Here is a 52,351-nt window from a genome sequence, read left to right on the forward strand (position 1 = left end):
CGAGTCGGATGGCTCGGCTGGTGGGTGGGTCTTAAGCCACTTAAGGGGGGTTGGTGGGTCTTAAGCCTTTGGAGTCCTGCGGGTGTTAGGTCCTTCTCTCCGTCTGCAGTCGATCGGAGGGGTCGTTTCTTCCTGAGATGACTCGAAGGTGCTTTGTTTCTCCCTTTCTCTGGAAGAAAGTCCGTGTGCGCCGTCTCCTCTACATCTGGGGGTTGCTCGTGTGGGCCACATTCAACGCAACATAGGACGCAACATAATGGATTAAATATTTTTTTTTAATATAGTTTATTTTTTGTTAAATATTTCTAACTAATTTAGCTCTTGGTTTTTTGTTATTTATTTATGAAAAAATCTAATGTTTTTAATTATCTTTGGCAATTAACTGCTATAAGTTTGTTGTACTCTTGAACTGTGGATAGCATTTTCAACCTGTCTCTTTTTATTCTATCTATTAGATTTATTATTATAGTTAGATGATTTCTTTCACTAGCAGACAAGATCATGTATGTTTTGCTGGTGAAACGAAAATAATTTGTTATTCCTTAAATAAATTTGTAAAGTAACATTAATTTTTTTTTGTTTAAAAAATTCATCTAAACTGTGTTTATTTCAAAAAATATTTATTCTTTGTATTGATAGAATTTTTCTACTCATATTTCATATTTTAATGTATTTTGTTAAAGAAGTAATAAATTTGATAAGTAAATTTGTAAAATATTTTTTTTTTTTTTTAATTTTCAACCCCGTCATTCATTTAAATATGTATATTGTTTGTTATTGTATATTATATTTCATATTATTTTCTTTGCAAGTTAATAAAGAAATAAGTTGAATAAAAAATTAAACTGAATTCGAACAAATTTTTTGTGGCTTTGTACAGCTTGTAAGAATTTCACACAGAGAATATTGCCAAACCCAGATCCGAATATGTTTATAAGGTTAGATTACGACGGATGTTCCACAGTGCCTGGAAAAGTTGATGTGCGGGCATCTTGAGACAAAAACAATATCCCAGAAATTCGAAATTAGCTTTGAAATTATCAAGCATATATTCCGTATGAGACTAGGTGGCCAGTTAAACACAAGAGCATTTGTGTTTTTAAGGATCACTCGTTAATATTTTTTTACGAAGGAAATGCAGCAATGCTTATCAAATGCACGCAGTGGCGTGCAGATCTTCATTTATTGTCAGTAGCATTTATCCCTCAATATTCAGCTATATGGGAACCTCGTATATATTGCAATTCAATTGAAGACACATTTAACATAGTCAAACCCGAGTTCACGGGGAAGATGTGGCAGACGTCCCGACTCCGACTTCCGTTTTAAAGGAATCAGGAGACATCGCAATGCATTTTCCTTTTTGTTGTTTTTTTTTTTTTTGTTTTTTTAGGGCGAAAAACGGTTGAACGTTATCATCGCCGCTGTTAGATAAAATTAAAACTTAAAACTACTATCACAGGAAACAAAATCCGGAATGGGTGTAAAAGGCCCATTCTCGGATAACAAAAACACTAACACGTAACTTAAAACTACGTTAAAAACTAACATATTAAAAATAAATAAAACTTAAAACTAAAAAAGGAGATAAAACTTAAAACTATTATGTTTAAAGTCTTACAACTAATATCACAGACGAATTTGTAAAACATAAAAAAAAATATGAATATATATATATATATATATATATATAAAATTTGACAAATTCCGAATGGGAGTTCACGGGGAAGATGTGGCAGATGTCCCGACTCCGACTTCCGTTTTAAAGGAATCAGGAGACATCGCAATGCATTTGAATGCTGGTATAACTGCCACTCGTTTTCTCGCCGACAGATGCATAGACCTCATAATCCGGCCAAAACTCCATCCGAATTTAGAACGTTTTATTTATTAAATGCCTTATTCTATCATATCATCGTTATGTTACATTTTATGCAGACAAATTACCTGCATTTTCACTGATAAATTGGCAAATTGCATTTCAAAATATGGAACTAGAAAAAGAAGCGGTCAAAAAAAAGGAGGTTATAACAAATAGCGAATCGTTTTCTCCGATTACTAGAGAGCGGCTCTACTGATATTGCTTTCACAACCCTGCACAACAAGTACTACCGAGCGTTCATTTATGTTTCTTCTTCCAATTAAAAATTGACTAAGAAGCACCATAGGTGAAAAGAGGTTAAATGGGGTACCTACGTTGAGCATTCACCGACAACGGGTTTTGCTAAAAAGGTGCAATTAAAGTGAATCTATAATTTATTATTTTATTTAATTTTCTCCCCCAATCTATTTTTAAATTATATTGTGTGTATTATTTTACGCTCGAAAGAACGAATTTTTACCTTTTTGTCATAAATAGTGTAATTTGAACCGTTGCCATTTAAAAATTATTTCCAAGCACCTCGGTAATGGCTAATGCTACACGATTTGTTTTTAAACTTTTCCAAAATTATTTAATCGGTTTTTCGGTTATTTTTTTTTACAAAGGATGATTCTACATATTTATATTTTAGTTAGTCTGATACAAATTGAATAGCAAAAATATTTTAATTGTAACATTTTTTCTAACTTACTACATTTCCTTTCTTATAATTTAAACCTACGTTTAATACGAAATAAAAAACACGGTTAAACTATTTTCACAACCCGATAATTGAACATTTATTTTTCCGACGGTTTTGTAAGTGAAGAAAAACCAGCACCGAGAAAACCGACCAACACGAACTACTCTAAGACCGAGAAAACGACCGCCAGAGCTTACGCCGGGATCAACGGAGAAAACCAGCTCAGAGAAAACTGACTCATCCGAACCACTCCCAGTTGGAGAGGACGGCCACCAGCGCTTATTCCGGATCATAGGAACAGGCATAAACGAGCCGCTCAGGTGTTTACACCCTTTTCCATTTTCTCAACCTTCTTCCCCATTTTTTTCTTATTTTCCTTTGTTTTTTTGTTCACTATATTTTCTTAATTTTATAATTTTGTTGTACTCGTGAACTAAAGATAGGATTTTCAAAGTTTTTCTTTTTATTGTATCTACTAGATTTGTTATTATAGTTAAATGTATTCTTTCAACAGCTGACAAGGTGGTCTTGTAACTTTTGCTGGTGTAAGGAAAATAATTTGTTGTTCGTTAAATAAATTTGTAAAGTAACATTAATTGTACTTTCCCGCTTACTCCGGGATTTGTGATCAGGCACAAACTAACCGCTTACTGGTTTTTCGTCCCCTCCCCAATTATAGTCCTTTTCCTTTTTCACTACCTTTTTCTCCCATTTACGTTTTTTTTCCTGTTCCCTCTTTTTTTTCTTACTGTTCCTATTTTTTCTTCTCCCACTTTTACTTCTCTTTCCCTTTTCCTTCTCTCACACTTAGCTTTGCTAGGAAACGATCCTTCCGGTAGCTCTTCCGAGATTTGATTGGACCCACTCGGAACTTCAAGGCTTAAGAGCCGCCCAGCAATCGAGTCGGATGGCTCGGCTGGTGGGTGGGTCTTAAGCCACTTAAGGGGGGTTGGTGGGTCTTAAGCCTTTGGAGTCCTGCGGGTGTTAGGTCCTTCTCTCCGTCTGCAGTCGATCGGAGGGGTCGTTTCTTCCTGAGATGACTCGAAGGTGCTTTGTTTCTCCCTTTCTCTGGAAGAAAGTCCGTGTGCGCCGTCTCCTCTACATCTGGGGGTTGCTCGTGTGGGCCACATTCAACGCAACATAGGACGCAACATAATGGATTAAATATTTTTTTTTAATATAGTTTATTTTTTGTTAAATATTTCTAACTAATTTAGCTCTTGGTTTTTTTGTTATTTATTTATGAAAAAATCTAATGTTTTTAATTATCTTTGGCAATTAACTGCTATAAGTTTGTTGTACTCTTGAACTGTGGATAGCATTTTCAACCTGTCTCTTTTTATTCTATCTATTAGATTTATTATTATAGTTAGATGATTTCTTTCACTAGCAGACAAGATCATGTATGTTTTGCTGGTGAAACGAAAATAATTTGTTATTCCTTAAATAAATTTGTAAAGTAACATTAATTTTTTTTTGTTTAAAAAATTCATCTAAACTGTGTTTATTTCAAAAAATATTTATTCTTTGTATTGATAGAATTTTGTACTCATATTTCATATTTTAATGTATTTTGTTAAAGAAGTAATAAATTTGTTAAGTAAATTTGTAAAATATTTTTTTTTTTTTTAATTTTCAACATCCCCGTCATTCTTTTAAAAATGTATATTGTTTGATATTGTATATTATATTTCAAATTATTTCACTTATTCCTAATACAAGTAGATTAGAATCCGAACAAATTTTTTGTGGCTTTGTACAGCTTGTAGGAATTTCACACAGAGAATATTGCCAAACCCAGGCCCGAATATGTTTATAAGGTTAGACGTCGACAGATGTTCCACCGTGCCTGGAAAAGGAGATGAGCGGGCCATCTTGAGACAAACAAAATCCCAGAAATTCGAAATTCGCTTTGAAATTATCAAGCATGCATTCCGTATTACGACGCAAGCATTCGTATGAGAGACCAGGTGGCCCGTTAAACACAAGAGCATTTGTGATTTAAGGATAACTCGTTAGTATTATTTTACGAAGGAAATGCAGCAATGCTTATGAAATGCACGCAGTGGCGTGCAGATCTTCATTTATTGTCAATAGCATTTATCCCTGAATATTCAGGTATATGGGAACCTCGTATATATTGCAATTCAATTGAAGACACTTTTACCATAGTCAAACCCGAGTTCACGGGGAAGATGTGGCAAACATCCCGACTCCGACTTCCGTTTTAAAGGAATCAGGAGACATCGCAATGCATTTGAATGCTGGTATAACTGCCACTCGTTTTGTTCGCCGACTGATGCATAGACCTCATCATCCGGCCAAAACTACAACCCAATTTAGAAGATTTTAGTTTACAAAATGCATTATTCTATCATATCATCGTTGTAAGTGAGATTTTATGCACACAAATCACCTGCAATTTCACTGATGAATTTGCAAATTGTATTTCAATACATGGAACTAGAAAAGAAAGCGCCAAAATAATTCAGGTTTTAACAAATAGCTAATCGTTTTCTGCGATTACTAGAGTGCGGTCACAACCCTGCACAACAAGTACTACCGAGCGTTCATTTATGTTTCTTCTTCCAATTAAAAATTGGCTAAGAAGCACCATAGGTGAAAAGAGGTTAAATGGGGTACCTATGGTGAGCATTCACCGACAACGGGTTTTGCTAAAAAAGTGCAATTAAAGTAAATCTATGATTTAGTATTTTATTTAATTACCTCCCCCAACATATTTTAAAATTATATTGTATGTATTATTTTACGCTCGTGAAAACGAATTTTTACCTTTTTGTCATAAACAGTGTAATTTGAACCGTTGCCATTTAAAAATGATTTGCAAGCATCTCGGTAATGGCTAATGCTACACGATTTGATTTTATACTTTTCCAAAATTATTTATAGGGTTTTTCGGTTATTTTCTTTTACAAACGATGATTTTACATATTTATATTTTAGTTAGTCTGATACAAATTGAATAGCAAAAATATTTTAATTGTAACATTTTTTCTAACTTACTACATTTCCTTTCTTATAATTTAAACCTACGTTTAATACGAAATAAAAAACACGATTAAACTATTTTCACAACCCGATAATTGAACATCTATTTTTCCGACGGTTTTGTAAGTGAAGAAAAACCGGCACCGAGAAAAGCGACCAACACGAACTACTCTAAAGACGGAGCAAACGACCACCAGAGCTTACGCCGGGATCAACGGAGAAAACCAGCTCAGAGACAACTGACTCATCCGAACAACTCCCAGTTGGAGAGGACGGCCACCACAGTTGACGAGATCTTTTAACATTTGCTGGTGAAAGGAAAATAATTTGTTGATCGTTAAATAAATTTGTAAAGTAACATTAATTTTACATACCCGCTTACTCCCGGATTTAAATATTCTAAATATTTTTTAGTGGTAAATGTTTATTTTAAATAATCTAAGTTGTAAATTTCTAGAAAGCGGATTAACATTTTTGGCTATTTTTTTTTTAAGAAATACTAAAGCGTAATAACTCCCAAAAATTACGAGTCTTACATTTAAAATTCAATGGCATATTGCCACATGGATTTAAAATTAAACTGAATTTTAAAAAAGTATTTTTTATAAGTTAATTTTAAAAAATTTTTTTTATTTTAAAATAACTTTTTCATGACAGACCATTACAGTGGTTTGAAGAACTATTGATGTAGACTTTATAAATGCAATAGAAACTCCCATTAACTGTTTTTTTCTGAAGCAAGATACAGCTACAAAAAAATAAAATATAAAATTTTGGGGATTTTTTAAGAAAAGGTGTTTGCTAAATCGTCCCTATAAAGGTTTTTATTTTATTTCGGCCAAAACGATCCCACCCTTTTTCCAATTGTTGTAGAAAAGTTTGAAGAAAATCGTCAACGAGATCAAGAATTATTAAATAAAGGCTAACATACATACATACATACGTACAAACGTCCGTCTATCAAAAATCATTTTTTTTTATTTCGGAACACTGGAATAAAATTTTTTTGCGGTATATTTACAATTTATTTAAATTTATTATTATTTTTTGAATTTAATACATCCTTAAGCCACAAAACCTTTAAAAAATACCAGTTTTTTATTTTGTTTTTTTTTTTACCGATCTATATACTTTATTTTTATATCTAGAGCTGCTATAGTAGCATATATCGCTGTAGAAGTTTTTTGTAAAAGAAAAAACTTAATATTATTATCCCTGAAGGAATGAATTAGTCTAAATACATACCTAATCGATGTGATATGTCAATGTACTAGAATCATTATTACAAAAGTAACTTTGAGTCGAATCCAGAATCGTCAAAAAAGATTAAAGAGCTTTTTGTCTTCACCCCTTTATGGAGGCTCATGAATTAGACCGAACATCATCAGAAACTATCTTAGCTACCTAAGGAGCATTAAATTATGTAAAAGCACACACCTATCCTTAGAGTGAAATTTTGAAATACGACGCCAATGAGGTTTGTATCTCCGTCCCCTTTACCGATTGTGACGAAAATTAAAAGATATCAACAGTATACAGAAGTCGATTCTTAAACACTTTTTTTAAATGTATATTTAACAAAAAAAATAATTCTTATTGTATATATTTTTTGAAATATACAATAAAAGAAATGTATATTTTTAATAAAATTATTAAATTTAGCATTTTGTTTCTGGTATGGATCGAATAATGAATTTTTGACAAACGTAACGTTTTATCCATTAACTGTTTTAGACATCGTAACGCAATCGGGAAGTAGGAATATATATTTGCACACATAGAACTATGTAAGACATTTTTTTTACACAACTCAGCTTTACTGGTGGTATCGAATAAAAATAAATAAGAAAAAAATTACGTATTCAAATCTTTTTTCTCTCGTAGACAGGAACGCGTTTCTAGTTAATTAGGAATAGTTAAGATTGAACCGTACATCTTAAATTTTTAATAAAAACAACAAAATATCTAAGGGAAAGGGTTAGGATTTAAAAATGTAAAAATTCATTTTCTTTTGCGTTATCGGTCGTTTGGCTTGATTGATGCTAATTATTTTATCTTTTACGCTAAATTTTTTGCGCCAATATTATTACTAGTAATCTGTTTTATATTTTCAAATCTTTGTGTTCCCCTACAGATTTATTCTACCCCATTCTTTTATTACCGAGCTGACCAAATTTTGATGTCTTTATACACGGATTTAATTAATTGGTTTACAAAACTCTAACGCATATTTCTCTCCGCAAGTATTCATTTTCAGATTAATTAATTTCGAATTTTATCAAACTATCTATCTTCAATGTTTTCCGCGATATCGCATTTCAATTTTCGCTACCGTTATACATATTACATATAAAAAATTCCACACGAGCCGGCTTTTTTGTACTCATATAAAACGAATTTTTTTAAATGAAAAATACAGATAGATGTATTTCAGAAAAAGTATATTTATTAATTGTTAATAGAAAATAAATAATATTAAAATGTATCGATTACAATAATGAATTAAAAACGTTTTACCAAGGGTAAATATCTGTCATTTAATTTTATTTGCGGAAGTGCATTTCGAAACGAATGTTTCAACGTCAATTAAATTACATAAAAATAAATCTACAAAAACGTCTACACAGTAAAGAAATCGATATAGAAAATATACTCGTAGAATCAAATACAAATTGGAACAACAGCGATCAAAATTTAAAAAATTTGTTTTTGTTTAATAAAAAAAAATTAAATATTTAACGTTAAAATTAGAAATTTTGGTTTTGTTTACATCTACGGCGACGATATCCTTAAAGGGTAATCATTTTTATCGGCCAAAAAATAAATCTTTTACTTAATATATCTACTTAAATTACTCGTTTACTTACCTTAAACTAACCCTCTTCTTGAACGATATGTTAATGCGGAAGAGTAAATCTTCATCGAATAAAACAAATAAATTAAACGCGAATATATATCTTATAAAACTAAATTTAAAGATGTTTATATTTAAGAAAAGAAAAACCGGCCGTTAAAAGAAGAAGGGATTATATAAAAAGTAGTGGAGGGAGCACATCGCTTTTATTTACCTAGTTATCATCGCTTAAACTCATCCGAATCAACGACATGAATAATAAGTAAACGACAAGAATAAATCGATTTATATATAAATATATAATTATTAAATATTTTCAAACGTATAAAGTAGATCAAATTTAACAGGCGGGTGGATTTTTTATTTAAGAAAAGAGATAAAGTCAAGGGGGCCGTGTTTTGTGATATTCACAAATGCGTATACTCGTAAATGTATGATAATATGTTTAGTCCGGTTTCAGTTTCGGCGGACAATATGATTGCGTAATGAACCCAGGGACGAGCAAGAGAGGTCGGAAACGGGTGTGGTCTTATATATATACCTGGTACAACTGCGGTATCGTCATCGCAAGCCGTCGCATCGTCTCGGGTGAGTACCAGAATGCAACGCATCGCTTTTACTTTTAGTATACTGATAACATATAACGGTAAATATTTCGCTTAGAATTACATACGTTTGCGAATTATTATGAAAAAACTACTTTAAAAAAGTCCATAATATATAATTTGATAATTCACGACGAAAAAATAGAAATATCGATAAAATTTCTTATTAAACTAAAATTAAAAGTAATGTAATTATTATTTACAAGTTAAAGGAAATCACGGTTTAATTAGCCGCCAAACAAAAGTGTTAACTGTTAACGCGTTAGCTTTTACTGTAAGTTTAAATACGTAAATAAGTAAACTAATAAGTTTTAATTACCTTTATATACTCGTACATTAACTTTTATCTATGAAAGAAAATCGACAAGATTCACTTTCAATCGATTTTAGCAAACTTTGAAGAATTTTTCATGTCGTCTTTTTTTCTTATTGTTTTTTTTTTTATTTTTAAATACAAAAAAATAAAACAAAAACATTAAAAAGGAATCAAATGTTTAACTATTGAATGTGTTTACCGCACACCGCTGCAGGAGTAATCTAACGAACAAAGATAATTATTACCAGGAGCTGTAAAAATTTGTTAGATCTGTACAAATGTGATAAGAGATTTTGTCCGATCGGGAATCAATTGGTTTCATATAAAATATTTTTATACTTTTTCTTCTATTACTTTAAGAATTGATAACACTGACACAAAAAAGGCATTAATTTAAAAAAAATACATATGATATATATAATATTTACGGTCCATCCTGAGAGCGAAGCTTGTTAAGCCAAGCTAATCGATTGTAAGTAAAACCTTCGTCAATATTTTTTTTTTATAAACTACGGAAAAGTTAATAAATTTCCTTTTTATATATAAATATATGTAAATAAATTATTATAATCGGGAATTTATTAATTAATTATTTTAATTAACTTAACTAAAAAAAAAAAATTTTTTTAAATTATTTCCATTTTAAATAAAACACTTAAATACTTTTTAGTCTATAAAGTTAACTAAATTACAAATAACTACATAATATGTGGCATACTAATATTTGAGAGATAAAAATCATTTCACCACCCAGCTCTATATTTTCATAGAAAAGTATTTTCAAAATTGATAAAATATAATAATTACATAGTAAGTAGTAAACATTACTCGGGGGAAAAAACTAAAATTTCGAAATAGAAATATTTTTTCACCGTATGCAATTGTAGTTAAATGTCAAATTTAAAGGTACTAAGTTGAACGTTTTGAAAATAGACGAGTAAAAAAATTGTTCGCATAAAAACTCCCCGACAAAATTGTTTGAATACTGACGGAAAGGACAAATCTACCGTTAACTTTCCATTAAAACGCTACCTAAATTGCATATCGTAGAACTAATAACGTAGAAAAATTCGAGATATAATTGAAATCGTTAAAAACGTTTTTGAAAAACATTTTTCTTTAACATAATAGTCCAAAAAAAACAACAATTATTTTATTAAGTTTCTAATTATAATTTAAAAAATGCACACAAACTTATATAAATCTAGAAGCATCACATATTATGTACACGAAATTATAAAATTAGTAGCAAGACTTAAATGTTACGTACACATAAATGTCGTAACGTAAATTAATTAAAATGTATAACGACACAAATAAGTTAAAATTAAATAGTTATAATTCTCAAAAAAAAGAATGCGCGTATTTAATTGCACGTTAATTATAGACGTAACAAAAATAATTTACAATGAAATAAATAGAAAATCAATTTCATATTAAAATAATAAAAATTAGATCAGAGACTTATTTCTATACATTCTATTGCTTTAAAAATAATGACCTAAAAGAACAATTTTTTATAAATAATTTGATTAATTTATAAAAAAAATTATAAAAATTAAAAAATCATTGGAAGCTAAAAGAAAAAACAATAATAAATAAATAAATAAAATAGCAGTATAAATTAAAGTTACAATTTAAAAAAAAAAGAGTTTATTTTAAATTAAAATTATTTTAAGTAATATATGTGGTATATATATATATATACTACAATCAGAGTAATATGTCCAAAAATAATAATTATGGAGCTAAATAAATAATTTGAGAATTACAAAGCAAAAAATTATTACATTAACAAAAAGCCTGCAAACAATTGCACAACTTTTCCCCGGAACACTCTCCCACGCAAAGTATAATTTTGATAATAAAAGGTTATTTGATCAATAAGACCGAATTTTTTGTTTACCGAAAATTTTAATTTTATTCTCAATTACGGGTCAAATTTGTTTCCTTGTAACCGGTCAGCAAAACCGATGAAACTATTTTCACTTTTATAAAATAATAATAGTAATTATTATTATTAATATACTCTCGCAATTTTTATATTTTATTTTATAAAATTGTTAACTTCTTTTGCATTCGTAAAAATCTGAATAATAATAATATTACAATTTACAATATATTTACAATTTTTATTTAAAATTAAATAGATTTTACTTACCTTAATTTTATTGCATTATTTCTATTTTACTTGAACGATTATTAAAAATATTTTATGAAGTACGTAGCTGTCAGGCGGGGAAGTCAAGCGGACCCAAAACTTTACTAAAAATTTTGAATTTTATTTAGCATTTATGATGTACGCAAAGTATAATTTTGATAATAAAAGGTTATTTGATCAATAAGACCGAATTTTTTGTTTACCGAAAATTTTAATTTTATTCTCAATTACGGGTCAAATTTGTTTCCTTGTAACCGGTCAGCAAAACCGATGAAACTATTTTCACTTTTATAAAATAATAATAATAATAATTATTATTATTCATATACTCTTGCAATTTTTATATTTTATTTTATAAAATTGTTAACTTCTTTTGCATTCGTAAAAATCTGAATAATAATATTACAATTTACAATATATTTACAATTTTTATTTAAAATTAAATAGATTTTACTTACCTTAATTTTATTGCATTATTTCTATTTTACTTGAACGATTTTGTTGAACAGAACAAAATCGGAACACTCTCTTTTCCCCGGAACACTCTCCCTTCTGTTCAATTTTTTTTTTTTTTTTTTTTCGAAGCCACAATTTTTTTTTCGAAAATAGGTTTATTAAATAACAATTTATAGGTACTTACACTTATAATTATTATTTTAACTCTAATTTTTAAATAATAAAAGCTATAAAATAGATAAATAATAAAATAGATAATTTATTAAATATATATTTTAATAAAAAGACTTTCACGGTAATATCCAACAGTAGTACTTTGTTTCTTTTTTGTCATTTCTTATCGACTTCAAAAAAGTAGTTAGGATCTTATTTGGAAATATAAAATATAATACTTATTATGTTACCTATCTTTACTTCGGTTTTTTTATTATATATATGTACATACATAACTATAATTCGCTTCTAACTCTTTTACTTGAAACAACAAACTATACGTCACAGCCAAAGCACTGGTGAAGACGCCAAATTGTCTTGCGTCGAAAGCGAATTAAAACCTACATAGAAACAATCGACGAACGGCGTCGTTCGAGAGCTTCTGACGGACTGACGACGCGTGTCACGCGGGAAAGGTGAGGTGAAAAGCGAGTACAAGTGGCAAAGCGATAGAATCGGTGCCTAATCCTCGTTAATCGATTCAGAACGATTTTTAAATGTTTTTTTTTTTTTCTTATAAAATAAATAATATTTGCGTATGTAACTAAAGAGCCGCATCTGGCTCGCGAGCCGCAGGTTGCCGACCCCTGCTCTACATTAATATTAGATACAGTGAAACTGTTAATCTTAAAAATTACCATTTTTAAAAGTTAGTATTTTAATTACAGGACCATTCAGTCCCCTTATTTTTAGGCGTTGAAAAGTTTATTTATTGAAGTAATTATTCGTTTCAATAAATCAGCTCGATCTGGTGAAATCGTATTCAACAAAGCCAAAAATCAACAAAGTGCATCAGAAGCGCGAATTTCCGGTTTTTAACAAAGAATGGATGTTGCCCTGCAGTAATGATTTTTGAAAGCAATACTGTTATCCATTTTTTTTTTTTTGTAATTTCATTTTATATGTCCTTTGTATTCTTCCAATAAATACATTATACTTGTATATTTCTGTTTTTTCTTCCTCCTTTTTACGTAGTTGTGACTGCATCGATCGCTTAATACTGCTACTTGCCAGTACCCGTAAATTGTGTGGTTTTGGAACCGTACTCGCAAAAAATAAAAGGTTCAAATTGACCCAAAAACGATTAAAATTTGTTTAAACGCCAACCCCTTTCATTCATACTAGATCGCATTTTAGATTATTGCGAAACTAAAGTATTATAGCGAAATCAGCTCGCACCTGGCGGTGCTCGCAAATTCTCATCCGATTTGGGCTACAAACTTGATGTTTTAGGACGTTTGGGAAACCGGCTCGTACCTAGTAGTTCTCGCAAAAATCTAATTTTGGCTTTCTAACATCTCACCCTTGAGGTTACAACATGAAAACCTTGAAAACGTATCCAAAAACCCGGTTTTTTATCTCTAACATAGGTTTTTCTATAAACCGATTCGGGTACTCACGTATAACGCCACCGCAGCTACAGCTTTATTTAAAAACAAAGTAGTCAATCGGATTTCGGTGGAAAATGAACAGTCTCTTTATTAACTTTAATAAATGGTTATTTATATTTATTTATTTTATAAATATAATTTAACCAAACTTAACCTTTCTTTCTTTTTCCTGTTTAGCCTCCGGTAACTACCGTTTAGATAATTCTTCAGAGGATGATATGTATACGTGTAAATGAAGTGTAGTCTTGTACATTCTCAGTTCGACCGTTCCTGAGATGTGTGGTTAATTGAAACCCAACCGCCAAAGAACACCGGTATCCACGATCTAGTATTCAAATCCGTGTAAAAATATCTGGCTTTACCAGGACTTGAACTCTGTAACTCTCGACTTCCAAATCAGCTGATTTGGGAAGACGCGTTAACCACTAGACTAACCCGGTGGGTTTAACCAAATTTAACCTACGCTCGCTAACCTTGACTAATTAACTCCGTAATTTTTTGAGTATTTATTTAATAAATTCAGTAATTATTACAATTATTTATTATAAATAATCAAAACTCCTGTTAATTAGTCAAGGTTAGCAAGCGTAGGTTAAGTTTGGTTAAATTATTTTTATAAAATAAATAAATATAAATAACCGTTTATTAAAATTAATAAAGAGTAAACTCTATATCGGCCCATTTTCCACCAAAATCCGATTGACTACTTTGTTTTTAAATAAAGCTGTAGCTGCGGTGGCGTTAATACGTAAGTACCCCGATTTGCTTGAAAATCAGTAGGCCTATTCCCGATAGGTCCGGTAGAGCAGACGAAATAATCTATACGTACTTTACGTATATAAACACGTAGAATCGGTGTTCAGGACACTCCAAAAAGTAAAGAAAATTTGGGCGCCCCCTCAGAAAATCTGACCGGGTGCAGTAGTGATTTCCACAATCTCTTTAAAAAACCGCTAAAAATGAGAGTTTATTAAAAAAATACAGCTACCATGATGGTGACAATCACGGTACGCATGTTACATCACAAATATAGTCGAAAATCAGACCAAATATTCGTGACAAATTTCTACTTTCCACGGGGGAGATGAGGCAAAAACCGTTTGGAAATAATGTGAATATCCTCCCGCCCCAAATACGAACGCCTTAAAAACTATGGAATTTTAAATATATTAATAATTTACGTACTAAACTACTCCTCTCCGTTTTTTATTATGACCAAAATTTAATGTTTTAAATTTTGACACACAATCTTTTTGGTCCGCTTTCGAAGAATTTAGGTTGAGCCGGTCCGAAGATATTAATAAAAAAAAACCCAGACCGACACACGTATGATCATATATCTTCCGGAGACTTTTTTTGTTGTTGGACAATGGGGGTCATGAAATGTTGACATTTGCAAAAAAAAATATTAATAACCAAAATTTTGGCCTATCGTTATACTTTGTACTTTCCCATTATAGCTAAGTTGCTGCAGTAGCAATAGAGCTACAGCCGAGAAAATAAAAAATATATATATCACGTGTTTTATTTTATCCTTTAGGTGATATAACCATTTAATAATATTATAATACAAAAATAAACACAAAAAAAATAAACAACATTTAATTAAATTTATTTAATTTTATTAAAATTTTTTCAAGTTATACTTCAAAGAGCTTCGAATTTGGAGAGAAAAGTCATTTAATTATTTTGTATTATATTATTAAATGGTTGTATTACCTTAATGTCTACAATAACAACCGAAAAGTTTCTTTTATCTTTAGTTATAAACAGAGTAGACAAATTATTTTTCGATGGCAAAAAACAATTTAAAAAAATCATGATATGAGAAATTAGTTCAGTTACGAAATTAAACAGTATAACATATGGGAACTCGTAACTATTGTATATTTACAAATAATTTCTTAAGTTTAGTTAATTTACATAACGATTAATGAAATAACAAAATAAAATTAATTATACATAAAACTTACAAAATCATTAGAAAATTATGAAAAAACTAGATTAAAATAAATTTATTAATCTAACATCTGAATAAAAGAAGAAAAATTACTAAAAAATGTTGTGGGGAAAATCCTGCAGATAATTTTAAAAATCTTAATAATATAATTAAAAAATATTAGATTTTAGACTGAAAATTTTATTTATTAAATTATTTTATTATATGTAATAAGCAAGTAGGACATAATGTTAGGATCGAGCTTATTAATTTTCCTCCAAAATAAAAACTTTTTACAAGTCAGATCGAGCCTCTACAAGGTGCGCCTGGATATATCAAGAACAAATAAGAGACATTTGTGTGGTGAACTGAATATATAAACGTACTTCACAACTTCATCTATCATAGTCATACACTGCTATCATCTTGCTAGATCACATCTAGAGTTTTAACTCTGAACCTAGTCCCACCACAGGTGACCCCTTGACAGATAACCGTGAAAGGTCTTTTAAAGAATACTCCACTGGCTGAACCAAGCAACTCCAGGATTCATAAAAGGCAGCACTAGGATACAGTAGGCTACCTCTCACATCACTACATAGTCAAAATTAAAATTAATTCATTCCCCAAAACAAGCAACAAATCAAGCTTCGAAAACTAGAAGAAAAATAGACCCTATCCAACTAATCAAGAATGAAAATTACCAAAAAGCATCCGAAAAAATAACAATCACGGATAAACTTGAAGACCTTGTCAACATCCATAAATAAACTGCAGAAGAATTGTCCCCCAATAACACCCCCATAAAAAGCATCAATAGTGGATAAGTGAACGCGACAAAATAGCGAAGAAGAGACATCAAGCACGGCTATTAAACCAAACCGAAAAATCAGAAACATCTTTAAAAATCTAGTAAAATAAACAAAAGAAACCAACCACCTAAACCCTAAGGAAAATATAAAAAACACCACCATAAAAACACACTAAAATCAATAGAAGAAAAATTCAACAAAGCCCAGTCAAGAGATTGGGTTACCACAAAACCTTCAAGAAACAACTGCAAATATGTGAACCCCCAACCCTACTAATGAAAGAAATGATTATGAAATCCATAATCTAGCCCATTAAAGACACACAAAAATCCTAGCTAAATATTTCAACCAACTTCTAAACTCCAAAACTTCGACACCAACACCGTTGGAAAACACCAACTCTCCGCAATAAAAGAAGACTACTAAGGACTGGGTAGATGAAGAATTACAAAGCAGCGGGGGAAGATCAGAACTTTGTAGAGCTCTGGAAACATGCAGGAAGAGAAACACAAAATTTTTTCAAGAATCATCCTCAAAATGATCAATTTACAACTCAAGAAAGAACTAGGACAATACCAGGGAGGTTTCAGACCTTGGAGTAGCTGTCTAGACCAGCTCATAAATCTCAAGCTAATAATGGATTGTAACAGAAAAAGAAGCAGACATAGTGATGTTTGTAGACTTCAAGAAAGCATGCGACATTCACAGGGAATTCCTACTAAAAATTCTAAAACACCTTGGATTACATCTCAAATTAATAAACATGATAAAACTGCTAAGTTAAAATATTTTTCTCTGAAGCAATGTATTTAACACATTGTTTCACGACAGAAAAACTTAAAATTCATTATTTTAAATGATTTAAGAAATCTTCTTATGGTTGTAACATGTAAAGCACCTGATTTACCAGAAGCACAGACAAAAATTACTTTCCTGGAGTAATGTATGTATTATGCATCCACTCGCGGTAGTTAACAAAGTAAATGTGTGATTTGAAGGGCAGAATATCGCCGACATTTTGTGGACTTGTTATGCTGATATGCTATAGCATATTATTCTCAGTAATCAAGGCAACAAAAAACTACTCCATTCCTCACTTTCCTTAGTTCCTGGCAGGAACCTTTAGAGTGCCTATCATTTTTGGAGTGATTTGTGGCTAATGGTCATGTCTAATTTTAGCTGTTACATATCATACAGTAAATATGCATTATAATTATTTTAATTTACCAACTGAAGTTTGTTAACCGACTGTAATTAGTAGCAATAACAAAATGTTACTTAAAATTTTTCTATTGATCTGGTTACATATATATATATATATATATATATATATATACTCTTAAAACAAGAGACATGTGAACACACCTCAAATCTCATTATATTTATAACTTACTTATAAAAGCTACCTCATACCTCTTTGAGCTATGACACATTATTGTACAGACTTTGTATCACAGCTGATGGAATCACCGGTGCCACTGAAATCAACATTAAGGTTGATCAAGCTTAAAAGCCATGTAAATTTTAATATCCCATGAAAGGGGGAAGGAAGTAAGATCACCATGATAAAAACTGATAGCTTAATCCATTTACTTTTCCATCTTATTTTTGAATATTTTCCTTGCAATTTAACAACTACTAGTATTCACCGTCTCAGATATTAAACCACAAAAAAAAACAAAACATTTTCATAATTTTAACTTCTAAAATCACCAAGTAATAACTGCAAAAAAGATATGGAATATTTATTGAAAACGATCACTGAAATACAAAAATAATCAATAATTTGTAAATTCACTGCCTTACTAAATTCCATTATTTCATTTGCTGGTGTCTAGTTTTATCAGATTAATGTTCTACCAAACTGCTTTTCCAGATTTAAAGAAAATGCATTCTTGGAATATAAGTTCTGGATTACAGTTGACATAAGACATGTTTACAGAATGGTCGATAAATTTATAAACTATTTTCTAATATAGTGGATCCTACAACCATTATAACCACAACCAGCATGCAATGAGTTAGATCATCAGTTTCATTTTTTTTCACTTAAAGAATAATATGCTTCAGGACTAATTCTGGCATACCAATCTGCATAGTCCAGGGTATGTATAACTCCACTACCATCATTAAGATCTCCACTCCCATTATTAGTAAAAACATAAGGCTAAAATTTCTTATTTTATAAATTCTAATACTTTTATAAATATTTATATGGGTAATGCTTATCGTTTAATTTTTTTTTAATTTAATTTTTTTTCTGATCATTGATTTAGTCCTAAAATACATCCTTTTAGTTTCATACATACGTTTTAGAAAAAAATAATAAATAATTATAAAAGTAAAACTTTATCACTTGTCCCATAAATTATCAATGTAGAAATTCTTCCAAGAGTTATGAAAATCAGAATTTAAATTAATTAGGAGGTAGATTAGTTGATTCCTTTGACATAAATAATTGTAATTTGTAATTCCTTTAAATTCCCTACAAAGTGATCTAGGAATAATGTTACTTCAATTCATACAGAAATGAAAATACTATGATTTTGTTCCAGTAACACCATGAGAAGCTTCTGGTACATAATTCATTTGGTTCATGCCGTACTGGCAGGTGATCTGTATGGCCCAACAGCTTACAGTCCAGCAATAGGTATCGCTTACTCTGCACCACCAGTAGTAGCTCCGCAGCCTGTGTCTCCACTTCATTATGCTTCTCCGTTAAGAACATCAGTGGGTTATGGACCTTTAGCTGCTGCAAGATTTAATCAAGTAGCAGCTACAGCACCTTTAGTCGCTCCTGCTCCTGCAGCAGTAGCATACGCTCCAGCAGCAGTAGCCTACGCTCCAGCAGCACCTGCCTACACTCCAGCAGCACCTTTAGTTACAAAATATGCAGCAGTACCGGCTGTAGCTGATATTCCAATTACACGATATGTAGCTCAACCTGGTTTTATTCAGAAGTATGTTGATGTTGCACACTCTAAAATAGCAACAAGTAAAATACAAATACGCCGTCCAGCGATTCAAAAACAATTTTATGATATAGAAGAAAGGGTAGTAGTACGTCCAGTTGCTTCAGCTGTAGTAGAACTCGACCAACCCTTATCAAAAAGTCAAACAGGACCAACTGTTGTACATCCAGCATTACCAGGACAGATTCATGCAGTCCCTGCTGCTTATCCAGTAGTCCCAGGTCCAGTTGCAGCTGCTCCTTTTCCCCCAGTTCCTACTTATGGCCCACCACCACCATCTACACCCCAAAATCCAGAATTCCCTGAAATAAGTTCACCCAGTAATGGTCAAGAATCAGACGATTCAGACAGTATTACAGTTGAAAATGAAGATGTACGTGCAAGAAGTGGAACACAAGCATCACCTCAAGAGGATCAGGCTGAGCCACAACCACAGTCTCGATTCCGACCGCAGCCACAACCTGAGTCTCGGTTCCAACCACAACCACAACCTGAAACTCGATTCCAACCACAGCCACAACCTGAAACTCGATTCCAACCACAGCCACAACCTGAAACTCGATTCCAACCACAGCCACAACCTGAAACTCAATTCCAACCACAGCCACAACCTGAAACTCGATTCCAACCGGAGCCACAACCTGAAACTCGATTCCAACCGGAGCCACAACCTCAACCAGAAGAAAGAAATCAACAAGATGAACAACTACAATCAAGATCAGGCTCAATTCCATTACCCCCATCTCAAACACAAGCAAGATTCTTAAGTAGACAACAGATTTCTCCATTAAACAACTTTGCACCTGAGTCTCGTTCTTATTCAGAAGAAGTAATTCCATCTTCCAGAGCGAGTTTATCGGAGGAACAAAGTCAATCTAATCAACAACGTTTGATTGAACTATTGACAGGAAGAGGTGGTGTCACTGAAGTACGATCAGGAGTATCAGTAAAATCTTCTGGAGAAGGTCAGCAAATAAGAGGTAGAGTTTTATCGGTAACACCAGCTCCGCAATCTTCAGGATCACCAGATGAAAGAGTATCAACTAGACGTGTTGTTGTAAATCGTCCGATTCAAACATTACAAGAAATTGATGTCGTACAACCATTTACAAAACTTCAACGAGTATCTGTACAACAACCAGCCTTTTTTAAGACACAAAGAGTAGATATCGCTCGTGTAAAGACCATCGCTCCTGTTCCAGTCAATTCATATACTTCTTATCCCTATCCATATGTACATTAATACATACGTGTAATAAAGCTGTGAATTTACCATTGTACATAAGGTATTATTATTACTAAAGATGAGTGTATTTTTTACATTTTTATGAAATTATTACTTCTTTCAAATTCTTAAATATAAACTACTGTAAAATCAAAATTTGTATATTCTCTAAAACAGTACTGTAATAAAGAAATGCCTGTAATGCATCATTTTAATGTTCCTAAAATATATATATATATAAATTACATCTTTACTGTCAAGGTAATTAAGTAATTACACAAATGATAAAGTTTTTATTAACTTTAGTAAAATAAATTGTTTTGTGAAGAATAAATTAAATCTGTGTTACAATTATAAAAACCAGGTAATGTATGAACCAAATTTCTATACACTGTATTTATAATGAATTAATTAAATGCAAAAATAATTTTTTTTTTTAAATATATTACTTTTATTTATTCGTGTAATGTAAATTTATATATGATTTGATTTGAAAATATATATATATATATATATATATATGTACTCTGAATATGTATTATGTATGTAAATTTATTTGTAAATTATATTTATACTTTGCTGAAAATGTGATTGTTTAAAATTATTCCTTACAATTATCATAAATTAGTGGCTTCTATTTCCAACCTGATTTATTAATCCCACGCTAGTATAAAAAAGTATTTTAAAAAGAAGAGATATTAAATGTACCTTTTTTTCAAACTGCAAGTTTTATCCAACAAATTTATCAAAGAAAATTGCTATACTGAAATACATCATTGCTCTATAACAAACAAATCAACAGCAATTATTTTATATTGCATTATTAATCATAAATTATAATGCTTCAAAGTTACACTAAAATAACCAAATTAAAAATGGAATAATAGATGGCAATGTTTTGAAAAGGTTTTTATAATTTTGTAGATTGAAATTAACAACTGACATTTGTTGAAATTTTGAATAAAAAGAACAAAAAACTACAGAAGCAAATTAAAATGCAAAAATGATTTTAAAATTAATGAAAAAAATTTGTCTTTAAATGTTTTTTACATGATATTATTAGGCAAGAATTGAACTGATGTATCAATCATTATTCTTATTCAAGCCCATTTTGGCAATTATCTTAAATAATGATTAAAATTTGAAGGATGAAATGACAGTAAATTTTATGACTGTGTCCAACATTAAAGAATTCATAAAAAGTTTTGTAGTAGACTAGTTATCCCTGTAGGACTTAAAAATTATTTGAATAGACAAGATTGTACACTAGTAGGTAAATATTGGAAAAAGAAGTCAGGCAGTATACAACTGAGTAATTAAGGAACATAACTATTAATTTTATTTAGTACGCAGAAGAAAATGGTTGCTTATTCATTAGAAGAAAGTAGTTGGCAAAATTATTTTATTGTTTTCTCTTTTATTTTCCTTCGTTCTTTTTTGTTTTCTTCATTTAATTTGCCCGTCTCAAACATTTTTGACCATGAATGATGTCTAACACAAGTACTGCATAATTAAATTAACATTGCACCTTAACTTGATCATCATAGTGCTATTACCAACACCAATCTACAGTGTAAATAACTTAGCTTCACCTTCAGAAAAAATGTGAGCAGCTTTCAGTTAAAGTAGATGAAACAAATCTACCTGTTACTTCTCTTTATCAAAGTATTTAATGATATTGTTAATAATATTTCTATCTTCACTACCAATATATGGTTTACCATATTTGAAGACGAGTCCTTGTTTACTTCTTAACCATTGCAAAATAAATATTAGAAAGAAAATGAGATAGGATGATAAAATAACAAAAAAAATAGTACACTAAATTTAATTTAAAGAATAGTTTCATAGATGAAAATTCTGTAAATAAACAATGCAGAATTAAATATTAATATCCATATTAATTAAAAATAGTAATAATAAAAATTTGCTAATTTATTAGTAATAATAGAAAATAACAACGCTTTATATGCAATACATAAACAGCTGTAGTAGATGCTTGCAACCCCTCATTACTTGTAACTGTACGATTGTTGAGTCAACTGGCAGTTTAGAAATCTTTAGTTTGTTTTTTCCACATCCAATGTTAACTTGACTGTTCTTTATGTAAGTATGTATGGTTTGTTGTAATTAAAAAAGACATTATTTATTAACCATTGAAGTAACAAGTAAATTGCAAGTGCGATTTACTTGTTACTTCAAATGAAATTATTACTTGAAATTACTTATTACAAAATAATTTCTAATAGTTATTACGGTATACCCAAAGCCAATATTTGCAAAATTTTCTTTTTTGATTGGGTTTCTGGTTTTTTTACATCTTTAATTTTTTTTTAATTTACAGGTTTTTTATTATATAGATTCATGATGCGATTATTATATTAATCATGTCTAATATATCAATGTATAAGACAATAAAAAAATTTACCTACTAAAGTACATACTATATTCTACTAGTTTGACCAAGCTAAAGTTATACATAATTTTAAAAAAAAATAAAATATGAAAATATTAACTTTTTAAAGCTATGGCATACTATATGTAGCAATACATATAATTCAACTTATTTTTAGAATTATGCTATCTCAGTACAAGCTCTTTTGTTTGATAAGCAGATCTTGTCTAGGCTCAGGTTTCTAATTTCTGATGAATTTCTTTTCAGATTTCAGGCTTTTCTAATGACTTAAAACAAACCTTAATAATTTATTTTATTACTTTAAAAATGTAAGAATAAAGTTTTCAAACATTTCTTATTTGGTCGTAAAAAAAAAACCATAATTTGCCAGAGTATATTTGATGCAGGAAATTCATATTTAAACTGACTCTGGCTAACATTTTAAAGTAAAGTGAAGCTAGAGCTAGAGAAACTGGAGCTAAATATAACTGAGTTCGCCCAGGTACCCAGAGGGCATCATTCGAGACTCACTACGTATAGCCATTCACCCATCGGCACGATAAGTTTCCACCTTGGGTTACTTAGTAAGGTGTCGCAACATCACCGATGTAAGAAGAAATAGTATAGAATGTTGTAATGTAGCTGTGTAAGGGTATACGTTGTAATTTGTGTAACGTTCTTGGCATACTGTGTGTTAGTGTAAAGTGTTCTGGAGCTCTGGGTGTAATCAGAAGAAAAGTTGCAGGGGCTAGGGATGTGGGGGTGCCAACCCCCTAAACTCCTAAACAGTAAAACTCCCTGCTAATGAAAGTTAAATAAGAAATTTAACTCTAGAAACTGATACTAACCAATCAGAATTTTCCACTAGTGATAGTATATTCCAGTGCCTACTCTTTGGTTAGAGTGTATTATTTTATGAAGAAAAATAATTACGTAAATAAAAAAATATATTAATATATATTTTGCATGTACATCGACATATGTTATATATATACGAATTTTCCACTAGTGATAAGTATATTCCGGTGCTAAGCTAAGGGGTAAACACAAACACAGACTGTGTTTCTGTTTCCTTGGAAACTTCCAAGGAAGTCACCACATGACTTCCTTGTACACCTATTAATTATATATACACATTTTTTTTAAAATGAAAAGTACATAAAATTTTATTACATTAATAACTTCTGACACACATACAAATGCCATTCAGTACGGTAGGATACGTACATATAACAATATTGACCATAATAAAAGAAATGGTCCATTCTTAAAATATAAGGTATATTCACCAAAAAAAAATTAATAAGTAAACCATACAAACTGTACTAAGTTTCATAAATTAGAATTCCCACAGGCAACTATTCATGAACACTGATACTATACCCGTTTTTGTTTTTTTTTCAGTAACTTATCATTCACTAATTACATTTAAATAAACAAAATTGCTGCTGAATATAAGTAGTAATCTGTAATTCATTTTTGAACATGAGAAATATATAGCTAAGTAAAGTTGCATGTCAATCTACAACATTCATGACTTCACATCTTAAAATATTTTTCCTTAAGTTAGTAGGTTCTTTCTGTTTGGAACAAATTATCAAAAACAAAGTTTATGCTCAGACACTGCTCAAGTTTTGGGACTCTGACACTCAAGGGAAGTTTGGGTAAAATTAATTTTTATGAAAATAATCCATAAACAGTAAAAATAATTTTAAAAAATCTGATGTGGACACTACATGACTACTTTGTACACCTATTAAATTACATACACGCATTTTTCTTAAAAATGAAAAGTACATAAAATTTTATTTCATTAATAACTTCTGATATTTTTTCATATATATATATTATTACTGAATTATTTTTGTAATTTTTTTTACAATCTGAGGTTAAAAATGATTAATAAATCAACATATATAAATTTTAAAAAAAAGATGAAATCAAATTTTTACCAATGTGCCTTCCCCTTGTAAAATCCAAATATTTCATTAATTAAAACTTTATTACACTATAACTCTGGAACCAATCAAATAAGTACCACTTATGATATATTGTTGAAGAGCTCTCAATGACAGCTTATTGCTGCAGTTAAGAAAAAGTCCAAATACAAATCTTTTGAACTTTGGTTTTTTTTTGGACACTTCTGGTCCAGTCGAATATGATCAAAAAAAGAGGTGCACAACTAAATGTTACAAAAGTCCTAAATTCAAAATTTCAACATCCTACGCCTGCCTAATCGATTCTGAGTTATGCAAGGTACATACATACATACATACAAAAATACATACGTATGTACAGGATTTTTTTTCATAGAATATTTGAATATTTAAATCTATTTTTTTTTTTTTGTAAAAAAATGTTTGCTTAAATGTCTTCTTAAGACACAAAACTTAAAAATGTTTAACTTAAAAAATTGTTTAGATTTTTTTTATTAATCTATATACTTTCTTGTTATAGCTATAGTCTGGAAAGTAAAAAAAGAAGAAAACAATTCACATTTTTCTTCTTTTTTTTTAAAAAACAAAAATTATTTTTGTTCTGAAAGAACAAAAAGTTCTTTCTGGCCGTATAAGTTAAAATGGTACTTACATATTAACGCCACCGCAGCTACAGCTTTATTTAAAAACAATCAATCAGATTTCGGTAGAAAATGAACAGTCTCTTTATTATTTGTATTTATTTATTTTATAAATATAATTTAACCAAACTTAACCTACGCTCGCTAACCTTAACTAATTAACACCGTAATTTTTTGAGTATTTATTTAATAAATTCAGTAATTATTGCAATTATTTATTATTATTTATCAAAGCACTCCTGTTAATTAGTCAAGGTTAGCGAGCGTAGGTTAAGTTTGGTTAAATTATATTTATAAAATAATATATAAATAACCATTTATTAAAATTAATAAAGAGACTGTTTTGAATCTGTTAAACTCTATATAGGCCCATTTTCCACTGAAATCCGATTCACTACTTTGTTTTTAAATAAAGCTGTAGCTGCGGTGGCGTTAATACGTAAGTACCGTTATAAGTAATCATGAATTAAATTAAAACTGATTAGGAAGAGCCTTCAAAAAATAGAAGATGTGACTTATTAATATAGTTTTTAGGGTTAATACTCCACCATTACATCCATTGACCAATAATTATTTAGACACAGAAAAGTCATTTATACCTTCACAAATTTACCAGGTATTGGTATATTACAACCTTGTCTTAAAGAAATTATTGTTTATCTATGAAAAATTATCACAGATTAACAAATATTTAATATACATCTACTACAACTGGAATCTACATTAAACAAAAATCGAAATAAACAATTGCAACATCGGTTCATAAGAGTTTGCAGACTCAATCTAACACTGGAAGTTAGTAGAAAAAACATGGTATTAACTACCATGTTTTTTAATTATGTTTTTAAATTATGTTTTCAATTTTCTAGACCTACTATGAAAGAAGGAATATCAAAATTATAAGTTAGAAAAAAACTTATTGCGACTGAATACATCCGTTCTTAATAAGATTTATTTTGTAATTTAATAACATATTCTAATGAACTTGGCTGTTACATCTATCTTAAGACAACATCTGATGATGATGATGATTATGTTTAAATCTGGTGTTCTGCCACTTTGCATAAATTATCAAGCTTGCTTGATATTCATATAAAAAAAAAATTACCTAGAAAAAAATATAAATGTAAGCACATACAACATATAAAAAAACATCAATTTCATATAACTTTTAAAAATTATTACACATAAAACAGATAATTTAGAAAACTTACATGATTCATAACTCATAATTGTGGCAATACTGATATATATATAAGTATACCATCTTAACATACACCAATATGGAAAATGTTACTACTACAAGGCAAAATAAAAAATTGTCACTTCTGGAACTTTTAGAAACCTTATGATTTTTAATCTATACTTAATAATGAAATTATAAACTCAAAAATATGATTATAATTCACAAGGCATTAATAAAAACTTTATTAATGCCTTTATATGTACACGCATTTATGTACACATTTAACAAAGAATATGTAGAAAATTCAGGTGGTTTAAGAATATTTTAATTAATGTTGCTTAAACATCATGTACAAAGTAATACTGAATTAATAAAAGAAAATCTTTTAGTTCAGTATTTATTAAAAATGGCAACAGTAATGCCATTAAAAATGGCAGTCCTTATTAAAAATCAATATTATGTTGAGTTACATGAAAACAATATTACAATTTGGTTTTATATACAGTGGTGTGCAAATTAAACCCAACACAGATGTTATTTAATAAAAAGTAAGTTTATTTAGAAAAAAAGATCATACCTGTGCAATTTGTGAATATCTTATAATTAATATGTCCTTCTTTATTCTTAATCATTTCACAAATACAATTTCTCATCAGCTCAACAAGTGTATAAGACATTTTTTTTATTTCTTCAAGATGAAACCATACCATAATTATTGCTTTAATGAGGTAATTTTTTTTGGTAAATTTAATTTTTAAGTCATTTTTTTAATATTGCTCAAAAATCTTTAGTTGAGTTTTAAGTCTGGGAGTGCCTAGTCACAAAACAAAATTTTTTTCAGTCTTCACTGGCCCAGTTAGCATGTGTTTTGGCCCACAAGGGCCTTTTTTTTGCATATTGTCGGTGCTAAAAGCTGCTTTTTCACTGGCCAACAAGGTTTCTGTTTTGCTGCAAGAAATTGGCATCTAACAGTTGTCATGAGTAAATCTGTTTCACTGGCTGCTATTCTCAATTTAAGTCCACAGCAGATAATTTTAGATGAACTGTACTTTTTCTCACTAAGAGTTTTGGAGTAGTTTTTCTTTTATGGCTGCATTTGCCTTTACTTTGAGGTGAAAAGGAACTAGTTTATTTAAATTGTTTAAAAACAGCATTCATTATCCTTAGTAAAACACTACACTCTGATACTTTTTGTCATTATGTCATACTGATATGCTCAGAAAGAGAAACAATTTTCAAAAGCTTTCCTCTAGTTATTCTAGTAGTGCTTTGTGTAAGTTTATTTAATTTTTTATTACAAAATAATATTTTTGTATTTTTCATTCTCCGACTTTAATGATAGTGAACATGAAAAATACAAAAATATTATTTTGTAATAAAAAATTAAATAAACTTACACAAAGCACTACTTACTATATGAAAATTGTTAAATAACCAAAGACAATACCCTTACATTACACAGACGATTTAAAGAATGGATGTGGTCAAGGAGTATAGCCATAACACAGAAATAAAGAAAAAATCCCCTGTATTCAGATTAATTTGCACATTACTGTAGATGGATATTGTTATTTTTCAAGAATAAGTAGTTATTCTTTTTAAAAAAGATTGGACATTCAAAAGTATAAATTCAAGGGTAAGTTAGTAAAGAATTTTTAGTTTTACCACTATTGTAAAAATTGACTTTTCTCTCTGACATCAGATGTCAAATTACTTTGTAATTTCCAGATCATAACATTAAGAAAATATTACAATAAAGCCAATTTTATCATACATGTTTAAAAATTTGTTATTAATGACGTATTTTTAACAAATCAATTCACACAAAGGTTTACCTCAATAAAATAACTGTTAATTTAGTTGCATATATAGATCACTCGAGCAATTAAATACAAAAAAATGTATGGAAATACATTTACCATAACACATTCAATTAAATAAATCAATTAGAGACTAAAAATTATTTTTATTACAGTCCCACTACAACATATAACACTATCTTCGTAAAAATATTATTCCTCACTAGGCCAATCATTTGGATTGATATCATAATCTTTCATTTTGTTTTTAATGAACCACCATCTACCAAGAAACCCAACATCAATAATTCTTTCATACATGGTTATATACTGTGGCTGTAGATAAGAACAATTAGCCTTGTATAACGCTACGGCATTATCATAATCATCGATCCACATAAAAGAAAAAATACCAAAACTAATGCTTCTTATAAGTCCCGCATTATAACATGACTCGATAAATATTAAATGATTATCACTTTCTGGATTTCTTAATGGCTTTGAAACCAACAATAATTCATTTGAGGCAGATAAAAATGCATCTCTATAACTCGTTTCAGTAGGATTAGTCTTATTACAATACACTAAAAATCCACAAAACATTAAGTAAATAAATGATTTTTTGGGGTTATTTTTTGCATTTGTAACAGTTTCACGAAACACCTCATAATAGTCTGTGTAGAGATCCTTCCAATATAATGTCCATTTTTCAACGATAGTCCCTTTAAATTTTTCAGGTAATGTTATACTATTGAATTTTGTTTTAATATCATTAAAACGTTCAGTGTACGTTTGACGCACATATTTTAAACTTCGAACCGAGGTAAATTGATGGGAATGCTTACCACGAAGTAATAACGAATATAAATACATATCGAACAATTTATTAATTATCTTTATAACCGCAATAAAAACACTTTATTCTCCATAAAATTTAATAGAGAAATGAAACTTTTACAAATATATTATAAACACGCAAAAAATTTAACTTCCCATGTAACTCGATGCATTTCGAGGTTATGCATCGTACGACCATATGTTAACCACAAATGTTACAAAACAACTAAATCTCGTTACCAAACGCTTCAAATAAATATGATAAACATCATTGTATGGCATAATTTTATATTCTTATATATAAAATATTTTCTAATCGGAATTTCTTGTATATTGCTATTATTAACGGAGAAGTTCTGAATCTATAGTTTTGTCAATGAGCTTCTCATATTCTGCTAGCTTCAAAACTGGGTTTTAAAAAGGTGAAATTTTACGTCTTAAAAAAAAGCTGTACCCAAATGCTCACATAAACTGGGTACGTTTCTGATTAAATATAAATGAAATGTTAAATAGATATATGGAAATCAAAAAATTTTTATTTATGAGCGCAAATACTACAGTACTCTTCAGGGCAGATACCAAAGATTGGTCACCTTCAATTTAGATATTACGTTTTTCCTCAGCTTTAACAGTCTCTTTTTTTCTAATTTAACAACTTCTAAAGCTACCAGGGAAAGAATCCATAATTTCCTAATTTATCACACTGTCACTAAGGCAATTAATTCAGCATCAGTACTTGAAATAATAGGTAGTACAAAAATATTATGCCGAATGCTATGAATTCTGCAAATAATAATTATGTCTATATACCGTAAAACCTAAGTTTTATAAATACAAAATACAATTCCAGCACCAATATTTATAAATCTTACTCACATAATGAAATTTAATTAACGTGTACAAGTTATGATTAATTTAATGAATGAAAAAATTAAATTTCTTTAAAGTTTAAACTGAATAAAATTTAATAAATTATTTAAATTAAATTTATTCCGAAAGATATTGTATTAAAATTTAAATCAAAAGGTAATTGTTTGTAATGTCATATTTTGAACACTCATTGCAGATTTATTTATATGAGATTTTAAAATATTCTACCTGAACTTATGAATCCATTTCTTCATAACTACTCCTGACAGTTTGTCCGATAGAACTATATCTTCAGTAACACTAATTATTTCATAGCTACTTTCAGAATTCAGACAGAAAATAAAATCTGCCACAACCTTTACTTCAGAAATCATTTTGAATGCCAGTAATAAGCTGACATTGGCATTTATAGAAGCAACCTTTTCTTCAGTGAAACTAATTATTACTTATGCCTCAAATGTTAAATTTCATTTGCCACCCAATCTTTATCTCTCCAAATTAGCTCAACTGGTTCAACACTGGGTGGTAAGAAAGCAACCTAAGTACAATATGACTATTTTTATAAACCACTAAGAGAATAAATTACAACAGATTTGATGTTTGTTATCAACCAAAATAATTCTTGTCTTAAAGATTGATTTTCAATACAAATATTAATATTTTTTGCCTCAACTGTATTTCTAATTTACAGTTTGCAATAGCTGGAATTTGTTTCACTTTGGTGCAAAGATGAGGCTAGTGTCAGACACTAGTACACTATTCGGCTGTAAATTTTTCTATAACCCATTTTTCAAAAAGTTGGAATTGATAATTTTCATTATAGTCGCACGTTTTTATAACTAAGTACCCATTACAATAGGTAGCTTTCTTATGAAATCTACCTAAAAGAGACTTCTATGATAAATAACCATCTCTACTAGCTGTGATCATGCGGGCGTTTCACATATGTAATTTATTAAGAGCGATTGAAGACCTGACAATACCCAATAAATATCTCAGTACACGTTGGGATTTTTGAATAGCCATCAGATAGGAAACAAAATTTTCCTAATGGTTTCATTGACTGAACTGCTGCCCTCACTAAAACACACAAATATTAATACAGTAAATAAAGATTCATATGTTCATAGTTAATCATGTATAACCTGTAAACAAAAATGTGTGCATATTCTTCTTCATTGGAAAATCTATAAGACAATATTAGATGACACATACATTATTTCATTCACTGATTTAAATATTTATTGCTTTTCAAATGCATTAAAAACAATAGTTGAAATAAGCCGTTAGTATTTTCCACTTTTGAAGTAAATTATTTAAAACAACTTTAGATAAAATTAATTTTTAATTACCTTTAAAAAATAACTATTTTATTGATGCGTTGTAAGAGATTTTTCATCTTTTACAAAAGTAAAAAATTTCTTTCGGTCGCATGATGCAAGTGGAGGAAGAAAATAAATTTTCGTTGTTTTTTGTATAAGTACGAAAAAGTCATTTACTTAAAATGGTTCAGCATTCGGATTACCTTACATATAAATAATATAGGCCTATGAACAAAGTTTTGTGGCTTAAAAATCTCTTTAACTACTATAATTATATTTACTCAAGTAGTGTATCTAAAGTTGTGCATGTGAAAATTTGATGAAGATTGGTTACATTGTTCTTAAGTTATGCTCAATTTAAGGTCAAAAAAACATTTTGAGGTTATGTTGACTGTCTAGTAATGTATTTTTCATGTGGTTATGCAACGAGTCACAGTTGTGAGCAGATTTAAACTTCATGCTTGTGCATAAGGTCTACTGGTAATCTGAAAATCGGTATTTCTGACTAAAATAATTAAATTGTCTGAAACCAAAAGTTTATCTTTTGTGCAAGAACTCTTTTATTAAATTTTGATTGTTTATTTTTCTAAAATATTTAATTCTTTTCTTTTGTAGTTTAATCTCCTAATTAAAATTTGACACATTTTGAAAGTGTTGTTTTTAAAAAACTTTCAAATTCTCATGTCTATATTTAGTTTCTGTGACTATTCATATAATTTTACTAAAAATCAAATTCTCTAAAAGATTTGTTTAATTTACACATTTAACAAAGGTAAGTGAAATTTTTCTCAAAACTACTAAAAATACAATTCTGGTATCTAATTTTTTTTTTAATTTTCAGGTCATTTTTCATATAAACCCACTGAATATAGCTTTTAATTTGAGTTCCAAGAATTACAGCCAGCCTCAATTTTACCAAAAGTGCAGAAATCAGGGGGAAATTTTTTGCCACCTGACATTCACTAATGAAGCTTATCTGAACTTTTGTTTATATGAAGTTTCTTCTTATTTTCATCAGTAGAACATGTCCTGAAAGTTTGTCATATATATATATATATATATATATATATATATATATATATATATGAGGAATGTATATATATGAAAATGCAAATATATATATTTCTCTTAATAACAATACAACAGGCATTAAAGGTAAACTAGATAAAAGAAAACTACAGAATTCATAAAGTTGCCAGTAAGAACTGCATACATTAGTAATCACAGTTCATAAATGAAGCGTTTCAGAAAACAAACACAATTATCACTTAAGTTATTTAAGTTACAATTTCGGTCCATCGCTACAGTTATATTAGTACAACAAATAAAATACTCAATCTCTTGAAAAAGAAAAACCACTACATCTATAATATATTTTGTAACCAGTAAAACATAATTTAATTGTATAGTCTTATAAATTTCATGTAATAATTTCTTCTACAGCAACTGAAATTTTTTAAAATAGTCATTGTATTTTAACACAAAAGATTTAATATGGTAAATTTTATCGCTCTTACAATCAGAAAAGTTACATATTTATTTTTTCATAATCACTACCTGTGTACGATTCATGACAGTCAGTCATAGACTTGATGCGCATATTCATTGTATTATACGAGGGTTATTCAGAAAGTAAAGAACGTTTCCACCAGACACCGCCAGCCAATCGCGTATATATTGGTGTGCTCGTGCTCGGCAACTCAGTCAGCGTCCAGCCATGACAACGGGAACATCTCCGCACTGCCCGGTTTTTTCTATCTATAAAATTTGAAATGTGTGCTGCAATCGAAAATCCCACCAGTTGTGAGGTGCGGTCTGCGATTCGTTTTTTGTTGACAAAAAACGTAAAACCAATAGAAATTCATCAGGAACTGTGTGAAGTGTACGGGAACAACGTAATGAGTGAAAGTTCGGTCAGGAAGTGGTGCATTCAGTTTAAAAATGGCCGAACAAACGTTCATGATAGAGAAGAGTGGACGTCCGAGCATTGTGACTGACAATCTGGTCTCCAAAGTTGACGAAAAGATTCGTGAAAACCACCGTTTTTTTCCCACAAGTTTCACTAGACTTTATTGTTTCACAGAAGCTAGGCTACCACAAATTTTGTGCAAGATGAGTGTGTTACCAAGTGGTTGAGATCAAAGGAGGCAGAATTCTATGACACAGGAATTTCAAAGCTTGTCCACCGCTATGATAAGTGCCTGAATTTGTATGGTGATTATGTTGAAAAGTAGTATTTTAGTCCCTCTTTAACATGTATATAATAAGTTTTTCTTGTACTTAGTTTTTTTAAAATTCCAAAAAGGTTCCTTACTTTCTGAATAGCCCTCGTAGAACGGGGATGTACCAGCCCACAGTGTTGAACTAATTGACAGCCTTGGCATACATGTCTAGAAGTGTCTAATAATTCAACTTATTTTTTTATGATTAAATTTCCTCTACATATATATGATATGTTCAAAAAGTAATGAGATTTTTTAAATTTTGCGGGTTATATTAGTCAGATTCTCAGGATTTTTTCATTCTTATATTGGAAAACATGTCTGAAAAGTATCTGTACATTTTTAGCCTTATTGGATGTTTAGTCTGTTGTTGGCTGTCAAAAGGATAACACGTGTTTTGGTACGATTGGTGATTTTTTATTTGTATAAATAATGGATCAGAGAATTTATATTAATTTTCCTATAAGAATGGAAAAAAGTGTAGCAATGTATTAAAAATATTAAATATTGTTTTGGGTGAATCCGCTAGAGTGAAGATTAACAAGCAGTATAAGCATTTCAGTATAAAGCACGTCGCGAAAACGTTCAAGAATATGAGCGCCCCAGCACATTAACAACCAATACGTGAAAAAAATGATGAGTGATCGCCGAATCACAATCAAGAGAAATCACTGATGATGTTGGGATATCAATTGGCTCATGCCATGAAATTTCTTTGGATGTTTTGCTTATGAAACATGTAACAGCAAAATTTGTTCCAAAATTGTTGAATTTCGAACAAAAACAGCAGCGAATGAAAGTTGCTCAGGAGTCGCTAAATGAAATCAACAACGATGCAAAACTACTGAAACGTGTCATAACAGGTGATGAAACATGGGTTTACAGATATGATGTCGAAACTAAGGCTCAAATCGTATCAGTGGAGGCATTCTGGATCACAAAGACTGAAAAAAAACTGAACAAGTATGGTAGAATTTGAAGGTTATGCTCACCATGTTCTTCGATTTTAACGGCCTAGTGCATCATGAGTTCTTGCCACAAGGTCATACGATCAATAAGGAGTATTACCTACTAGTTCAATGCAGTTTGCATGAAGCAATCCAAAAAAAATGCCTGTATCTGTGGTGAAACAATTCATGTCTTTTGCACCACGATAATGAACCTGCTCACACTTCATTGCTTGTTCGTCAATTTTTAGCCAGAAACAACACTGTAATGATACCCCAGCCACCATATTCACCAGACATGGCCCCATGAAACTTTTTTATATTCCCAAAAATAAAGAGAACCTTAAAGGGCCATTGTTTTACAAGCATAGATGAAATTAAAAGTAAATACCTGAAAGAGCTAAACACTATTCCAAATATAAAGTTCCAGAAGTGTTTTGGGGATTGGAAAAAGCACCGGTGTAAGTGTATAATATCTAATGGAGACTATTTTGAAGTGGAAAATATTAATGTAGATGAATAAATAAAATTCTTTCCAAAAAGCAAAAAAATTCTCATTACATTTTGAACACACCTCATGTATTGATGAAATATATATATATCAAATACATTAAAAAGAAATTTGTTCTAAAATTATTGTATTCTAAATATAAATATTTTTACTTGTAGCCCTGAACTACGTCCGCAGACACAGAAAAAAATAAAAACAAATAATATAAGTTCTAGTGCACATCAAAAGAATGGTTTGAAAAATATTTTTCAGAAAGAATAAAAACAGACTGTGTGTAATCTGTAACAAAAACATCTCTTCTTCAGGTACATACAAGGAAAGACATTTTGAAAAGTTGCAGTCAAATCTCAGCTTCTTAACAAATAAAGGAAAGAATATTTTTACAAAAAAAAAAACAATCATTCATAAACCAGCGTTTTGATAATCTTTTTGATTCCAAAAAATAGCATTACAGCAGCTAGTTTTCAAGTAGCCCATCGCATTGCTTGCCATGGGAAACCTCTTTCAGAAGAATTTGTAAAACAAGGATTTTTAGAATGTAGTGCGCTACTTTGCATTTAAAGAAAAACTTTAGTCAATAAAGACTCTTATTTTTTGACATTTACCTTTATATTTTGCTTTTCACTCGCAAAAGTTTTAAAATAAAAAGGAAACATATGAATTTTTTAGTGGATTTTTAAAAGAACCGTCAAATTTTTCTGTTAACAAATTTTCAGCATTAAATTACTGGTACCATTTTTAAGACACCCTCCCATCCCTTTCTAAGTAACGCCACTGACTTATTGACTCAAGGGCTAGTATTAAAAAAAATAAACAAAATTTGACCCACTCCTCAAAAAGGTTCACAATCACTGGGTCTAAGGCAAATTTATTTATTTATTCTTTTTTTTATTATAGTTATTTCATTAGTAAATTCAACTTCACAATAGGCTAATTGATTTTTTTTTTTTAAACTGGTTTATATTATGTCTCACAGTCTAATTTATGAAAATATAAACATAACACATAAACGATCATTTACACAATGTTTATTTTTTACATTTTTATAAACCAATTAAAATTTTCCCGCCAAAATACTCTATTGTTATGGCCTCTCGTATGACATCACACCTTACAAAACAATCAATGTTTAGTATAGTATATCAGGTGTTTCGAAAATTACGAAGTCTAAAATGAATTCCAAGTTTTACAAGTACTGTATAGTGCCTCAGTGCGAAAGTACTACCTTAAAAACTTCAAACAAATTGTTTATTTAACAAACTGTATTCAATTTCAAACGAACTTTAAATTTTGGGAATATTTTACATTTGACTGTATATATTTTGCCATCACACTTTAGCTGCACGTAGCTTACAGCATTATCTCCATACGATGCTCTTGAGGATCTAAAATCAAATTTAGCCATTACAACTATTTATGATATATTGTTCAAAAACAAGTCAAAATCCTCTGTATGCCCATAACAGCCTGTCCACCAATAATTCTTAGATGGCACCATATTAATGGTATTTAATGGTGCTGATAATTTTACAGTACTATTAATTAGTAAAGCAAGTAAATATATATTTTAATGAAGAGAAATAAAAACAATGACATAGAAAAACAAATAATTTTTAAAATTTTTATTTAACTCATAATAAAAAAAAAGTTATGATCTAGGGCGTTCTTTCTTTTCCTTATAAAGAGCAAGTAGCGAGACATTAGCTACTTTAACCACCTTAAATCGGACTCCTGAAAAAAAATATATACATAAATTAAATAATAACATAAAAAAACCTTTCTATAATACAGTATGATAAAACAATTATATAAAATTCACAAAAGTGTCAGAAGTTAGAATTAACTAATTCAGTTGCTAGTTAAAAATAATTATCTTTGGCCAAGAGCTTTCAAAATTACCCTCCAGATAAATATAGATATTTTAATATCTAAATGAAATACACATTGTTCGACATTAAGCAATTTTTAACAAAATGCTGAATCCCCCAACGATGTATATTTTAAGTATGATCGTAAATTGCAAGACAGCTTTAGTTAGGTGAACTGAAAAAATTACAAGTAATATCAGTAAAAAATAATATTTCTTTTTGAAAGAATCTAGCAGGTTTACAGTGGATCTTTTTAGACAAAATCATATTATTGTTATTTTATTTATGATTTACAAATATTTTTGTTCATAACATAAAAATTCTTACTGCAATTCTAGATAGTGCAATTCTAGAATAAAACAAAACTGGAAAAAATGTTTATTCTTAATGAAATATTTATTTCATATTCATATTTGCCAATATTTATTTCATAATTATACAGAGATGTAAAACAGTATTAGTAGGAACTGTAAAGAAAACTGTTAAGTAATTTTAAATTATACAAATATAAGGCAAATAACTGCAAAAGTAAATTTTGTTTTCTGACAAAAAAAAATTGATCAGTTAAAAAAAACTTGTATTTGCACTTAAACCTACTACGTGGATTTTTATAAGGAAAATGTTTGTTATACATAAATTTTTTTACAGAAGAAATCTAAATTATTTTTTATAAAAATCATAGAAATTGTATTGGAAGAAGCAAAGTAAAATCAAAAATTACTACTACTTGTAATTTATAACTTATATAAGTATACAATTAGATAAGACCTACCAAGGTTAAGGGGGTTTGACCATGATTCATCAGTCAAAGTCAGAGTTATATATAAAGAACCCTTTAAACCGTATGATGAAATGTTAAGCATTTATTAACATGGGGGTTATAATTTAATTAAATTTATTACTTAAAATAATATATTAAAAATACTTTCTTCCTAACTTACATGATAAATAGAATCTCTTAATGTCTTCATTAATAATTTGTGAATTTAAGACACAAATTTTTAACTTGATATCATGAATTGTTAAATAAACAATCCTTACTTTATATGATACACAATCAGAAAACTTAGCAGGGGATAATTTTAAGTAATGTTTACATTACTTACTACAGATACAAATGCAATTAATTATCATACTTTCACATTTTGAAATTACAGTAAACTTGTTAATTGAAATCATATTAAATTGAACTTTGAAGATTAAATAACCAAAATCGTATAATTACAGATTCCTAAGTTTATTAGTCTTAAATTATAAACCTCAGGAACAGAAACTTAATGACACTACCAATCTTTTAAGACAGCAGAAAATCTATAATTTTTTTATAAGTTTTAATTGATGTTATTATACTTTTTGGGAAATTAATGTTATATATAAAATATTAATGATAAGTAGCTAACTGTACTATACTTCAAAATTTGTTCACTAAGATATTCTTTTTGAACAATAGATTTTCCATTCCTCTCTTCATCATGAACATTTACACAACCTTCACCAAATTCACAACACCAAAGCCTTATCTTTCCTTTACTTTGTTTTTTACTGCAGATCCAAAAATCTTCACACAATTCATGACAAATTTCAGAATCATTACAATCCTTATGTTGAGAAATCAAACTACACTCCTGATTGCACTACTGGAGGAATTATTTATTGTTACAGCCATAAAGTAACAGAGGGCTGACAAGAGGAGCAATGCTAGTTAAACAAATGGTTAAAAGCTACCAGATATGGGTGATATGATTTATTATTTTTAACCCAATTTATTTATTAGCAAAAGGTAATGTTTAGTTAAAAATTCAACAAATTATGGAACAATAATGTAAAATGAAGCACTAAGAAATTATGGTTTTCTTGTGTGCAAATAGAAAAATTTATTCTGTATTTAATCTCTATGAAGAAAATTAATACTCTTTTAAACATAATTACACTATTTTATACATTTTAATTAAATAGTTAGGTTACTTGGAATTAATCCTACAGAATACTTGCCTGGAATATCACCAACGGCATGACCTTTTCTACCGAAACCTGCAACCAAAACCTCATCGTTTTCTTCAATATAATTTAAACAGCCATCTCTTGGTACGAAAGCTGTTATTTTTTTGCCATTCTTGATCAGCTGCACTCTGACACATTTCCTAATGGCCGAGTTAGGCTGTTTAGCTTCTACACCACTGCAAAATATTAAAATATTCATAGTAAAAAATTAAGTTATTTAGTTAAAAAAAATTACACATTTCCGAAATGGAATGCTCAGAATTAAAAAGCTCGATTTTGTGAATAGATCTTCAAACTGCATTCAGCGTTGGATCTGTATCATCACTGCATTCAATTATATTCACAGTTACAAAAATAGACAGTTTTAGCAAATAGTATACAGAAATCGATTTGATGGGTTGGATAATAAAGTTTATTTCAATAAAGTAAGAAGGGGACATATGTTTAGGAAAACAGAACAAACAGGAGAAATTTGTCTAGTGAACCAAATCTAAACAACCTTAAGAAAACCTACAGGACTCCTAAATTTAGACACCAGCACCTCAATAACAACACCACAGGAAAACATCAATCCTCCCACAATAAAAGACATCTACCAAGCACTGGGATGAGATGAATAATTACAAAGTGGCAGGAGAAAATCAGACCTTTGTAGAGATCTGGAAACATGCAGGAAGACCAGCAAAATTTGGCCTTCATCAACAGCTTGTCAACATATGGATAAAAGAACTACCAGAACACTGGACTACAGCCCTCATCTACATGCTACAGAAAAAGCAGGCACTAATACAGACACGAATAACTACAGGGGATCTCAAACCACACAACATAAAAAATTATTTCAAGAATCACCCGCAATGGGATCGGTTTACAACTCGAAAAGAACTGGAATGCCAGGGAGGTTTCAGACCTTGGAGGAGCTGTCCAGACCAGACCATGAGTCTTAAGCTAATAATGGATTACAACAGAAAAAGAAGCAGAGGCATGGTGATAACATTTGTAGACTTCAAGAAAGTATATTATGACTACATCCACAGAGAATTCCTACTAAAAATTTTACGACACCTTGGATTACATCCCAAATTAATATAAACATGATAAAACTGACCCTCACAATTACAAGGTCAAAAGTGAAATTCAGAGGCAAACTCTTGAAACCATAGGAGATCAAAACAGCTGTGCCAAAGGGATGGACTCTCACCGTTACTATTCAACTGCACTCTGGAAATTGTAATGAAGGAATAGCTCAAGTAATGCCAGCCAAAAATAAAAATGGGCAAAAAATTAAAACAGTCTTTGTTTCACCAACAACTTGGTACTACCAGCAAACGACATTGACTTAGATAAAAACCCATATATTAGAACCTCAAAACATTGCTAATAAAACTGCCCTTAAAAAGGCAGAAATTGTGCCCCAAAAACCAACACAATTAAAAGAATTAAACAAACGGTAATTAATTCAAAATAGTAGCCCAATTTAAATACCTCAGAAAAATAATATAACAAACAACCTCTCTTTTTCCTGTTTAGCCTCCGGTAACTACCGTTTAGATAATTCTTCAGAGGATGAATGAGGATGATATGTATGAGTGTAAATGACACTTGTCATTCTCAGTGTAAATGACACTTGTACATTCTCAGTTCGACCATTCCTGAAATGTGTAGTTAACTGAAACCCAACCACCAAAGAACACCGGTATCCACAATCTAGTATTCAAATTCGTGTAAAAATAACTGGCTTTACTAAGATTTGAACGCTGTAACTCTCGACTTTCCAAATCAGCTGATTTGGGAAGACGCGTTAACCACTAGACCAACCCGATGGGTTACAACAAACAACCTAAATGTAAAAACCTTAACCCAACAAGAATTAGCAAAAGCACAAAAAAATTAACCTGGTACACTACAGTAAAAAAGTCTATCCTTAAACGCAAAAATAAGACACTACAACACAGTTATAAAAGAGAAGCCACATAGGCAGAAGGTACAGTACAATTTAGACTCGAGAACACCAAGACAGCATCCAGATGGAACAGATGGAGAAATAAGAGGGGATCTCTCTGAAGGAAATTGGCCTTACACCAGAAGACACCACAGAGAAGATAAAATTAAATGAAAAAAATCAAGGAACTAAGAACATAAAATTTCCAATACCAACAAGAGCACGGAAATATTTTAAATATATATTTAATATAATATATTTAAATATTAGTTATAATGAACGCTCAGAATTAAAAAGCTCATATATAACTCCAAGTCTTCAAGATAAAATATTCAGCAACTATGAAACTGTTCATCACAGCATTTAATTTTTAACAAATGAATAAATTTTTGATTCTTTTAAATATCTACAGCCATTCAAATATAAGTAACATTTTTAGACCAAAATTAATATCGATCTTACACATGTGTTAAATTGACTTAACACAACCCTCAAAAAAAAAAATCATAAATCAGAGGCTCTACGCAAAAAGAGATGTTTAGGGGTCAGGCATGCATAACATTATTTTACAGCCAATTATAATAAAGATATAGTTGTGGTTAACACTACATTTGTCATTTTTTCACTAACAGTGTAGATCAGCTTTTCTCGACCTAGGGGTCATGAAATTAGCCTACACCTTTACACATAAACAATAATGAAATCATTTTGAGAGAAAAAATAATTTATTATAAACATTTATAAGTACCCATGTAAAGAAAATATTTGTTTGCCATTTAAATGTTTCTCCATACGTGGATCTATAAGTGTTCTTTCTACATGGATATGTTAGAAACACATGAAAATAATTGTTTTCAAGTGATAAAAGACAATTCCTATACTTGGTTTTACCACAACCGAAGATGAAAAACCCTTTCACACAGGTAAGATGTGGAAAAGAGTAATAATTTCAATGCTTCCGCAACTAAATTTCCATAATCACTTTGATGAGCAAGCCAAAATGTATCTAAATCTTCAGATGCGATTTGTAGTTGTTAACATTTTATCGACAGACATCTTGATAAGCTGATCATGAATCTCAATTGGTAAATTAGCAGCTGCTGCAACGTTTTCAATAAATGGACTCAGTACCCATCATTATCTTCCAGCAAATACGCCACTAACTAAATTTTTAGTTCACACAAATTCATCTTCATGCTATCCAAACTGGTGAATAACAGCCATCATTAAATTTTTCTCAGTATAATCAGAAGCCTCAAATAGGTTGGTCACATCTTTTATGAATAAGCAACCAATAAGGTTGCTTATTCTTTTGGAATAAGCAACCTTAACCTCATTTAAAATCTTGCAGTGATAAGCAGCATTTATTGTGCGATGCTCATGCAAGAGATCAATGTGCAAAACACCTCCTGGTCAAAATAAACAATTGCAAGGACCTTGCCAGCTGACAGCTACCTTGGCTTTCACAGGGACTGCCTCCGCCACTCCATGCTGGCTCACTTTGATTCGGACATGTAATGATGGACCCAAATTTCATCACAATTGACATTCGATTCAAAAAATGCATTCCCTTGTTCTGCAAACCATGCTGAAAGCTCCTGACAGACCTGCAAACATCTTAATTTATGTTTTGCTGCCAAAAGACAAGGAACCCACCTGGCACACAATTTGCAGAACCCTAGGTCTTTTGTCATGATTGTTTGACAGCTTCCATAACTTATTCCAACCTTGATGCAATTTAGAAAGACTCAGATGTCGATAACCTTCAATAAGATCATGAATTGTGCAAATGTTCTTCAAAATGCTGATCCAAGGATGGCAATCATGTTCTTCATTTTCAACTCGTTGACGTCCTTTCTTGAACTCCTTATGTCAGGTAAAAAGGCGACCTCTTGACAGTATGTTTATTCCCTGAACTGTGTAGTCAATTTTTGCAGTATTTCCATTGCTTTTATGGCTTCGTGGGCGACAAATTTAATGATAATGCGTTGCACAGTGGAAGGATGCAACTGTCCTTGCATGACACTGTGAGCACTACTGCAAAACTGGTCTGAAATGGACACCGCCTTGTCTCCCTACTCCTTGCATTCCCACCAATGCACTCTAGAAGCAGCCGCCTGCTCTCTTCAAACTTATGTGCTCAGAATGAAAAGTCTCGTTTATATCTGATCCACCTTCGGATATATATTTTTACTAATATTAATATTAACCGATAAAAATATTCTTGAGAACGCCAAAATATTTATATTATATTAGAAAAAAGGCTCGAACACACGGATAAAAACAAAGTTAACACACTAAGTGCTGCTAAAACCATTATATAATGATGTTGACATCAAACTACAACTGCATAGTTAAATAATATTTTTCTACACTGTAGTGGAGGTACAGCAGAGCACTATGTGCATAATATATATACATACACAATATTTAATGTTTCAATTTATTACTACATACTAACAGTAGGGGAAAAAGATCACAACAATATCAAATTTAAATTAGAAATTAAATTAATATATTATGAATTTATAACAAAGCTAACAGTTTCATTTAATATTTCTAACAGGTAACAGTTAGATATTATGACACGATAAAAAGCTTTAATAATTAATAATTTAAAACTTGGTTGGTCAATTTAAAATACTTCAAAATCTGAAACAATCAGGTTCTGGATTTAAAAACTTTAGCCCAATGTAGATTTTCACAAAAATTAAAACTCAATTGCATATAACAGTTTTAATTACAAAGTAATATATAAAAGAATTATGAATGCTCAGAATTAAAAAGCTCGTATTATTATATTAAGGATCTTCACATTTTTCAGCGTTGGATCTGTTATCATCATAGCATTCAAAAATAAATAAATTGTAAAAGTCTTTCTTAAACATGTTTTAGAAACTTCAACCTGATATGGATAGCTATCTTATCAACATAGTATTGTTTGATTGAATACATTTTTTTTTGGAAAGAAAGGCTTACTCATTACATTTAGTTTAAGGAGCACTGGTATGTATTTAAATTTTAAATATAATAAACAAAGAATGCTCAGAATTAAAAAGCTCGTATGTTTTCAAATCCTCATATCTTGATCAGCATTCAATCTTAATCATCACAGCATTCTATTGAATGATCTACCAACTAAAGCTTACTGCAAAGCTACTATAATAAAATTTTCAAAATTAAATTAAAATTAAAAAAATTATCTTAATAATTTTCATAGAATTTTATTATCTAACTATAATATCTCATGAGCTTACCTAATAAAAACAGGTGTAATAATTTTTCAGGGTTAAGACAATTCCTTTAAAGGGAAATTTGAATCCTCCGGTTAATATCCACAAGCAAATGAAATAATTAACATATGCAAAAAAAAAAGTAAAAAATTAACAAACAATTCCATTTTCTGTTTCTATTATATTACAAAAAATAAAATAAACTGAATTTATTAAATCAATTACTATTTACATTTATTAGAATTAAATTTAAAACTTCTGACTCCTATTTATATTGCCATTAAGTACTTAATACCTACAAAAAAAAAAAAAAAGGCATGGACATAAAAAAAATAAAACTACTCACACTTTTTCTAAAACGATTCCTTTAGCATGTGATGCACCACCAAAAGGGTTAGCTTTCCAACGTGTACCCAAGTGAGCCTTCTTGTAATCTTTGTCAGCCCATCGTTGGTCACGACGATGATTGACGTGCTTACGAGCTGTACGCAAACCACGAGGTTTTCCTGTAAACAAATTAAGTTAGAAAACTAAATGGGCAAAAATTAAGAAAATTATGTCACTAGATTTTTGGGCATAATGAGAAAACATAACATACATTAATGCCCAATCACCAGACTAATATTTTCCTGAATCGCCAATAATTTTCATATAAACAATGTTATAACACTATTTATAAAATATAATACAAGGTATGTTTAACCTTTTCAGATCATGTAGCCATTAAACTGGCTATATACGGTGTCAGTTTTAAAACGCTGTTACAAAATCATTTTATACGGGATCTAAGTCGGGTAATTTTTTTTTATATTCACAAAGGAATCAGTTTTATTACACAATTTGAACAACGTTTATACAATGTAAAATGTTTTATTTAGACTAGAAAAAATATGACAATTTTTTTCTCAGAAATGTGCGTGTGTGTGTGTGTGTAACTTTTGTATTATAACTGCTATGAAGGTTACAGATTTATTTATTATTTTCAATAATAGCTTATCTTACTAGCAACATATCGATGTATTGAAACGCATAATAAATTTATGATATACGGCACGCAAAAAAAAGGAATTTGTGGTCATAAATACGTCACTTTTACTTGAGGCCTACAAATATCTTTTCTGACAAATGATATCGGTAAACATGTAACACATATAGATTCATAATGAATAAGAGTATACAGTAAAAATGGTTTTTTGTCAATCTGAATAGCCTTTTGAGTGAGTGGTGGGAATTTTTATAAAACGTAGTTTTCTGAATTTACTTTCACTTATACTAACATATGTTACTAATCTGTGATTTATGACACGGGTTTTTTATCATATTTTGCCCAATTTTCAACCAATTTGCTTGAAAGTATTATTTTTAAAATCAGCAAACTGTTTCATAAACACTAAGCAAAAAAAAAATTTTCGCTAATAAAAAACGCGGTAGAAATGCGCAAAAAAATTCTGCAATTAAATTATCATAATTTTTGTACAGTTTCAATTTTTTTGTCGTTACAGGCATAAAAAATATCCAATCATAACGGTTTTTTTGTCAAAATCTGTTAAATCTCTTTAATATACTGTAATTTTTTGAAATTTTTTTCACAAGAGGGTAGCATAAGACTATGAAGGGAGGCAATCAGATACCAACATATTTTCACGGAGCGCTAATCAACCGCGGATCATTGTGATGGTAAAAGGTTAAATAAAAAGGATGAAAGACAAATTCAATATCTTGTTAACATGTTTGATGCGGATGATGCACTTATATGATGGTGATGATAAATGCACTGTAATGACTCGCTTGCGAGTCATAGACTTGAAAAAAGATGCATTTTCTCCACGCATATTATTTCATTCCACATCAGTCTGCTAAATGAATCCAATATTTAATAATTATAACTAAAGCATGTTCTATTTTATGATTTGTCATTTTTCTTGTTTATATTTAATGTATTAGTGATATGGATGGCCTACATAATTGCAATCCTAGACTTCAGATGATTATTGTCATCTGTCATCAACTGAAATAAAAAGACTGAACCAAATAGCCTAAGATTGAAATTTGGAGTATGGTAGGGGTACTTTATCTACTAGTAAGTGAAGGACATATGGAAAAGGTAGCCTTGCACCTTTTGGAATAAAGACTTGAAGGTCGCCCTGTTTACATGGATAACTTTTATAATAGTGTAATTAACCAACTTCTCAATAATAAAACCTACGCAACTGGAACCCTCCATGTAAACAGAAAAAAAAATTCTAAAGAAATAATAGGAAAAACTACAGAAAGAAATTTTTGCCAAAGTACAGCAAAGATGTAACGGTTAGAAAGTGGAGACAAATGAAATATTTATCTTTCAAGCCAATATGAAATTTAACGGATACAACTGTAAACAAGAGGTGAAGAAAAGGAAAAGTTGTGTCTGGCAATAACAGACAAGATCAACTGATAAGTTATTATACTTATGAAAGAAAAATATTAAGGTGGTATAAAAGATTTTCATAAACATCCTTCAAATTTGTGTCCTGAATTCATTTCTCTCAAAAGAAATATGAAGCCGATTCTAAAATTACTTTTTTGGGTTCAGACTCTCAATCATACAGATTTTCGGCACCTATTGATGAAAGGAGAACATAATTACTAAAACAACCATAACGTTTGCCGACAAAGTAACCGACTGGTCGTACCAATAAAACGCTTGGGAAACTATGCATCACGTTATCGAAACTGAAGGTGCAGACATCATTTATCAATGCGAGGGTTGTCCAGATAAACCAGCATTATGTGTTTTAAATGATCATTAATAATATAACAACAAAAAAGAAACAGTGTAAATATAAAAAAAAAAACAATTATGTAGGGTCTTAATAGTTCAGCGATTCATGAAATAAATAGTTTGGTGTAAAATTTAGGTAATTATCATTTTTTACATTCTTATTACCTAAATCTAGTCAGACTGCTTATTATTAATAAATTAAAATGTATACGCGCTTGTGCACGTCCGTAATCATACAAAATACAGATACCATGTGCTGACGACTTACAACTGCATCATGCGCTTTTTTTATCGTGGTAGGAGTGATTTAAAAATGTTAAAAAATTTATCCTATTTTCATTACTGTATTTTATAATCAAATAAAAAAAATCAATCAGCACTGATTGAATAACCAGGTACGATCGCCAGAAGCTAACGTGTTACGTACGTTACAGCCAGCCTTTCGACAAGCCGAAACATTTTTCAGAACTCCACCACAAAACATAACACAAATATAATAAATGCATAAAGTAATAAAATATCAACTGAAAGAAATAATTTTATAACCAAAATATTAGATCTTAAAACCGTAAAAAAACCATCTTACCCATCTTTCCGACACGTGCAACGAAACTACCTAAAGGAAATGGCCGTTCGTAGAGACACCTTACCGGTAATATAACAACAAAAAATTTCCCTTTTCATTGTAGCTTATTTTATTATTTCGTTTTGTAACAATTTAAATCAACTTTTTATTTTTTAAATATTATAAAAGCATGAGATAAAATTGAAACTAATAATCTTTTAATTCTTTTACTTAATTTCAATGAACGTACTAGACAACTACAAATATAATAATAAAAAAGGGGATTACTAGTCTGTGGATTTTATTTAACGGTTAATAATGAAAGGTTTTTTAAATTTATTAACATATCTGACTTTGCATTATTTCCATGTCATGAAACAATCATAAAAAAACCATCGACCAAACTGATTACCTTACCCACCAAAACATTTTAATTAATATGATGTTTAATTTAGAACGGGTTTAAGCGCACAGTAACCTATTGGATCAAAACAGTGCAGTAATATATTTAAAACGTGATATATTTTTTTTCCTAATATGTATTTCTAATCTGTTCAACTAGTGAACAATGAGCAACCCCCCCCCCCCCCTCAAATGCTCATGAGATGAGGATGATACATATGAACATGTAATCTTGTACAGACTCAAGCTGACCATTCCTGAGATGTGTGGTTAATTAAACCCCACATCTCCAAAGTACTTTGGTATCCACTGTCTAACATTCAAATCCATATAAAAGTAACTAACTTTTACCATGATTTAAATCTCAAAACATTGGACTTTGAAAATTAGCTGTTAAACAACTGATTTGCGACAACTTAATCACTACACCAGCCCACTGGGCAGAAAACATGTTACGGAGAACAAATATTAACAATAATTAAGGTAACAAATTCAGCTACTTTATACAGCGTTGTATTTCTGCAGTAAATTCAAGAAACCTATAATCTAACAAAAAACAATTCAAGTTTGAACTGTTAAAATTTTAAATTTATGAAGATTATAGCAAAGATCAAATTAGATCCTGTTCTGTTTTGCATTATTTTATTAAGAAATTAATTAAATAAGAAAAAAATTCACAATTTACATTTAAATAATGAAGGAGAAATCCATTTATAAACTTTTTTGTTGGTGTACACAATTTCAGTCATATAACTTTGATAAAACATTTCTGTAAAATATGCATAGTAAAACACCATTTACGAGGATTAAACAGAACAAAAAAAATCGGAAGAACTCGAGTAAGTAAATTTTTTATTCTGGATGTAGTGAGTAATTTATAATGATCATACAAAATGCATTACTTGTGTATATACAAAAAGGAACTGTCCAAGTATTCCCCTGGATGGATTAAGGGAAACCATGCTAAAAGTCTTGGTCAGAACAGTATCCCAAAATACACAATTAATTATAAGATAAAAAATAGGTGGTTTAAGTCTATATTAATTAAAATATTAACACTTAAAATAATGTTCAAGTTAATACTTGTAAATATTAAAAATAATAAAAGATCAGGTGTTAAAAAAAAATATTTGAGCAGATATCTGTGTATCCAAGAGAATCCAGATTATTCATTTTTTTAAATTAATATTATTTAAAAATTTATTCTCAGGGTAACATTGTTTCTATAAAAGAACATTTATTTATACTTTATATAAATTGGGGGACTTTTTTTACAACAGTTTGGTAATTTTTTAAGGCCCTTTTCAAAGCTAAAGTAATGTGTTGAATTACACGAAACAAGTTCTGATGACTGGCTTCATACAGAAGGATACTATTTTTTTAAAGAATAAATGACTATCCATTTCAATGAAAATAAATATAGTTTCATAAAAACAGAATAATTTTTCCTACATATTGTCAATATGGTTCATACTTACAGGCACCAAACAATGATCTAACAGCCAATTTTTATACACTTTTTCTGATTTTTGAGGGAGATATATCTCAGATAGGATTATAAATATTCAATAAACAAGCTTAGCATTTTATTAAGTAGTTTGTGTATATGAATGACTACAATAAAATCTTTCTCAACAGTTTTTTCACAATTAAATTTTACCTTTTTAACTACATATTATACTTTTAAAAGAAATTAAAAATATAAAAAGCAATGTTTGAACTGTTAAAATTTTAAATTTATGAAGATTATAGCAAAGATCAAATTAGATCCTGTTCTGTTTTGCATTATTTTATTAAGAAATTAATTAAATAAGAAAAAAATTCACAATTTACATTTAAATAATGAAGGAGAAATCCATTTATAAACTTTTTTGTTGGTGTACACAATTTCAGTCATATAACTTTGATAAAACATTTCTGTAAAATATGCATAGTAAAACACCATTTACGAGGATTAAACAGAACAAAAAAAATCGGAAGAACTCGAGTAAGTAAATTTTTTATTCTGGATGTAGTGAGTAATTTATAATGATCATACAAAATTCATTACTTGTGTATATACAAAAAGGAACTGTCCAAGTATTCCCCTGGATGGATTAAGGGAAACCATGCTAAAAGTCTTGGTCAGAACAGTATCCCAAAATACACAATTAATTATAAGATAAAAAATAGGTGGTTTAAGTCTATATTAATTAAAATATTAACACTTAAAATAATGTTCAAGTTAATACTTGTAAATATTAAAAATAATAAAAGATCAGGTGTTAAAAAAAAATATTTGAGCAGATATCTGTGTATCCAAGAGAATCCAGATTATTCATTTTTTTAAATTAATATTATTTAAAAATTTATTCTCAGGGTAACATTGTTTCTATAAAAGAACATTTATTTATACTTTATATAAATTGGGGGACTTTTTTTACAACAGTTTGGTAATTTTTTAAGGCCCTTTTCAAAGCTAAAGTAATGTGTTGAATTACACGAAACAAGTTCTGATGACTGGCTTCATACAGAAGGATACTATTTTTTTAAAGAATAAATGACTATCCATTTCAATGAAAATAAATATAGTTTCATAAAAACAGAATAATTTTTCCTACATATTGTCAATATGGTTCATACTTACAGGCACCAAACAATGATCTAACAGCCAATTTTTATACACTTTTTCTGATTTTTGAGGGAGATATATCTCAGATAGGATTATAAATATTCAATAAACAAGCTTAGCATTTTATTAAGTAGTTTGTGTATATGAATGACTACAATAAAATCTTTCTCAACAGTTTTTTCACAATTAAATTTTACCTTTTTAACTACATATTATACTTTTAAAAGAAATTAAAAATATAAAAAGCAATGTTTGAACTGACTTAAACGATTAAAAATTCTGTGTATGCATCAATACAAATAAACAACTTGACTGCCACACTGATTTTTTGAGCCCTTTTTAAACGGCTATGAGATCCCAACTGGGTTCTTACATACCAACATCTGGTCATGAGATCTTATTTGGAATATCATGTAGACTTAATTTGTAGGATACGCTAACTCTGCCTTCTCATCTTCTATGAACATTTTTTCATTCAGATTCTAACTTAGAAATTAATATATTAAGTTACACTAACTTTTGATGGAGTTAATCATTTTTAGGAGCTAAATATCAGATTTTAGTTTTTGTTATTTATTAATAAAAAAGTAAAAATAAAATTCATGTTACAATGTTCCATCAAATTTGGTAAAATGTATGCTCAGTGCCATTCCAAGAATCATACTAAGTGCTCAGTATATTTAATCTTCCACTGTCAAAACTGTTTTTTATTGAATGTAAATAAAAAAATAGAAATTCTTCTTTCAGTTTTTACTTATTAGTTTGCAGTAATTATTATTACATAGCCTATCTCAATACATTTTACATGTGTTAATTTTCTTTTATATTTTTGTGGTACAGTAGTTTTTTTAATTTTATTTAAAAAATGATAATTTGATAAGATTTTTTTACTGTAATTAGTTTTTATCCAAGTACTTTATTTACATGTAAAAACTGAGCAGTAACATATTTCACCGACCAAGAATCTGAGCAAACATAAGTAATAATTAATCCCATAGCAATTGACCAGCAAGAATCTAATAACTATGTGTAAATTGTAACAAATCTTAAGTAAAAACAATATATGTTTAATTAACCAAAAAAAAAAATCTAACACCTACAATTTATGTACTACTTTATACAATATATTATATTACTATTGTTTGAAATTAATACAGTAAGAGATATATGCACCACTGGGAGGCACTACGAGATCCTATTTGGAATTTTATATCCTGGGAGGCATGAAAATCAACTCCAATACTTTCTTAAGATAGTAATAACAACTATGAAGAAAACTGAGTTAGTATTTGCTGAAAATGTACACTGGCCAGTTCAGAACAATTAATTTTTTCATGTGGCCTGTTACTAAGTGTGACTCAATGCAGGATCTCATAACAATCAAGTTGTTAATGAGAAATAAATAGAACACAGTTTAAATCCATTTAATCATTATGGGGCACTGCATTTATTTATCTGCTCACTTTAAGTACTGCTATTTTTTTTTAAATCTACACCTTAAATCCAAGATGGATTTTACTTAAAAATTTCAAGCAATGAAAATTACAGGAAATATCTTTTAAAGTAACTTTTTTGAAAGAAGGTTTCTACTTCCATCTTATGAACATAGGTTTTTGATTAATTAGGAATTAATGCTTTTTGTAATTTTTTGCTGTTGAAACTTTTTTACCAAAATTTCAAAACAGAAAAATTAAAACAAGTGATGTTTGAATCAATTTTTATACTATTTTTTTTTTTTTTAATTTTTATTGAAGGGTTTTTTAAAGTAATAAACAATATCTATG

The 52,351-nt window shown here is 29.6% G+C and overlaps 3 protein-coding genes and 3 non-coding genes across 7 annotated transcripts; 1 reads left to right on the forward strand and 5 right to left on the reverse strand.

Moving 5' to 3' along the window:
• Positions 1-8,876: 8,876 nt before the first annotated feature.
• LOC142328069 (uncharacterized) lies at positions 8,877-20,875 on the forward strand. Its single transcript, XM_075371541.1, has 2 exons — positions 8,877-9,015; positions 18,876-20,875. Exon 2 carries the CDS (start codon positions 18,883-18,885, stop codon positions 20,533-20,535), a length of 1,653 nt encoding a protein of 550 aa, XP_075227656.1. The 5' UTR covers positions 8,877-9,015; positions 18,876-18,882; the 3' UTR covers positions 20,536-20,875.
• Positions 20,876-26,418: 5,543 nt separating this feature from the next.
• Positions 26,419-29,520, reverse strand: LOC142327585 (mitochondrial import inner membrane translocase subunit Tim29). 2 transcript variants are annotated; one of them, XR_012757018.1, is made up of 2 exons: positions 28,512-29,520; positions 26,419-26,598 (listed from the first exon to the last, which is right to left on the reverse strand). XR_012757018.1 is itself a non-coding variant. In XM_075370760.1 (1 exon), the coding sequence occupies exon 1, from the start codon at positions 29,346-29,348 to the stop codon at positions 28,689-28,691; it is 660 nt and encodes a 219-aa protein (XP_075226875.1). In that variant the 5' UTR covers positions 29,349-29,520; the 3' UTR covers positions 28,507-28,688. The 2 variants fall into 2 exon arrangements, 1 of the variants encoding a protein (XP_075226875.1); XM_075370760.1 differs by lacking the exon at positions 26,419-26,598 and having other exon boundaries at positions 28,507-29,520.
• A 7,271-nt stretch (positions 29,521-36,791) lies between these two features.
• RpS23 (ribosomal protein S23) lies at positions 36,792-47,640 on the reverse strand. The gene is made up of 4 exons (XM_075370942.1): positions 47,576-47,640; positions 44,575-44,734; positions 39,045-39,229; positions 36,792-36,915 (listed from the first exon to the last, which is right to left on the reverse strand). The coding sequence occupies exons 1-4, from the start codon at positions 47,577-47,579 to the stop codon at positions 36,833-36,835; spliced, it is 432 nt and encodes a 143-aa protein (XP_075227057.1). The 5' UTR covers positions 47,580-47,640; the 3' UTR covers positions 36,792-36,832.
• Positions 39,304-39,383, reverse strand: LOC142328508 (small nucleolar RNA SNORD36). Its single transcript, XR_012757298.1, has one exon. It is a non-coding gene; the product is annotated as a small nucleolar RNA SNORD36 (small nucleolar RNA).
• On the reverse strand, positions 43,764-43,845 carry LOC142328509 (small nucleolar RNA SNORD36). The gene has a single exon (XR_012757299.1). It is a non-coding gene; the product is annotated as a small nucleolar RNA SNORD36 (small nucleolar RNA).
• Positions 44,036-44,113, reverse strand: LOC142328507 (small nucleolar RNA SNORD36). The gene has a single exon (XR_012757297.1). It is a non-coding gene; the product is annotated as a small nucleolar RNA SNORD36 (small nucleolar RNA).
• Positions 47,641-52,351: the final 4,711 nt, after the last annotated feature.

This window comes from Lycorma delicatula, chromosome 7 (assembly GCF_047948215.1).
Source record: "Lycorma delicatula isolate Av1 chromosome 7, ASM4794821v1, whole genome shotgun sequence".
Lineage (NCBI taxonomy): Eukaryota > Metazoa > Arthropoda > Insecta > Hemiptera > Fulgoridae > Lycorma > Lycorma delicatula.

What these genes read in the sequence shown, in the direction of transcription:
- LOC142328069 (XM_075371541.1), top strand. Translation starts at nt 18,883, where the DNA reads ATGAGAAGCTTCTGGTACATAATTCATTTGGTTCATGCCGTACTGGCA.
- LOC142327585 (XM_075370760.1), bottom strand. Translation starts at nt 29,348, where the DNA reads ATGTATTTATATTCGTTATTACTTCGTGGTAAGCATTCCCATCAATTT.
- RpS23 (XM_075370942.1), bottom strand. An exon ending in GGAATCGTTTTAGAAAAAGT is followed by an intron (nt 39,230 to 44,574) that starts GTGAGTAGTTTT and finishes AATATTTTGCAG; the next exon opens with TGGTGTAGAAGCTAAACAGC. An exon ending in TGCCGTTGGTGATATTCCAG is followed by an intron (nt 36,916 to 39,044) that starts GCAAGTATTCTG and finishes ATTTTTTTTCAG; the next exon opens with GAGTCCGATTTAAGGTGGTT.